The 68,020-nt window shown below is 30.1% G+C and overlaps 3 protein-coding genes across 6 annotated transcripts; 1 reads left to right on the top strand and 2 right to left on the bottom strand.

Moving 5' to 3' along the window:
- Positions 1-26,120: 26,120 nt before the first annotated feature.
- On the top strand, positions 26,121-28,144 carry LOC130973802 (cytochrome b561 and DOMON domain-containing protein At4g17280-like). Its single transcript, XM_057898465.1, has 3 exons — positions 26,121-26,939; positions 27,223-27,477; positions 27,569-28,144. Exons 1-3 carry the CDS (start codon positions 26,307-26,309, stop codon positions 27,896-27,898), a joined length of 1,218 nt encoding a protein of 405 aa, XP_057754448.1. The 5' UTR covers positions 26,121-26,306; the 3' UTR covers positions 27,899-28,144.
- A 666-nt stretch (positions 28,145-28,810) lies between these two features.
- LOC130973804 (inositol-phosphate phosphatase-like) lies at positions 28,811-33,321 on the bottom strand. 3 transcript variants are annotated; one of them, XM_057898468.1, is made up of 13 exons: positions 33,089-33,321; positions 32,595-32,703; positions 32,458-32,519; positions 32,321-32,371; positions 31,886-31,966; positions 31,667-31,770; positions 31,499-31,583; positions 31,060-31,114; positions 30,937-30,980; positions 29,803-29,871; positions 29,618-29,718; positions 29,467-29,523; positions 28,811-29,194 (listed from the first exon to the last, which is right to left on the bottom strand). In XM_057898468.1, the coding sequence occupies exons 2-13, from the start codon at positions 32,605-32,607 to the stop codon at positions 29,098-29,100; spliced, it is 819 nt and encodes a 272-aa protein (XP_057754451.1). In that variant the 5' UTR covers positions 32,608-32,703; positions 33,089-33,321; the 3' UTR covers positions 28,811-29,097. The 3 variants fall into 3 exon arrangements, with proteins under 3 accessions (XP_057754451.1, XP_057754452.1, XP_057754453.1); XM_057898469.1 differs by lacking the exon at positions 33,089-33,321 and adding an exon at positions 33,034-33,059; XM_057898470.1 differs by lacking the exon at positions 33,089-33,321 and adding an exon at positions 33,015-33,033.
- Positions 33,322-33,740: 419 nt separating this feature from the next.
- On the bottom strand, positions 33,741-38,036 carry LOC130973803 (putative MO25-like protein At5g47540). Of its 2 annotated transcripts, none has more exons than XM_057898467.1 (12): positions 37,816-38,036; positions 37,466-37,714; positions 36,807-36,968; positions 36,421-36,539; positions 36,011-36,085; positions 35,597-35,690; positions 35,436-35,495; positions 35,242-35,310; positions 34,786-34,884; positions 34,365-34,409; positions 34,188-34,290; positions 33,741-34,091 (listed from the first exon to the last, which is right to left on the bottom strand). In XM_057898467.1, the coding sequence occupies exons 2-12, from the start codon at positions 37,586-37,588 to the stop codon at positions 34,012-34,014; spliced, it is 1,029 nt and encodes a 342-aa protein (XP_057754450.1). In that variant the 5' UTR covers positions 37,589-37,714; positions 37,816-38,036; the 3' UTR covers positions 33,741-34,011. The 2 variants fall into 2 exon arrangements, with proteins under 2 accessions (XP_057754450.1, XP_057754449.1); XM_057898466.1 differs by having other exon boundaries at positions 37,798-38,024.
- Positions 38,037-68,020: the final 29,984 nt, after the last annotated feature.

Here is a 68,020-nt window from a genome sequence, read left to right as displayed (position 1 = left end):
TCAACCCACTCCCAAGAGCCATATCTCAACTACCCTAAGATAAAGGAACGGTTATCTACTTTAAAAGGTGAAACTTATCCAACGGTGGTTATTAGTTCACCACTATAAATACACTGACACCCCTCAGGTATCTCTAAGTTCCAATACTCTCTAAGCATGTTTACCCCTTTACTGACTTAGGCATCGGAGTGTCTTTGCAGGTACCCCCCCATTCCTTCATACACACAAGTCGGACGGCGATTTCCAGACGTAAACTAAGTCGGAGGCCGCCTCATGTTGGCGTTGGGGCCAATCTTGCAAGCCCAGTTCATTAATCTCCAGTTACCCACTGTAACACCAATTATGGTTGAATAGAACTTCTCTATAATTCCTAAGAAAGAATTTTTTAAATGATAAAAAAGTGTTAAAGAATGAATTTTTCATTTAAAAGGAGATAATGACTTCTTATTCTGTATTTAAAAAAAAAAAAGCTATATGCCCAGAATTTTAATATTTTATGAACATTTATCTAGAACTTTATCAATGGTGAGGTTCTTATTTGGGCCATGAGCCATGATGGGCTGGAGCAGTACAAATCAAATTGCCTATAAGGCCCATAAGTCTCATGAAGGATTGTGAGTTCTGGCTTCTGAGATATCCAATTGAGTTCATGTTTATGAGCCCAAATTGCTTTCTTCAAACAAAGAAAAAATATTAAAGCCCATTTCAATTTGGATTGTTGTCCAAAAAAAGCTTTGAATTGTTGTAGAGGAAATATTCAATCTAAACTAGTGTCAAGTCCAAAAAAAAAAACACTAGCGCACACATCACAAATAAATTAAAAAATAAATAAATAAATAATTTGCGTCAACATGGGATTGATTTAGCTCCAATCATCCTCCTAATCAGATTTGTAGTAAAAACAAAAGAACATCAACATGGGATTGTTGGAGTAATTTAATTGCTAATTTGCTATAGTTTAAACCCAAAACAACTAAAAAAAAAATGCCATAGTTTTGGAGAAGGACTTTACAGTTTACACCTTAGTATATCAGTTTGAAAAGGTCATGAAAAATGGAATTAACAAGTAAAAATTTAAAAAATTGAAAAATCAAAATGGAATATATTTTTTTATCGGTTATATGGCAGCAATGATATTTGAATTTAGGTTTATTTAGATCTTTCATTAAACCATTCTCGTTCAATTTGAAGAATGTAAATCTTATATTTATTTTTTAACATAAAGATTTCTGCGTAAAATCATTTTTCCAAATGTAAACTCACATTCTATGCTTAAAATATCCGAGAAATAATTTTCTTATACTATGAAAATGAAACATCCGTGGAGTGAGATTTGAAATTGAAAGCGATATTATGATATATAATCTTGCAGCCTTTCATGAATCCATAAATATAAAATTGCTACACATTATAAAAATAGTGAAAAGGCCAACTCTCTTTGAAGGAAAGATTTGATGTTTTGATGTTTGAAATTGGAGAGTGTCAAGATTTCAGAGTCAGATTTTCATCCCATCCGCCACTACACGCACATAATGACCTTATTATGTTCCACACTTTTTCTTTGACTAATAATATTTTAATTGGTAAACTATGTTGTCTTTAATTAATATTTTAAAAAAAAGATAATTTGAAAATATGTTTTATTCTTTTTATTGTTTGAAATATGTTTTAATGTTATCTTTATTATTAATTTTTTGTGGTCAAACTAATAACAAAAATATGATTAAAATTTATTTCAAAAATAAAGAACAAATTAAATCAAATTAAGAAATATATTTACCTAGTTTACCTTAACACACATGTGTCTTATTATCCTTAGTGCTAACAACATATACTTTATCTGTAGGTACTTAATTCGACTCAATTTGATTAGTGTGGGTTTAGAATATACCTTATTCTATTACACGTGTAGTAAAAAAAGTGGATATTAAACCCATAATAACCTGTTTCCCGTAAAATTCAGAATAATCATTAAATTAACTATTTAAATTACTAATTTATTACACTTGTTATTTAAAGAATAATATTATAAGAACTTAGAGATAGAATAAGAGTGATAGATATTTATCTTTATTTGTGTTATTTTAATTTTATTAAAAATTTAATGATCATGTTATTCTAATTTTATGTTGGATTTTTTTAAAATTTTATTATTTTTAATTTTAATTTAAATTTAGTTTTTTAATTTTATTTTATTAATATGCATAAAATATAGAATGATTAAATTTTATATTTACTTAAAAAATTAATTTTTTTACATATAGAATAAAATTAAAAATTTTAGGATGTAAATAAAATTAAAATTAAAAAATTCTTAATTTACGAATAAAATTAAATTAAATTTTAAAAAAATAATTAATTTATAAATAAAATTAAAATAGAGTCTAAATCCTCTCTTCTCTTATTGATTGCCAGCCTTAGGTGCTGGTGTTCCATGTCCACCAATTCTAGGAGTAGTTCTTACTTCTTAGCTATTACTCAATTTTGAGCCACTAAAATGATTCTCTTTTCTTTTTTTTTTTTTTTGGTAAATAAATGATTCTCTTTTCTATATTTCCTTTGGTGAAAATGATTTTTCAACAGCCCATTACTACACCTTATTATGTTCCGCACACACACCACTTATTTGGGTCAAGAAAAACAAAACAGGTACAAAAGAGAAAAAGGAAAAATATTCCATCTTTTTCAAAGTAGATTTAATGATTTATAGATGGGGTTGGCTTCAATGTACCAACTTCAATTTGGTGCATGATGTACCTTCTCTATCATGCTCTGATCTAACGGCTAAAAATTATGTGGCTCTATGCATGATAATATGATATAGCATTGCTTTTTTTTTTTTTTTACGAAAGATAGAAGACTCGAACCTACAACTTCTTAATTAAGTATGAAAAGACTATGCCATTTGAGCTATTACTCATTAACATGATATAGTATTGCTTGTCCATCCATAAGAAAGAAACATTATTGTATGATATATCATAGACTATTTCTGCTATGGTCCTTATGAAAAAAGTTGTATTTATAATGACGCATTTTTTGGTAGTACGAGAATAGATCTTCTTAATTTTTTTTAATTATTTGATAAAATATAATTTTTATTTTATATTTTTAAATAATATAAAAATATATATAAAAATATTAAATAATAAAAGATAATACTTTACCAATATAATTAAAATAAATTTGAGAAAATTTATTCTTCCTATAAACTTTATAACGATGCATTTTTTGATGGTGATCACAATAGATTTTTTCATAAAATATAATTTCTTATGTTATATTTTTTAAATGAGATTAAAAAAATATGTAAAAAGATATTGAATAATAAAAAAATACTTTACTAATATAATTAAAAAAAAATTACTAATATTTATTATTAAAGGATTTATTATTGTTGTTCGTTAGATAACTAACAAAACTTTAACCAATAACAAATTAATAAATATTTTTAAATTACATTTTATACTAACTAATTGTTATTAATTAATAATTATTTAAATTTTATTTTTTAAAATATAAAATTAATAATTATTAGTTACAATTATTTAAAGTTATCAATTATTTATCTATATTTTTCTTTATTGTTATCTTAAACTTAAACTATGAACTAATTATTGTATCTTTAAAACTATAATTGTGAAACCTTTTTGTGATATGTCATTTTTGAATTCGTCAGTCAACTCGTAGTTATCATATTCATTAAAAGTATTATTTTTCGCTCTATAGTATTATATAGGGGTGCTTGTCCCATATAGTTATTGAAAAAATTATTAATTTGATTGGAAAATAGATATATTAATAGGAAAATAAATGTTAAAAGTGATCAATTTTACTCAACAAAACCCTAAAACATATAACTCTATACATGTCTTGATATACAGGATTTTTTTAATTTAAATTAAAAAAATATAATATTTACGAATTTAAATAAATATATAAGTATTTATTGAAATACATTTAGAGCCATATCTCGAATGTAGTGGGAAAAATCGAAAATCAAACGTATTTCGAATGCAGTGATCTCGTTATGTGTAACAGGGCTCGCTGGTCATCCGAGATATGCTCATATTCTGACATGAGGTACTGCGTTCGAGATACGTGTAAGGAAGCAAAATAGGGGCACTGCATCTGAGATATAGTCAAGATCTAACGTTATAAATATATTGTATGTTTTTTTATAAAAATATTATAATGTTATAGATGAAAAATGGTCTCATAATAATCGAAGGTAACTAGTTATATAGAAATTATGATTCATTACACATTGAACACATTTAATAACAATCAGTACATCAAAGTGACAATATTGGAACAAAAAGACCTAAACCCTAAACTGCATGCGTCGTCATGGATCCGAGTGGGGCGCATTGGGACACCTACGTCTGGTGTGTCCCTCTCTGCCGCGAAACCCACATCTCTTCTCCGCACGCTCAATGGCATCCATCTCATTCCAGATCCGAGTGGATACCGGCCTACCCGATGCCTTCCTTCTCATGGCTGGGTTGGGCTTCAGGTGTGCACCATACCATGGAAGCCACATCTTTTCGTCTAGTATCGGCGGAAACTCTCTCTCGTATACCTTGAATACAGAGGCCATCGTGTACACGGGGTCCACAAAATGACCCCACTCAATACTCGCAGCTGCACATGCCGCCAAAGCGTGTCGACATAGGTAATGCAATGACTGGAACAGGCCACAATCGCATGTACGCTCGGAAAGACGAAACCGATATGATGTCTGTGATCAACCATTTACTGGCTTCATCTCTTCCACGCCAAAAACGGATGCTCTACGATCACAATGGGTGACTCGCAACATCGGCAAACTCTCTATTCTTATCTATAGCTGCCAACAACCGTTGCGAGTGGATCTGCCCACCCTACAAATATTGATCCAATGTCAACAATATGCTAAACAAAAATCAAACGTATAAAGTTTAATGCATCCACAATATAATGTAAAATATACCAGTAATTCAAGTTATGTCGTAATGCCACACGAAAATTCCACGAATAACCATTGGAGAATCGATTGCATCGGCAGTAATATTTTAGCCAATCTGACTCTAGCACTCTGTACTCTGCATACCATCGAATACTGTAGCTCTTCACCGCCAGTAGGACTGCTTCTCAGTTGTTGAACCTATGTCTAATTTGGAATTCCACTCCAACATCCGTGTTGTAATCCTCCCCGTCCTCAGCGTTCAAAAGATCGTTCGAGTGCATTGCATCCAAGTTCAATGTCTGGTAATGGCTAGGAACATCCGACAGTCGATGAATGGTCAAAGGCGGAGGTAGCAGAAATCTACCAACATTGTCACTGGGAGTCTCCGACACAAACTCATCCTCTGACACTGTATCACTCGACGACTCGGACTCGGCAACATAGGTGGAATCGCCCTCACTATCGGAATCATCAGCACTATCGTGAGGCTGGGCATAATGGATTGGTGTCGCCTCGAGCGGCACGACTTCAGGACCCAGAGGAGACATTCCATCCCCAGCAACTACATCTCGGACCATAGCATACAACTCCATCACATATTGGAGTATCAGTCACGCATGTACGTCAAACATGACCCTCGCATGTTGATTCCCATCTATCTAAAATAACTGGTTCGTAAATCCACCGTTCGGAAGCGCATACAGAAATCTATATGCAATCCTCCCAACCTCCTTTGTTCCTACTTCTCCCATATTACGCAGCATGATCGTCTGTAGCGCATCTAGGGTATCAACCTGGTAAGTGCGCAGCATCATAGTATTGTCAGACTCAAATATCACTCCTTCATCACCGTGTTAATTATCCCATTCGGATAAATCACCACAAAAAAAGTATTGATTGTTCTCCATCAAAGCAAAATTGAAAGAAGATAAAGAAAAGAATGGTTTGTGAATTGTGTGAGGAGGGGTATTAGAATGGTCTCTATAAATAGACTTATTGTAGGACATATCTTAAGTGCTAAGACCCTAATTATAATCTTGACTATATTTTGGATGCAGTATACACGTATCTCAGATGCAGTGTATCCGAGATGCTCTCTTGTTCATATCTCAGGTGCACCCAAGATATGACCAACCAGTCCTATTACACATGATGGAGTCACTGCATCCGAGATACGTTCGATTTTCTCTACTGCATCCAAGATATGACTCTAAATGTATTTCAGTAAAAACTTATATATTTATTTAAATCGATAAATATTATATTTTTTAATTTAAATAAAAAAATCTTGATATACATCAAATTTAGTCATAGTTATCCTTCGGCGTCAAAAAATATTTAAATAATTAACTAGAATGTTAAAGCATGAGAACAAAAATGTTACCTTTAATTTCTAATAATTAAAGTACATATATACATTATTTAAACTCCGAAACAATGCCAAGTCATATAGGAATCCAATAGTTTAGACTTTTTTTTTTTAAGTGTTGTATCAAATCTTTAATATATATACGTAATTTTTTTTCTTTTTCTTTACACGTTATTATATTGCTAATTATACATGCATGCATGTTCATTGTCATGAGTTAGCAATGTATAAAAGAAAAATTGACTAAGCTTCAAATTTTTCTCCTGAAATTGCCAGTCAAAAACTCTATAGTAGTCTTCTATCTGATCTGACTTCAAATTCAGACGAATTGATAATTAAGACCACCAAAATGGAACATGATCATATGAATTCATTATATTACTCTTCCTTTCTTTTTCTTTCTCCCTTTTAATATCTTTCCATTCACTACCGTACAATCAACATGCATACGGGTTTGAAAAAGTAATACTCTCCATGATTATATTACAGATATTGATGTCATGCATGTATCTGAAAAAAATTTGAGATTGTTTATTATTAATCAAATTATTAATTCGATAATATTAAAGAAATAAAAAAATTACATTTGTCTCATTTAATATTTATTAATTATAATAATTAATAAATATTAAATAAAATAAATTTATACTGTTTTAATTGAACTTTTTTATGTTTATAATATTATTGTTAATAGGTGATATATCATATATGTCAGTAATTATTAATTAAACTCTTGTGATCAGTATGTAAAACGAAATGGTGATGAGATAATAACAACTGGAAACAGATAATAATAGACTCTCCAACTAATACGTTTAATAATTGAATGAAGATATGACAAATTGCGCGCTAATTAGCACAGGTGTTAGTTTTAATTAAAAGTTTAGGTGAAGGAATAAATTAAGAGTGGTAAACTGTGATTATCATCATCATCACTTAGCTTTATGAATGTGGAGATAGATCGAGAGGCTTAAGCCATGAAAATAATGCAAGCAAAACAATGTTGATATAAATTAATTAAAATGCGCGTGGCACAAAATTGAGGCACCCGTTAAAACAGGTGTTTTAACTAGAAAACTCCAAGGTTTAGTTATAACTTATAATTATTTAATTAACGTATTATTCTAAGTTACTTGCTTAACCTTTCAAAAGCTTCTAAACAAGTCCGGCCGAGAACAAAAGAGAAAGTCGCAAGAGGACAATTAATTAAATTAAAGTATATTTTAAGTATATTAAAAATATTAATATTTTAGTTATTTTAACTGTTATTTAAATTATAAAAAATATATATAATATATATTAATTAAAATTAATAGTTAAAATAATTAGACCATCAATATTCTTAATGTACTTAAAATTTTTTTTAAAATATCAAATAAAAATTTAAATACAATTAATTTTATGTAAAATTAATAATTCAAAATTATTAAATAAAAATTTAATTAAATTATTTAAATAATTTAACTATTTTCAACCATCAATTTCACCTAAAATTTAGTCTACTTGACTTCTACCCGAAGTATAAACCAAAGTATTATCGTTGTATTGTGTAACAAGTCAAGAGGGCCCCACCATGTCTCACGAGGACAACAGGAACACGTCGAATTAATTCTAAATATGTAATTTGATTTTTATTTTATTATTTTTTGAATTTTATATATATATATATATATTTATTTATTTATTTTCAGAAGTAGCTTTCTTTGCTAACATCAGAATTACCTCAAATATTCGTATGCATGATGCATCAAAATGTTTCTAGATAATTCAAATGAAATATACTAAAATTCAGACGCATTAAATGCCAGAGTTACGTTTGTTATCCTGTATTTAGACATATTAATATTAATTTTAACTTTTAATATAAATTAAATATATTTATGATAAAATGTTATTAAATTAGTATGACATCATCAATTTCGAAATGACATCATCCTTTTTCATTAAATACAATGAATTCATTTTTATTTTTTTGTTAAATTAATAGTATTACATTTTTCATAAAAGAAATCTATTTTAGCATTATAAAAAGGGTTTTGTAATTTTTTAAATTAATGAATTATAAAATCATTAAAATATTTTGAATAATAAATTTTTACATTAAACATGTTGACAGATAACCTTCTCCCGTTAGTAATACTCTAAAAAAAGAAAAAAAAACATTGTATTATGCTATTATCTTACAACACTTAATATTTTGAAACTAAAAATATTAGCGTAGTACGTTCTGATACTAATATGTAGACGGTAGACCTCTCTTCTAATAATATTTTAAAAAATATCTTCTTTAAAATCGTATAGAAATTGATATTTAATGATTAAAATTTTATTAATGGTCAATTATTCTAATTAATAATCTGATATATATATATATATATATATATATATATATATATATCTTTTTTTATTATATAATAACCTTAATTAATATAATTTATAAATAAATACATACATTTCATTGTTTGAATTAATTAATTAAATATCTATTAAAGAGTAATAAATATTCTATATATATAAATTATTTTTCGATACAAGTCCATACAAGTTTCTTTAATCTAATTCATCTCATGCGCCACTATTTAACCAACTTTTCAAACAATGCGTGAATATATAACTACCTTTTTTGAAAAGATTTCGTTTCCATTTTTGAGTTTTTTCAGTGTTTTCAATTTACGTTTTCTTCCATCTCTGTGTTCTCTGCATTTTTTTTGTTCGTTTTTTACGTTCTCTTTCTTCGTTTTTCACAATTTTTTTCGTTCTTTATGTTTTTGAAATCAAGCTCTGAAATCAGTTTTGAACAGTTATCTCGTTGTTGAAGATAATGAATAATTCAAGTTCAAATTGTCAATTGAACCAGAGCGAAGTGGATTATTGTTTTGAATATAATCAAGTGGCTGATGTGTGGTTCAATTCTAGTTAATATTTTCGTTAGTAGTTTATGACTCTATAGATGAATAATGTTTTTTTTTTTGTAAAAATTGCTATTCATCGTTGATGGTTTGATTTGAATGTAATTTAAGAGTTCTGCATTAAAGAAAATATTTTTGTGTATTTATAGCAAATTTTGGTGTAAAAACTAAAATATTTATGTGTATTGTTAACAATTTTTAGTGTATGTTTACTGATAAGTTTTGCATAATCCAAAACTCTTCTTCTCCCTCCTCCTCATCATCTGCTGTTTTTTCTTCTTATTCTTCTTCTTTTTTCATTATCATCATCACGCCATCTTCTTCTTCTTTTCTTATTCATCTATTCCTTCTTATTTTACCTTCTCAAGTTTCTTCTTATTTTATTTTTTTAACAAGAATAAAAATAAAAAAATAAACAAAGAAGAAGAAAAAACACATAATGCTACAAGATTACTTGGAAGAGGATGAATTTACATTCATTCAACTAAAAGAAAAAAATAAGGAAAAAAAGAAGAAAAAAATGCAGAGCATTAAAGGAAATATTTTGCATATTTGCAGTGTAAAACTAAGATATTTATGTGTACTGTTTAAAAAATTTTAATGTTTTTGTACTGATAAGTTCTGCATAATTCAAAACAAGGGCGGAACTAGATTAATTTTTAGGGAGGGACCAAAAAAATTTTTATAATTAACAAAGAATAAAATAAAAGTTTTATATGGGCTAAACTAAAATTTATACATAACTAGTGTATGTTCCCGTATCTTGTACGAGATAATACATAAAATTATATTAAAAATTTTATTAAAAAATTAAATAATATATATAATAATTATTATTATAAATATTTTATAAAATTATAATTAAAATCAAACTCTCAAAATTTTTAATATTAAAATGTTAAAATAATTAGTATTTGTCTTAATCAATTTGAGTTTGTTAAGTATCATCTCACTCGTCCGCTTAAACAACTATTAGGAGTTAGAATCTTGCCTTGTGTATATAGCAATGCATTGGCTAGCGTTAAACTCTTAATAAATGGAGTATCAATACATGGTTAGACTTGGCAGGAGTTTCCAAATACGCGAGTACCCGACCCGTTCATACCCGGATGGAAAGGGTAATAACTTGACCAAAGTCGGGACAGATTTTGCTCAAGACAGGGTATATGGTTGGATTTAGGGTGTACCCGCCCCAAATATATACATATAAACACTTTTTAGGAATTAGGATTTGCCTCACATCACAGATGATTCATAGCTTCAATCTATACTCTATAGCCATGTAAGATAAACTCAGTCATCCTCACCCAAAATTTTCTTCTTTTCGGCTTCTTCACAAAAAAATCGCATAGCTCGCGTCATGTTGTTGCTGAGTCCATCGCCGCCTACCTATTTACAACCCCCATCTTCTTTCACAGCTAGGGACAGACCCACGTTTAATATAGAGGGGCCATTTGCCCCACAAATTTTTTATAAAAAAATTAATACTTATATACATATATACCACTTATTATATTGTATTTGTCTCAAAATAAAATATAAATAGTTCTTTTGTATTTTATGTTAAAAAATATTTTGTTAAACTTAACACATAATAATTATATTGTTAAATTTGATTTAGTATGAAAAATAAATAAATACACTAAAAAAAGTGATAATTAATTATATTATATTAGTTAATTAATTAAAAAATAAATTAAAATTTAATTTTTTAATTAAATACAACTTAAATTATTAGTGATTTTTTAAAAATTATTTAAGATAAAAAATATATTATCTATGTATTAATATACTGTAATTATTTTGGTTAAAAAGTTTATTTATACTATAAAAATAATAATAAGTAGATTTGACAATTAAATATGAGATAATAAAAAGTAAAATAATTGTTTAAAAATATATATAAAAAAATAATATTTAGTCATGTTAAAAATAAAAAAAAGTCAAATATTTTTTTGTTATTTTAAATATTATACTATGTGTATGAAATTATATTTTTATTATTTTAAATATTATAATAATAATTGTGTGTATATTTCTAGTTCTTATCAATATGTATTAGATAGTTCTAATTTTAAATTTTGAATATATCTAAACCAATTTAGATTGGTCAAGTGATCAACTTAGTCATCCGCTTAAGTAAGTATTGAGGGTTCGAATTATGTCTCGTATGTATAGCAAATCGTTGCCAGCCAATTGTAGATTTTTAAATGAAATTCAAATTCATGACGGATTTGTCCTTAACTTGTTGAGTATTGTGGGAAGCAAAAAAAATATCTATACCTAAATTTTATTATATTTTTGTCCCCATTACTAAATTTTTCTGGGTCCGTCACTGTTCACAGCTTATGTCATCATCGCTACTCATCCCGTTACCGTCGCTGTTGATCCGTCGCCACCTTTCTCCTGCCGAGTCCCTTTTCTCTAGGTAAATTTCTCTCTCTCTCTCTCTCTCTCTCTCTTATTGTGAGTCTGTTAAATTCTTCTCTTCTTCTTCCATAGACTCATCACTTAGTCACCTTCGCTATGAGCCCGAACGTTGTCGTTGTAATTTCATCTGAGTCTGTCACCGAATAAAATAGAATTTTTATTCAAGTTAAAAATAGACATGCATGAGATCATTTTTGCATGTAATCTCCGAATTTTCTCATCCAAATTTGATCTATGTGATTGAGTATTTTAGTACGGGATCATCGTGGTTTTGTTGTGACACTAATGTGATAAAAATTTCGGTAATTTCATAACTAATATATGAGATTGACCAGATTATGAAAGTAATAAGAGAAATAACATTCAGATTTGCGCGTAAAATTTATAAGAGGTTATCTCAGAAAAATATATATTTATAACCCAAGTACATAGAAGATTGTTAAAAAATTATTATTTCTTAATATATTTATGGATAATACATATATTAATTATAATCGTAAATTAAGTAATTTCACATTAAATGACTTATACAACGGTGATCTCATTTATTGTCATAAATGTTGAATTAAATAAGTCATTATTACTTTTGATTTAAATAAATGAGATTAAAATTATAGATACTATTTTATTTGAGTTTTAGGGTTTATTGAGTGTCACACTCAAATATAAATAATGACTTTAGAATTTTAGTCCCCAACACATCAAACTCGCCTTCGTAACTCTTTTCCCACAATAAAATTAAGATTCAGCCCTATAAAAAATACAGAATGTTTTAGTTGACTAAGATCAAAGAACCACAAGAGCCAAACTCTTTGATCTCAATCATACTCTCGAATAAAGAGACGTTTTCACGCTCTTAGTTATATTTTTTAATAAGTTAACATGAATGATCTTGAGGTTGAGAAATCCTAAAATTTTCAGCTAAAATAAAAATGTTATTCAATAAAATGATAATAAATAATTTTATTGAATTAAATTATATTAATGTGATCATTGGATGATAAAGAATGTTATTAGAAAAATAAATAAATAATATTTTAAGAGTATAGAAATATTAAATTATCATTTCAATTTACTTTTTTAATCAACGATAATAAATATCTTAAATTAATTAAATTTTTACAAAAATTATACACCTAAAACTATTTCATTTTTTCAAAAATCTTTTGATAATACAATGGTTCAATGAGAGGTTGACTATTGAGAATTGAGTATAATATTTTTAAATTCGTATTTTCAATAAAAAAAATATACTTAGTTCTATCCATCCTAAATAATTCTATATTCACTGTTACTTATCCATCTAAATAATTCTAACATTGATAGAATATTATTTTTAGATGCAAAAAATTTAAAATATATTTATTCTATTTCAAAAATTGATATTCATATTTAACTTAGAATTCCAACAAATATGACAAAAAAGTATTATATTTTTTATTTAAAAAATTAAAGTAAAATATCTATAAATATATTTTTGTACTTTAGCTTTAGATTTTTCAAAAAAATTTGGCAAGTTAATGGAATCAAATCATATTTCTATAATATATATAAGAATGTATATTACACATAAATAAAAAAATTAGGTATAGTAAGAACAAATACATAAGTTAAAAAAATTTAGAAAAATAAGAACCAATAAAATATTGAAGGAAAGAAATATAAATAGAAGAGAAATAAAACTATTATATGGAAAAGAAATAATTTAATAAATTTTATGTGTATATAAAAGAAGAATAAAAAGAAGATATACAGTGCTTTATTTAATTTAGCAAAATTTATGGGAATAAACACATAGAATAAGAGAATAAAAAATGATAATAAAAAAGAAGCTAAACATCTGAATTAATATCAAAAAATAAAAAATAATAAAATAATAATAATCTATCATAATCTTAATCTTTTAATATAATTAATTAATAATAATATAATTAGTCTACCATAATCAATTTTGTTACTCACTTTAATCTTATTATTCATTTATTGTATCTAAAAAAATATATAATGTCACACTTATTTTTAAAACGATGAAACTCTTCAAATACACGATATAATATATAATTTAAGAACAATAAAATAAAAATATCTAGAATTTTATAATAGTATTTGAAATTTTCAATGACGATAATACAAAGTGTTTAAATCAACCAAATGAATTCAATAGTTATCCTTTGCACATCTTATTTAAATTTGAATCTTAAAATTTACTTTTATCTTTTTTTTCTAATATCAATTATTTTTGACAAAAAATAGAGAAAAAAATTTATTAGACAAAAAAATATCCGATCAAAAAATTATTATAAGGAGATTTATAATTTGAGAAGAAAAGAATAAAAGTATTAATAATAATTAAGAAAAAAAAACGAAACTTGTATTAAAGAATGTTAGAAAAGAAATAATAAAGTTGATATTAATAATAATAATGTTGAGGAATGATGTTGCTGCTTTAGACTTTTAACCTTCGTCTTTGGCCATCTTTTTTTCTGTTCTTTGCTTTTTTTTTTTAAATTATCAAGTCATAAAAAAATAAAGAACAATTCAAGAAAACGAAAACAGCAAGATCGAAAACAGTAAGATCAATAGTAACTATACAAATCAAAATACATAGGAGAAAAACAAACTATTATATGATAGAATTAACATGAGTATATTTCATTATTAAATAAACAAAGTTAATGCACAACAAAATTATATGTAAAGAGAAAAAAAAGAGTTAAAATATCCAAAGTGATAAAAAGATTATTTTATAGAAGACTATAAAATAATGAACTTCTAACTAAATTAAACTGTACTTATTATTATTAGAAAGGGTAAGAGAGAGCAGTAGAAAAAATGTTTGTGTATATTCAAGTTGTGTAAAATGATACAATATATAAGGGTATTTATAGGTGCTAAGAGAATCGAAATAATAAAGACGTAATATCCTATAATAAATATTTAGATATGTTAAATAATGGTAATTGATCTTTACTATATGATATCAAAACAAAAAAGAATCACCATGCTAATATAATATTATCAATATTATATAAATAATCTTTGTATTTATTTTTCTATGCGTGTATAATATTTAATTAACACATTAAGATATATATAATATATTGTTAATACATATATAATATAAAGTGATTCACAAATTATTTTATTGAATATTATAAATTAGAGTGATTTATAAATTATTATTAATTCGTATATAATGTATAATTAAATTTAATGAATTCAATTAGAATAAACAATAAATCTATTCTTTTTATTTCAGACTTTATAAATGAATAAATTAATTAACTAATATAACAAATTATAAGTAATATAGTAAAATTAATTAAGTAATATATATTATAATAAATTATATTAATATTTAAATATCTAATCAAATCAATTAGCTGATATAATTAAGTCATGGTAATAAATTATATTGAATGAGTTAAAATAATTAAATCAGGAAACACTCTCTGGAGCATGCCACGTCAGCTCCATCATTTGGTGCGCAGACATCCGATTTTTATATAATAGAATAGATTTGTAAAGAAAACTTGATAGTTAGGGGAGACCATCTTTTGTTGTTACTTCTTTTTTTTCATGATCATTATCATCTTTTTTTTATTCATCTTTTTCTTTTTGTTTTATCTTCTCAAGTTTTTTCTTATTTTACTCTTCTAACAAGAATAAAAACAAAAAATCAAACAAAGAGAAAAAAAAAACACATAATGTTGCAAATTTACTTGGAAGATGATGAATTTATATTCATTCAACTAAAAGAAGGAAAGAAATAAGAAAAAAAAGGGAAAAAATGCAGTATTAAAGAAAATATTTTTTGTAGATTTACAGCAAATTTCGGTATAAAAATAAGATATTTATGTGTGTTATTTAAGAATTTTTGATGTTTTTGTATTAATACGTTTTGCATAATTTAAAACTCTTCATTTTTTCTCATCTTCTGCTGCTTTTTCTTCCTCATCTTCTTATTTCATTTTCTCATAATTCTTTTCGAATTCATCTTCGAAACTTTCTTCACTTTTTGCGACAATTTTGATCCTTGTTTGGATTTTGAGTATTGCGGTTTTGATTGAGGGAGAAGAACCGTTTGTTATAATAGTTTTTGCGCTATTCAAGAGTTAAAAAAGTGCGTGTTTACACGCAATCTAAACTGAGAGTTATTTTTGTTGGATTTAAGCCAACTTGTATGTCAAAAAAACTTATATGTGTAACAAATATAAAAGAATAAAACCTACAAATAATATCAATAAATTATCTTACAATGAATATCATTCTAACATAAGAATGCTGATGTTATGCATTCTGGTGTGAGTATGCATATTCCTCTTATTTCAAAATATTTAAAAAAAAGTATTTTTTTAAGATTAAACAGAAATTGACATTTAATTACTAAAATTCTAGTCATTATCAATCATTTTAATAAATTACATTTTAATAAATTTAATTTATATCTTTTTTTATTGTATATCAATCTTAATTAATATGATTTGTAAATAAAATATATACATCTTATTATTTGAATTAATTAATCAAATATCAATTATGCAATAAAATCTATAAATAATATTATTTTAGAATAATAAAATATGAGTAATGATTAATATACTTAATTTATCTTTTTAATATTTAAATGACTAAAAATTTATATATGTATTATTTTTGAAAATATTAAAAAATATCAAATACAAAAATTTTTAATTAAAAAAAATTAATTAAAAAAATAAATTAAAACTTATAATAATTTGTATAAAAATTAAAAAATAAAATTAAAATACTGATAAAAACATAAATTAAATAAATATTTTTTTACATCGTAAAAAATATATACTTTGAAGGTGTAAAAATTTAGAAATTTTTTTAATATGGACAATATTTATGTGGTATGCAGTTATATTATGTTATGGTGTATCATAATGGAAAACTGTAATATTATTTGAACCAATATGTAGGTAACGTGTTGTTTGAGGTGGAAGTAGCTTTTTTAACGAAGTGAAACGCATGTCGAGCCAACTTCTATGTTTTGATAGAGATTGTATTGTAGTTTTATGAACATTATACTGTATAAAATCACAAATAAAAATGGATTTTTACACGCAAAATTCACCTCCTCATATGTATTTTATATAATTTTAATGTTGTGCTAAACTACTATATTTACAGTGCCTTTCATCACACTAAGGATGCATTAAAACACTTCTTTCGCAATGAAGTAAAATAATAACAAGTTTCAATTTTCATATAAAGAACACCCACCTCACGGATTACATCTTGGTATTACATCGAAATGAAAAAATATTAATATTTTTGTTAAAAATAAAATTATTTGATATAATTATAGGTGAGTGGATTTTGCAAGTAAAAAATCAACACGTATAATGCATATTGAATACGTGTTATCATTTTGACAACGCAAAATACGTGTTGGACACGTATCAACATTCTAGTCAATACATAAAATGAGTGTTGGACACCCTTTTTACACATTTATAATACCGTAATATATTTTAAATATCAATTTAACCCTTTTCAAATATTGATACTGATATGATTGAAAAGATTCGAAGAATGGGGCAGCGGCGGGCAGCCCATGGAGTGGGCCCCATCATGGAGATGTGAATCGGTTTGACGCTTTCAGCTTCACACGCAACAATGCGGTGCCGTTTTTGTTAATCATGATTTTCCTTTTTGTTTTTTGTTTTCCATACTAACTATTTTAGATAGTGTATATGATGATGAACAAGTAATTACATGCATGAACCATTCTTTCGCTTTCTCTTTTTCTTTGTTAACATTCTATCTTTGTTGTTTAATAATGTATTTTCATCACATGGCTATATCTTTATTTTAGTTAATTTACTTTAATTTTAATTTACGTTTTTCATATATAAAAGAACGTACAACTTTATTGTATCTTACCAATGATGTACGTATTAGTATGTGAATATCATTTTTTAATTTTTTTTAGTTAAAAAGAATTATTTAAATTTAAAATTTAAATTTATTATATTAAAGTCTCACATATATACGATATAATACACGTAATTGAAAGAGATATTTCAGCACCTTTTCATAAAGTAATGAGAGCATATATACTATTATAGTATTATCTACTCGTATTCAATTCTTACTTTCTTAGAAGAAATACATTCGTATCGGCAAAGTTCAAAACCAATTCCACGAAAGAAAAAGTATTCCAGAAAAGTTAAGAGTTAAATTAAGCCTTTACTACGGCTGTGAATATAATTGTTTTATAACACACCAATTTGAAAAACATAGAGGGTTTAATTTATTATTAATGAGTTTGATTTGTGGGTATTAATACGACGGCGCTGATTTTTTCTTCTCTTTCTCTTTTCTTTAACTTTATAATACGTAGAATATGCACACGTAAAAAAATAATGCATAAAAGAGGTTGGATCATGATAAATATCTTGCTTAATATATGTCTAGCTATTTGATTAGTTATTAGTGTTAGGATATATAAAGATGGTTTTTAAGGTATTATTAAATTATTTGTTTAGAAAAATTTTTGTTTTTATATTTAGTTGTTATAAAGTTAATAATAATATTTTTTTAGAATATAATAAAATTTATAAATTTTTTAATTAATAATAATAAAAAATTTTCAATTTTTTAAAATAAAAAAATTTCTTTAATAATTAAAATACACACTTGTTGATATGTATAAATAATGGATAAAGATTTTATTTATATTTATTGTACATAGAAATTATAATTTATCGTATACATAAATTGTTGTGACTCTTTTATTGTCAATAAGCACAATATTTTAAATATATATAATTTTTAAAGAATTATATCTTTTTAGCTAGTCAATAGGTATAATGTTTCAAACATTTGTCATTTTTAAAGGATTGTTGTGTTCCTTTAACCAAATAATATTATGTACTATTATTATAATTGACAATATATAAACAGCTAGTAATTGATTATTAATATTAATAATAACATTAATAATAATATTAATAATATTAATTAATTAAATTTGTAAATATCTTTTAATTTTTTTAATTATAAAATTTTAAATATCATACAAGTATATGCATAAAAAATGTGTTACTAAGATTAAACATTATTTTAGTATAAATTTTAAAATTTTAATAAAATAATAGGTGTCTACTCAATTAAACATATACTCTATATGCTAGTACTAAAATTTACACACATTACTTATACTCTCCAAATTTAAAAGTTTATAATTTTAAGTACTTATATGGCATTGTGCTCATCCTTGTTTCATAAATATTTACAAAAATAAAATACCTAAAATTCTCAATTAGAACGCACTATTCCTATATTCATATAGGTGAAATTCTTTAATAAATAATATTATTATTTCACTAAAAGTTTTAACTTATCCTCCTAATATATTATAAATATCACTATACCTTAGTATTCCAATTGTTAAATAATTTATTATTACCCATTAAATATTGAAATTAGTGGTCTACTAAATTTTCTTGAGATCTTATATAAGTGATGGTAATTACACTATTATCTATTAGTTATCTCACAAAATAATGTCTCAAATTTATATGTTTAAACTTTCTATTATAAACCTTATTATATGTTCAAGATATGGTTGATTTATTATCACAGAAGATTGAAATGACTGTTGTCTGTTGTGGCCACAACTTTATATCATATAACAAATTTTTTAACCATTTTAATTTACTTCTTTATCTACGCCTGATAAAACTATAAACTTAGCCTCTATAATAGAATGTGTAATAAACATTTATTTTTTTGAGATCCAACTTATAGCTCTACCACTTACGGTGAAGATTCATTTTAAAATGGATTTGTTATCACTAAGATTTGTAATCCAACTTGTATCGAAATAATCTTCTAAAACTGCGGAATAATCACTATAATGTAATCCCAAGTTTATGATTTTTTTGAGATAACAAAAAACTCTTGTTATAGTTTTTTAATGTTAATTGTTAGGTTTTTCTGTAAACCTTGATAATTTGTATACAACAAATGCTATATCAGATCTGGTACAATGCATTGCATACATTAAGCTTTCTATAGAACTAGCATATTCTAATTGTGTTATAGGTCTTCTCATTTTTTTTTTATCAAAAAGGTGATAGTGTGAAAAAAAATAAAATCTAGTCCCAAATCTTTTTCTTTTTTCACTTTTAAACTCTTCCTTGATTCAATTAATTCTTTGTCACTTAGACATTTATTATTTTAATTATTTATTTTTTGTAAAATATTAGTATCATTTTAAAGATATTCTGAACTAAAAGTTGAATTATTGATAAATTTATTTTCAATTAATTCTACTTCTCTTGATTCAATAACTATATTAGACACTAAGTCTAATATTCTATATGCTTTAAAATTTTGAGCATATTCAATGAAAGTATCTTTTATGACTCTTGACCCAATTTGATTTTCTTTTTATCAGGAACTCGATAAAAAAAGCTAAATACCCCACACTTTTTAGATAATTCAAGTTAAGTTTTCTTCCTTTCCAAATTTTATAAGGAGAAACATTTCTATATTTTGATGGTATTTTATTATGAATACGACGTGATGTCAATAATAATTCATCCCATAAATTATAAGGTAATTTTATTTTTAGTAACATTGAATTAACCATATCCACTGATGTGCAATTTTTTCTTTTGTTATCATGTTGTGTTCTATAACCATGTCAATATGCATATTTTGTACTTTTTCTATAGCAATTAGATCCTTTTCTTCCACTAAATTGGTTTTTGGTGCTTCCTTTTCTAAAAGTCTACATTCTTTGATGTAATGTCTTTTTTTGTGACAATGATAACACTCTTTGTATCTTTTTGTCATGCTTTCAATCTTTTGAGAATTTTTTTATTGGTGTTGTCTTCACTAATATGATTCATTTTAAAACTTTAAAAAAGATACACAGCATCACGTTTTTTAGTTTTCTCCTCTACGTGTATATGCCTTAGTAATTTCTTAATTGTGAAGTTCTCATCAAGATGTAAAAATTTCTTTCTGTAACCATTATAAGATGAAGGCAATTTTAAAATAATTGCTCAAACTTGTAATGATTTAAGGATCACTACTTGTAGATCACAAAGTCTGCTTACAAAGATTTGTAATTCATGAATTTGATCCAAAATAGGTATAGTATCATTCATAATAAATTCAAAATATTTTATCATAATAAACTTATCTGTTTCTTATCATTCAGTATTGTACTTTTCTTTCAAAGACTTTCAAATCTCCAATGGTGATTGAATTGACATGTAAAAATCATAAAGTCAGTCAGATAAATTATTGAGAATATGACCTCGACATACAAAAGTATCTTTATCTTATTTCTTCTTGAATTGAACAATCTTTTCTTTCTCTTCTGGTGTGAAATTTTTAGCAGCATCGATAATTGGTGTAGTCTTCGGTCAATCACATATACAAGATTGAGAACCGAAAGAAGAAACATTATCTTGTCCTTTCAACGGTTGAAGTTTGTTCCATCAAAGCGATCCAACTTGACAAACTCTTGATTTATGACCTTGAAGGTAGTGTTTCGATCTTGTGTCATCTTCAAGAAATATCTCTCTAAAATTGTTGGGTATATGAAGATGGTTTCAAAGCACGATTAGATCGCTTGTTTTAGAGAGATATTTGTTCCCACAATTGTTATAAGGTTGATGACAATACTCTCTCAAAATACAATGAAACCTAAGAATTTCTTAATTAGTAATATTAAAAAATTCTCGACTCTCTTAAACAAAAAAATCTCTTAATAGTTAAAATACACACCTAGTTAATATGTGCAAATAGTGAATAATGATTTTATTTATATCTATTGCACATAGCAATTATAATTTGTCACTACATAAATTATTATGACTCTTTTATTGTTAATAAGTACAATGTTTTAAACATACACCATTCTTAAAGAGCTATATCTTTTTAGTCAATAAATATAATATTTTAAACATATACTATTTTTAAAGGGTCGTGTCCTTTTAACCAAATAATACTAATATGAACGGTTAGTAACCGTTTATTAATATTAATAATAATATTAATTAATCAAATTTATAAATACCTTTTAATTAATATAAAATAAAATAAAAATATTATTCATATACTAAGCACTTTTAATATTTATATAAAAATAATAATTATTAGTTAATTATATATCTATGTTATTTTTTAATTAATAAAACAAAAAATATATATTTAATTATTAAAAAATACCAATATCAAAACCGTGTTTATTATTAAAAAAATACATAAACATAGCAGAATTGAAATCAAAATACGAAGAGATAAAGAAGGAAACAATGTATATCCACAAATGGAGTAATTTTATAATAATTAAGCTATTTAGCACTATTATATTGGGAGCATTGATGAGCCAAGATAGAAAGTATAAAAAATTTAAAATAAGTACATAGTTGTTCAGTTATTATTCCTCAAAAAACATTATGCATGGAAATTAAACAACCTAATCCGATGAAGAACATGGAAACATTGGTCGGTTATTGGTAGCTACGATTCTACTCTACCATGGGTGACTCAATCTTTGAGTCATCATAAGTTTAAGATAGAGAAGTTGTATTATTATGATGGATTAGTTTGGTTGAATTAGCTTAGCGCTACTACTGCTCACATTTCTTGACTTTTAGGTTTCTGACTTTCTTTGAGTTATATCGATAGATGCATCTTCCAAACTCCAACATGGAAATTTGATACATTTATTTTTCTTTTATTCATATCCAAACTTTATAACTAGAAACCTAATAATATCACTAGACCAATTCGCTATTAATAACTTTTGTGTTCATATGATTAAAAAATGTTAGGTTTTTCTTTATATTTATTAGGGCGTAAGTTATCGAACCGAACCAAAATTTACTGTAAAATTGAGTCGTAATTTACAACAACTGAATAAAAAAATAAAAAAATCGATTTTTTTAGTCTTTTTTCGAAATAAACCGATCGGTTTGGTTCAGTTTTCGATTGGCTCAATAAGAACCGAACCGAATCGAAAAAGTGACTTAGTAATGTTGAAATAGAAATTTTAGACTTAACAAATGTGTTTGTTTTATGTTTAGTTGTTGGAATGAGTTAAAATTGTGTTGAATTTGACTGTAATGTTATTTTAGTTTATTGATTATTTTGAACATCATTTTACTAAGATTAATTTTTTATTAGTTAGGATTTAAAAATCGAAAAAATTGATCGAACCAAATTGCTTTTAGTTTGGTTTAATTCGATTGTTACACAGACAATAAACCGATTGATTGGTACTCTGTAAAAACTGAACATATTAGTTCGGTTAGTTTTTAGTCCAAAACCAAACCAAACCGAACCGATAAGACCCCTAATATTTATCATGCATTTTTAATTTTAAATGAATACTAACTTTTTTTTTCATAAAAAATGTTAGTCTTCTAACACGCTTAAATATATATTATTTTTTTCTTCTCAAAATTGGTTGACTGACTCAATAAATATGTGCCGCCTGAATAATAGGAATAATAAATGCTTAAATTGGCAGCATATATATATATATATTTTGGGTTGACTCGTAAGTCGTAACCCTAACTTCCGGAGGTAATGAATGGGCATATGTAATGCATTACATAAGGAATCAAACACAAAACAAACGCACCGAATCACTTGTGATAAAAACAAAAGAGAAAGCAATGCCCCAAGTTGACTACTGTGTAATTATATATGCTTTCAGACAAATCTCACTTCAATTTTTAGGGAAAACCCAAACTATTATTAGTGCAATAGTCCCGAAGAAGGAAAAAGAAAAGAAAAGGAGTACTAGACTAGGCATTCACAAAAACGTGTATTTCAATCCACGTCTTAGGACCTCAAATTAAAGTTGTATATAAAATTTTGAAAAAATAGGGGGAATTAATTTTTAGTTAATCAATAATAGTTAATTTTAATATTTAATATAAATAAAATAATTTTAAACGAAATTTGGTAATATTGGTTGAAAAAAGTTGATTTTTTTAGTATTACTCAGTAATGTTATATTAAAAAATATCAATTTTAAGATTTAAAAATATTTATTGTATAAAAAGTATATAAACGAATTATTCAAAATAGATAACTTCAACAGTTCAACTAACTATATATTGTACTTAAAAGTAAATTCCTTTTTATTAATGTGCTAGTACCTATTATTGTGACCACAATTGTACAAACTTCTCTTTTTCAAATTTCAAGTATAAAGTAAGGATAAGTTGTGCTGTGGGCTGTGGCTTTTTACTTATTCATTCAAAGTTGCTTTAATAAACGGTTATGATTTGCATAAGAATAGATTTTAAAAGTATAATCATGAAATTATTTTAATTTTTGTATATACTTACTGTATTTAAACTTGAAAAGTATAAAAGAAAATTCAATTTCTTAATAAAACGTATATAATCTGATCTTGTTTGAAAATGTTTTTGTCGTTTTGATCTTTCAAATTTTTATTAGTGTTTATTTTTGGTGATTTATTCTAATTATAATCTAGCAATAAAAGGCTTTTGTAACACAATTTTCATCTGTCTAAGAAATTACCTCAAAGTAGTTATGAGTTTAGATATAAAGTCCAACTATGATGGCACTCCACACATTAACACATATATCATATATGACTATGAGTCATAACTCACAACACTAGATGAGGATTTCACCTAAAATTCTAGCCCGCTTTTTAGGTGAATAAAGTTAAAATTGTAGCACTTTAATTTGTTTACAAGGTAATTCATATATATATATATATAAATTTCATTTAACCAACATGGGTTGGTTGAGTGGTCAGCTCACTTGTAAGTGTCAAAAATTTGAATTCCATTTTGTGCATGCAACAGACCTTTAAATGGAGTTCAAATCAAACAAAAAAATATGAATTTAATTTTAATATACTATATGTTAATGTTAGTCATTTAAATAAAATAACTATTTTTTATATTGACTACTTAAATATTTATTTAAAAAAATAAATATAATTATATGAATGTATAAAATATATCATTGTATTAAAATTAAGCTCATATATATATATATATATATATATATTCCATCAGCAAATTTATAGTTATATACCAACATTTCATTATAAAAGTACGGCGTCAAATTTAATATTTTATGGAAACTTCCGTTCGTACAGCAAAGAAAAGGGTGTATAACACTGTTGTATCATATGCGTAAATTGAAATCCTCAACGAAAGATAATTTATTTATTTATGCACATGTCTAACAAAAATATTATTTACTTGTAAATAATATTTATTTATAAATATATATTTTATTTAATTTATTTTGATAAATATTTTATATTTTTATATATATTTTATATTAATAATTGATAATTAAAAAAATTATGTTTACTAGTTCTAAAACTCAATTTATTCATATATATAAAAAAATTAATAATTAAAATAAGATCACATATTTTAAATTAATTTTTTAAAAATATAATCGCAAATCAAATTAATCTTTTAATTGGTTAGACGATGATTTATCAATTTTCATGGTCGATACGACAAAAAAATTTTAATTTGTTAGAAAGGATAAAAGAAAATAATAAAAAAAGAATTTATGTGTATTTAAGTTGTTGTAGAATGATACGATATAAAATGGTATTATTTATAAGTGTCAAAAGAATCAAAATACTAAAAACGTAATATTTTATAATAAATATTTAAATATGCTAAATAATTTTAATAAATGTTAATTAATCATAATATATTCTAAGCTAATTTATTGTTATATCTTTCAAAAATTAATTTAAATGATCTGAATTTAATCAAATTATAAAAAATATCCTGAAGTACTTGCTAGACAGGTAACAAGTGGCAACTGTTTGGTTTAAACTGGCGAACGAATTACCGACCAACAACCGTGAATATGAAAGGTGCAGTTTACAGTGTTTTTTGGCATTTCCAAATTCCAAAACTGAAAAGCATAAAATGCGTGTGTAATGTGAAGTTGGACAAAAAGGCAGGTGTGAAAACTGAAATGGGTATGGTAGGTTCAGAAAGCTAATAAAATCTTGATGACTGAGCAACTTGGAATTTCAGTTTTCTTTGCAGAACTAATCAAAGTGTTTACACACACACACACGCCATGGAAGCTTCCTCTCTGACTCGGACGTATCCAAATTCAAACAAGTCTATAACAAGTTACACTAATAACGTATTTATTTAAATCATTTCAAATTGCAAATGTAAAATTTAATTATTTTTATTGGTATAATAATATGTAATTTAATATTTGAATCATGTGAGATCATGATCTAATCTTATATTACTTTTTTTCCATTAATCTAAATAAAATAGAATCTAAGTGAATATTAATATGGTAACATGATTTTAAGCATCTAGAATTTTCGGTGTTTATTTTAAGATTATTGTTATTATTATTTTCCACTTTTTAAATGGTAAAGATTTTTTTTTCCCATTTTTAAGACTATTTAACTTTTGAAGTCTTGGCTGTACATCAACAACTCAACAACCCAAACCCACCAACCTCTTTATAATAACCTCCCTCTTCTCTAATTTCCTTGGCCACAACGATCATCACTTTGATCCATTCCCTTTGTTGGAATCCACAACCCAAAACTCAAAAGACATAAACAAGACTTGAAAGAAACAAAGATTGTAGCATTACCAACATGGGTAGAACAAACTTGATGCTGAGGATTGTGTTGTTAATCTCTGTGCTGAGCTCCATGATGTTTGGATCTTCAGCACAGACAACATGTAAAGGACAAACCTTTAACAACAACAAGGTGTATGCCACGTGTCGTGATCTTCCACATTTATCATCATACCTTCACTGGAGCTATGTTCAATCCACTGGAAAACTTGACATAGCATTCAGGCACGCAGGAATCACCTCATCAAGTAACTGGGTAGCTTGGGCTATCAATAAAAATAACGACTTGCAATCAGCCATGTCTGGAGCACAAGCAATTGTGGCTACCACAACTGGTGGTACCACAAAAGCATACACTTCACCAATTGCTAGCCCCAACACACAGTTGGCACAAGGGAATATCAGTTATGCAACCACTGGTGTGTCTGCTACTTATCAAGGTAGTGAGGTTACCATTTATGCTACTGTTACTCTCCCTAAGGGGACCACATCAATAGTCCATCTTTGGCAAGATGGTGCTATGTCTGGTTCTACTCCTCAGATACATGCTCAGAATTCTGCTAATCTTGATTCCAAGGAAAAATTGGATCTTGTTTCCGGATCCAGCCAAGCAGGATCCAGTGGTGGATCTCTTAGAAGAAGAAGAAATGTAAGTGCCTTCATTTCACAGTCTTAATTTTAAAATTGGAAACAAAATTTTACTTTTCACCCGTGTGAAAAGTTTGGATCTTTCTTGGTTTTTGTTTTAGTGTGTAGGGTGGATAGGAAAATTAGGCAAATTCTGGCCTCCTAGGGATTACTGTATTTGTTGTATTCCTGTCCTAAAATAGTTATCAAATAGGCCATAAAGGTCCTCTTTACTTTATCTTTAGATTTAGATGTGAGAACTTTGATTGATTCAAAGATCTTAAAAATTTTCAATATATTTGCAGGTTCATGGAGTGCTGAATGCACTGAGCTGGGGGATCTTGATGCCTATTGGTGCAATAATAGCAAGGTATGTGAAGGTGTTCCAATCTGCAGACCCTGCTTGGTTTTACCTTCATGTGACATGCCAAACCTCTGCATACATTATTGGTGTTGCTGGTTGGGGAACTGGTCTCAAACTTGGCAGTGACACACCTGGTGTGACTTATCATACCCACAGAACACTTGGAATCATCCTCTTCTGCTTTGGAACCCTTCAGGTAATGAGATCCCCTGATTGAGTTTAGATTAAGATTTTGTCATGTTGCTATTATGATGTTTACTGACAGAAACATTTGTTGTTGGATGCAGTTGTTTGCTTTGCTTCTGAGGCCAAACAAAGATCACAAATACAGACCCTATTGGAACATCTACCACTACCTGATCGGATACGGCACCATAGTTATCAGTATTGTTAACATCTTCAAAGGGTTTAGTGCACTGGAGAAATCTGCTCAGGATCGCTATGATAACTGGAAGCATGCATACATTGGCATAATTGCAGGTTTGGGTGGACTTGCTCTCCTTTTGGAGGTTTTCACATGGATTGTTGTCTTGAAGAGGAAGAAAACAGAGGGAAAGATGTCACATAATGGAGCAAATGGTGCTAATGGCTATGGGGTTAGGCCACAGAATGTGTAGGATTTTAGTGGTTAACTGGCTATACATTTGAGTTTTGATGTTGGAGCTTACTGTGTGTATATTTGCTCACATATATTGAGAGTGTAATTTTTAGGGTACTCCAAGCTGCTTAGAGCTTGGTTTTGGAGATTATTCTTTCATAGAAATAGTGAGTTCCTGGGGCGTGGTTCTTCTCCATGCTATTCCAGAGGATACTTTGTATCGGTTTCTTACTATTTGTATTTATTATTTACTTTTTTCTGATTACCTTTGAGTTTCAAGTGTTTTCTTTTTCTTTTTCTATTTTTTATCATGTTCTTCCTCAGGAAAAGTTGTAGAATAGTAAGAGTTCTCAGTTCAAAGCTTAGATTCATGGTTTCTCCTAATATGGCACATGTAGGTGAACCCTGACCCAGCTTGTTTGAATCTTTTGAATTGGTCAGAGGAAAGGTATAGATGCTTTTATCCTGTCTCTAACTTTTCTGATTTGCTTCACCTAACAAGAGCATCCGATAGTTGTTTATTTCTTCGTTCCTTTCTTTGCCCTGTTCTTTTCACTCAGTTCACACGGCCTTTGAATATGTTCCATGTCAATCACTTTCTATAATTTAATGCAAGTTCATATTTTCACAAGAGCTTGAAAAAAAGAAAAACCAAAGCCACAAACAGAGGTATCACCAACTCGTTTTAAGATCAATGACTTGCTAGCAATTGTTCTCCTATCTCTGTCAAATTTTTGTTCTTGATACGGTATCAGCCACTAGCCGATACGAGACTATAACAATGGCCACATATGTAATAATAAAGTATTCCCTTTGTTCTGTATTGATGACGGTATTAATGCTTTTAGTATATTTGTAAATCATTGTATCTTACAATATACTTCGGTATATTCATATAATTGTATCTTACGATGTATCTCAAGGCAATGCATAGCAATTTTTCCTGACATTTGTCTTTGTTTTTATACCAATGGTGCACTTGTCTTACGTGCTAAACTTTCATTGGTTGAATACACGAAACAGAGGAGTTGTATTTCTAAAGATGCAGAGTATAATAGTATATTATAATTTTGGTGAAGCTACAAAAGCAATTAGAAAATTGAGTCATCCCCACTAAGAATTATTTTTGCAAAAAGTGATGAACTAAACAAGGAACAAGGATTTATTTGTACGGATGGATGGCATTTTTCCTCGTCCTTTGACTAAATGGTAAATGTCTCACTCTGTTTGGCGCAGTGCTTCAACAAATGCATCCTTCAAGGAAGGGTTTGAAGCTGCTACCCGCTGAGCTGTTACATCAAATTCTGCACCAGAACTGAAGCAAACGAACCATTAGATTCAACCACAAGCATAAAATCTTTCCAAAGTATCTATGCAACTTTTTAGTTATTAGTTTTCTAGAATGATAATGACTCCTGCCACTGCATAAAGATTGCCACATTTCATGTCTAACTAACAACATTGTCGGAAGATGAATAAACATGTAAAACGTGAAATGGACAATGTACCTAACGGTTCTTAGACCATCTAGAACTTGGTAGATTTTCCATTCGTTAAGAATAAGGATATTTAAGCAAAGTCACTTACGGATCAAATACAACACCTCCAGCTTCTGTAACAATGACAGCACCACCTGCCACATCCCTAGAAAAGGGGAAGACATAAAAAAAATAGAGGCCATGAGAATCACAACAGTGAAAAGCAGAGTGCCTGAAATTCATGCAGGAGAAACTCATACCAAGGACCACCAAAGCCAGTTTCATAGAATACATCCAGCCTTCCACATGCAATTCCACAAAGATTCAGAGCACATGAGCCACTCATTCGAAGAGATCTCACCTGATACAGAAGATGTGTTGTTATGGCAGTCAATCATATCATTTAGTCCTGGAGTATAGACTACATGGCAAGTGCTGGTCTTACCTTGGAAAGCAAGCTATTAATCCTTTTGGTAGAGGCGTCTAATGTTACTTTGTCACGTTTTGTTCCAGCCTGCTCACTCATTCAGAATGAAAAGCTTGATTAATTTCAAATTTGTCTTGATTTGAGAGGAAAACAATTATGAGTGAACTTCAGAGATGTCTACATAAGAATGTGAAATGCTATTTGTGTCATCCTATGTCAAGTTAGCATCATGACAACTAAGTTAATCTTAATAAGAGTGCTTTGCAAAATATAGCGAAATGTTCGGATTTTGTTTTTTAGCTTTTAAGGTTTCACTTAACACACATAAGATTACAAAGGTTATGAATGTTTGAATGGCAAATGGCAAATAGCAACCAATACATGACACTCTAATCTAATTTGCCTGCCCAACATGGTCTAAAATCAATTTAAAACATCTAAGTTTTGAGGAGCACATAAAATTTATATATCCAAAACGGGGAAGTTACATGTATATAAAGCATAAAAAAATTTGATTATCAGCCACAAATTTTGTTGAGAGATTTTTTAGACAGGGTTCTTCACCAACTGTATTAGAGATAAAATGATATACAACAAAAAACATTGGTGTTATGTCAACATATGCATATTAATCATACTTTGGAAAATAAAACACATAGTGAGTATTACAATTTAACTGGGTTCAGCTTCAGCAGTGATGACCATGATGTAAGATGACACACAGTACCATCTCAACAAGAAAAACATACCAGTTACCGTGGATGAAAATACTGTAACTACATGTGGAAAGTTAGTCTGGAATAATTTGTGGAAAACGACTATCAAGTAACAATGTGGATCCCCTATTTAATAAAAACATAAAGTCATGGGATATAAAAGTAAAATGGAGCATTAGGGATAAAGCAAGTTCCGATACTCTTCTAGTAGTTCGAATTCAGTTACTCTGGTTAACTGAAAGGCCTTTTTTCACTTTATGCATATTCTCCATATTGAATTTTTGCAGCAAACAATATTTCTCGGTTCAGTAAATGTCATTGGCACAAGTGTGTCCAATAAGGAGAGAGAGCAAGAGGGGTATCCATTATATTGATGCAAATGAAATTAACAAAAGGAACAGATTTCATATAGTCAATGCAAACAGACTTGACATACCTCAGTTGCAAGAAGAGAGCTTATTAGATCAGTTTTTGTTGATACTGCAAAATATCAATGCCTAAGCTTAGTGATTAAATCTAAATGAACAACAATTAAAAATATGAAGAGTAGAGAACACACCTTTTATGGGCTTCCCATTCAAAAAGGCACCTTTCCCATGGACTCCAGTGAAAAGCTACATACAAGAATTACCAATTTCGTTTTATATTAAGTTATAGAGGAAAACTAGTAACAAGATATGGAATAATAATAATCCAGCAAGTCAGTTCAGACACATCCAGCTCACTGAAAAAGCTATTGATAAATGGACAAGACATATCAATTGACTCCAATTTCCTATGACATTAATCTTGCTTTATTTCTAACAATTTGGCCAGTATACCAGAACCAAAAATGAAAACCAGTACAAGCAAAGTTATGTTCTAACAGTGAATAATTTTGCATATTTTTCTAACCTCAAGCGAAAACTTTGACACATCATGGTCATCTACTTATAAACAAACTCTGCAGGAAGGTCATCTACTTATAAACAAACTCTGCAGGAAGGAAAATTTCTCACCTCATCAATAATCGGATTGTAAACAACACCTACAGTAGGAACTTTTCCAATTGTAAGACCAATGGAGACACAAACAAAAGGAAACCTAAAGATAAACAGAATTATCACGAATCAATACAGAAGCGCAAGTATATATATGAACCCAAAAGATTCAGAACGGATAATTACCCATGAACAAAGTTCGTAGTTCCATCCAAAGGATCAACTATCCATGTGGGTTCATCTGTAAGTTCGGTAGTGCCACATGCAGCCGTGGTTTCCTCCCCTATGAACTAATCAATTGGAACACAGATTAAAATCACCTTAACAGAATAGAGAGTATAGATGCACCACTTGAATTATATGTAATAAAGAGGAAATGTTAGCCGGAGAGCAGAACCAATGAACCTTATGAGTGGGGTAAAGGTTCTTAAGATGATTGAATATGAGATCTTCACATGCTTTATCAGTTTCTGTGACCAAATCAACCTGTGCATCATCCATCACAATAAAAAATGTAAAAAAATTCCTTTGATGGTTTTATCAGTTACATGCCGCAATAAGTGTCCCCATTATTACAAACACAAAGTTTCTCCAAAAAACTTGTCACTCAATTTTTCTCCAATGCAACAAGCATGTGGTGTGCTGCCTTGATTATTAATTTCTCAGAAAATAATATTCTTTCATTGAATTATTAAACTTAAATCATAAGCTGGCATATGAAACTAGAGTAGCAGTTTTTACATTTAGCCTCGTACTTCCGGATCACGAAGCTTCACAATATCACATTGCGATGAATTTGACATAAATGTTGGAAGAAATTGAAGAGAATGAAAGAAATACCTGTCCTTTGTGCTCGACGTGTTTGGTCTGATAGAATCCTTTCCGAATAATCTAGAAACAACCATTCACGATCAATAGAAGTAAGCAACGAAATAAACAGGAGAGAGAGGAGGAGGAGGTGAAGTTACGAAAATAACCTCGCCGGCTTTGCGAGCAGCGTCGACGGCAGATGCGAGGAAGTCGGAGAGGGAATCTGCAGCTGAATCCATACAAAGCAAACAAGTGAGTATAAAAATTCACAAACGCGTTCTCAAGTGTGCTCAGAGAGAGGTACCAGTGTCAGCCATTGCCTCGTTGATGGTAAATTGGTAATGGAAACAAGAATGATGTAAGCTCTCTCTACTACACACGCTCAGTGCAATGCACACTCTTCAATCTAAATCCTATTCATAAATTTAATGGTAAGAATTTTAATAAGGTTTTGTTGTTTTTTCGGGGTTCAGGTTGTAGAGATTTATTCACAAGTATATGAATTCTGAAGTATCTCTTTTGCACAAATTTATTTCCAAATCAGATCAATTTTAGAAATTTTTTTATTTGGTAAAGTGCTATTATAAAATTTCATTTAATCAACTAAAACTTAAATATGCACCAATGGAGGGACTTGCATGTAATAAAACTTACTGATTTTTTTAATTAGAATTTATCATAATCATCTTTTCTCGCTATATATCGAAAAAAATGAAATTCTCACCTCATAAGCATATACTTACTTGAAAATATTCAAATCCTTACAAATCATTTATGCCTAGCGGAGTAATGAGTTACCTTTTTTCAATAATTCTGCTATTTACTGATGAGTTAACGGAATATACCAGCATATCCTTCAGACAGAGATACGGTTAGGATTGGTCCATTTGGACACCGCATCTTGTCTTCTTTCGCCCTAATGAAGCTTCCCTAAGCCACAAATGAAAGAACCTATTAAGAACATCATTATATAAAATAAAATGAAGGAAACAACCCTCCAAAAGGAAATAAGAGGCACATTGTCTATCTTTGATTGGACTTTTTGGCTTTTGGAAAGATGGGCATAAGAACCACTTTAGTCTATTATTGAGTGCCGACTGAAAAATGAACTCATATCCTAACTTTAACAAGTGTGTAGAAAAAATGTGGACGCAACTCAAACAAGCTTCTAACAGAACGCCAGCGTGTCTTGACTCAGAATTGATTCCAAATTCCCAATCGTAGTCAACATGCCATGGACGCCGACCATTGGTGAATTGACTCCACTAGGTGATTATTTTTGCATGGCTCTCGTGTGGGAACACACTATCTAATTCAACTATAATACACCCTACTTAAACTTGGTTGAACACTAACAAGTAACGAGCCTCTATTTTATAAACCGGTTCAGCAAGTAGATAAAAAGTAAAAACGCAATCATAATCAAGTTAAAAATAATTGGTCAAGCAAATTTGAGAAAGGTCATATTGCATGACCTGGTACAGTTTACCATTTACAGGGTAGCTAGGATGAGTTGTTTGCTAATTAATAATAATACATTGGAAAAAAACATAAACCATATGCAGCTAACACTTCGGCAATTTATTTGTTTACTATGATACAAGGAACGTGGTAAAATTACATAACGGAAGCATCGAAAAAGCTGTAGTTACTAAATGATATTCTCATCTTGAAGAAGTGAAGACTAACACAACTATTACAACACACAATTGCCACTTGTCTCACGCGCGCTGTTCCTTCAGTTCTAGAGCAGCAATTTCCCTCATAACCTGAGCTTTGTCAGCCTCGAACTGTTCATCCTCTGCACGATGCCAATAAATATGAGATTATGGGAGAAACACAACTATTCATACCATTGAAGAAACTACAAATTCTTAAGAAATGGCATGTTTCTTACCTTTTTCAAGTTTGAAGTCCTCCAATAGTCTCAGAATTTTGCTTTTGTTTGCGACAAGTATGCTGATGATATCAGCTGGTTTGTTTTGGTTAGCAGCAAATAGCTGTTATGACAAGCATATATCAATGATGGCAGCGGAAAAAGAATAACCATTTCCAAATATCAAAATTATAGTACCTTGAAAACATGAAATGCTTCTATCTGTATGCTCTTGCTTGTCTCCTGCAGATAGAAAATAAGCAATAAGCCAATAGCTAGTTAGACCTACTTTAAACATACATCTATATGACTAGATCCTTGAATTCCTTTTCTGAATTAAACATAGTGATCGTTCAGGACAAAACTTAATTTGGACATTTGTCTTTAGTATACAAATCCTGATTCCTGGTGATTAGAAAAATCAGGGAGTAGCAGTGAAGTTAAAGACTTAAAGGTGACATATTTTGACAGAAAGATACATCAACATTCAACAGTGACTAAAAGCAACATAATAAAGGAAATTAATACACCACATGCATAAGAGATACAGGGTGGGCAACACATAAGCAAGAAGTTAAGTACCACAACATCTCATCAAGTTTTTGGTAAAGGACCATACTCTTAGAAGATTCATCAAAATCCTCAAGTTGTCTCTTGAGCTCACGTATCGTGTCATCACCACTGAATTTGAACGATCAAGTAACATATCTCCCAACAACTGTGAAAGTGAAAGTAATCAATTCAACCATTATGTATGCATCAATGAAACATAAGCAACATAATAAAAATGGTGAGAACAGTGCATTGACATATTACATATGGATGATAACAAAGAGTGCAAAGACCAACTAGCCAATGACCCAAATTCCAAAAGCCAAAAACAGGAAACCATTGTACTAGGAAGAAACTTGTTGGCCATTTTATTTTTCAAAACATTTGTTGGTTTAATGAACACTAATCGAAGTTAAAGTTTCAAAATGAATAGTAGCTGAAGCCAAGATGACTGCATGCTTGCGTTGTTCACTCAACACTCTAATAAGTTACAATTGAGATAAAGCCCGAACTTATATCGCACCTTGACAGCTTGGCGCCTTGTAATGTAATTGGAAGATTCCAACAGCTTAGAATTATATTCTGCAAAAAACTAAAAGCAGAAAAAAGTAGTGAGTGATAGTTGAAAATGATTATGTTCTCCCTTATTTGTACATGGATTTTTTAAATATTATAATATCTTGAGGAGGTTTAAACTTAGGTCGATGAGCAACCTACCCATTCATAATTTTTAGAAAGGAATTCTGCTACAGTAGATTTATGTCTTGTCAAGAGTTCCTGAAACAAGATAACACAGTATAATGTAAGATGTATTGCAAAAGTTTGTGCACCACACAATGATGAAATAGTGACCATTAGTTCTTTCATATGTAATCCACCTTAAAAGTTGCTGCAGCATCTGCAGCAATGTCGAAATTTGGGAGTTGAATGTAGTCAAAAAACTTCTTCATGTGAGGAGAGTTCAGAACATATCTGATATGAAACCGTGAAGAGTTAGAGCATCACAGGAACTACGGTGGAACAAATATCATAGTTAGACCCTCTCTTTCTTTTCTAATTCTAGAGCACAATTCTCTGTATGAGTTCCTGTAGAGCATTTTGCATAAATCTCCAAAAGATGCAAGTATATGCAATATAGGAACCAAACATGATTGTATATGACTAGATGCAATACTATTCTAATAAAGAATATAACCCTGACCAAAATAATTGTGTTTCAAGCTGTCATTATGAATAGCCTAGAGCTTGAAATCACACATAAAAGAAATTGAAATCTGATTCTTTTTCCTTACTTTGCAACAATCTGGTGTCTTATGCACTCTCTCAGCATTGCACCATAGTGTAAAGCCATGTCTGAGTTTTCATACCTAAAAAAAAAAAAGCAAAATAGCACTTAGTGGCTCAGATCGCAAGTTCATGACAATCATGATAAGAAACAAACGAAATCACATGACATAACAAAACATGAACAAAGATAATTGATAACCAATTCCCAACCAAGATTTACAAAACCTGATGGTCAGGAATTGGGATTGCCATGAATAATTCACACATAAACATTAAAATTTCTCCTGATGCTTTGAAATAAATTTAAAAATTTTTCCATTGACTTGTTCAAGTATAAGAGTCAACCAAACAGACTAGAGAGCTTACTAGAAAAAAAAAATCAGGAAACCAGGATATTCATAAAATGAATACTTACCCAAGAATCAAAATATCCATAAGATCCATATTTGTCTCTAGGTAATCAGATGCAATCAACTTAGAATGAACTTGTTGCCTTTGTAAATTTGCAACAACTTGAGTGACATCCTTTCTAGACTGGAAAATCCCACAGTGACGTTAGCAAACAGTAAACAAAGTATAGCATTAAGACAAAGATTCATGTCTGCAGTTTGGTTAATATGCTAGTTAGTCTGCATTACTCACTAGTCACTACCCAGATGATGCAAAGAATGCTATAAATTTAATGAACATTCAAATCCTATATAAAGTGTACAAGTAAATATAAAAGCAACAGACAAGTAAACTAATTAGCATATTAACAATGCTGCACATATCTGGATGTCTCTTGAATTTCCTTATTACCTCCAAATTCAATTTGGGAAGGCATTTAATGAGGAGTCGCAACGTGTTCTCCCTGAAGAACTCCTGGGTCAACTGTGCACAGGCCTCTGAGACTGGCTCAGATTCGCTATTTCCATACAGGATCGACTTTAGCTCCCTGATATTTTTATACAGCTCGGACATCTGTTGTTTGATGCATCACCCAAGCAAAATAAATGATATTTACATTTAAGACTTAGCAAAACCAAACTAAGAAACCAACACTATATTAAACACGTCCCAGCAGGACAGCCGGAAGAAAATGCAATGGTAAGCATCAATCAATAATAAATTCAAAATTAAACAACAACAGCCAGCTGCAGCAATCAACTGCAAAATGGAGAATAGCAATAACTCAAATAGAAACAAGTGAGATTAAAACCAAGTCATATCAAGTTACAATAGTTCAACGCTCGTAGCTCAATAACATTAACGAACTACCAAAACGAGAAACAAATCTTCGTGATACAAAGATCGGTTCTATAAGGTTCCAGCACATTGCTGAAATGAAATACGCATCAACAAGAACTCAAAAGCCAAGCCCAAAATAAATAAATAAATAAATAAAATCGCCACAAAAAGAAATAAAAGGAAATAAATAAATAACTGGAAATGCAACGAAGATAGAAAGAGAGGAGCACCTTCTCTTCGCGCTTGCTTTCGCGCGTGTCGGCGGAGCTTTGATCGACGAAGAGAAGAAGCTCCCGCGTCTGCCGCACGACGTCGACGGGTGTGCGCGGCTTGGACTTGAACAATCCCTTCATCTTCTTCTTCTTTTTCTTCTACCTCCACTTCCAAAGAAGCTCACGCTATGAACACTACTGCTACAGTTACTTGGCACTTTCTCTGCAACTGTCTCAAGTCCACACAGCAATTAGGGTTTTGTGAATCTGTGAGAGAGGAAAAGGAAGAAGATCAGCCACGAGATTTTGATTTTATGTGTTGAGATATTTTGTGTGAGGGGGGAAAGTACATGGATGCGAACGGTTACAGATTTGTTATGTCAGCTGAAGGAAGAGGAAACGTTTTTAGCCGCTTCATCTTTTTGCTTTTTCATGCCCATCATATTATTTTTAACCGCCCACTTTTGAGTAAAACAAACTCGACAAATTTTCTTTTTGAAAAGGTGCTACACAGTTTGGAAAAAACAGATTGCCGCTGCTGCTACCTACACAGCACATGATCCTGTTCTTTCTTCCGCTAAAGGATAAGTAGCCCATCGCATATTTCAATTCTTTGACTTCAAAATAGTCTCGTCTCTTTCTAGATTTATTTTTATTAAAAAAAATATATAGGTATAAGGTAAGAAATTTCATTTAATATCATAAATTGAAAATATTAAAACAAAAAATTGTACTTTTCTTAAGCAGATCAGTTTTAATTATTTTTTATGTTGTGATAAAGATATGATGACCACTTATGATTTGGACAGTTAACTTTTTTAATATCAAAGAATCACTTTTTAAAATGAATTCAGATAAATGAAGTTTGAAAATGAAGGGTTGTTATGTGTATAAACAGTAAAATAATTTTCTCTCTTTTTTTATGTTGCAACTATTTTAAATATTTCTCTTTCTCATTCTTTATATATAATATTAGTAAATATATTGATCATGTCTATTATATTGAAATAGTAATTGTGATAAATTTTGTTATCTAATTATACTTTTTTATTTTATATTTATTACATCTTCTTTATTTATTTATTTACAACACTTTATCAGCATGGGACTCTGATCAAATTTTAGGAACACTCAGGTAATAAATTTTCATTATATCAAAACTCTCTCATTTTGAATTTAATGCTCTTGATATATCTAGAAACAATTATTTATCATGGATACTAGATGCTGAAATCCATCTTGATTCAATAGATTTTGCAGATACCATTAAGGCTGAAAATAATGTATCTTAGAAGGATAAAACCAAAACCATGATCTTCCTTCCTTGTCATCCTGACGAATGATTAAAAAATAAATATCCCACATTAAAAAATTATGTAGATCTGTGGAAAGACCTTAAAGAAAGGTATAATAATCAAAAGACGGTGATGCTTCCTCAAGTCCGATATGAATGGACATACTTACGTCTACAAAATTTTAAATCCATAAATGAAAAAATGAAATTATGTGAGAAAAATATAATTGATAATGATATGTTAGAAAAAATTTTCTCAACCTTCCATGTCTCAAATGTGCTTCTGCAACAGCACTATCGAGGAAAAAATTTAAAAAATATTCTAAGTTAATTTCTTACCTTCTTGTTGTTGAATGCAACAATGAGTTGCTTTTAAAAAATCATGAAACACGCCCAACTGGCGCCACCCCATTTTCTGAAGCAAATGTGGCAAATCATAACCTTAGAAGAGGTAAATGGCAAGGTTTTGGCAACAAGAAAAATTATAGAAGAAAGAAAAATTATGTTCATAAGAAAGGATCTCACCAGAAATGAGACAAAGAAAGAAACAATGGGCAAAATAAATTAACAGAGGATAAATATTTCTGTTGTGGTGGAAAGGGCCATTGGTCGCGTACCTGTCGTACCCCATGGCACCTAGTCAATCGTTATCAAGCATCTTTGAAAAAAGACGACAAAGGAAATGAGATGAATTTTGTTTTAAATGATGCTGAAAATTACACACTTCTTGTTAAGTTTTATTTTCTATACATTTGAATTTCAAGTGTGATGTATATGAATAATGTTTGATAAAATATTTATGTTTATGAATTTCAAAATTACTAAATGTGCTAAGTTCTAAAATAATAATAAAATTTTTAGTATATACTATACTTTTTAGAAAAATATGTTTAATTAAGAAAATAATTTTACTGCGCAAATATTTCTACTCATTTTATTATTATTTGTCTTTGAAGAAAATGGCAAAGACATATAGTGAAGATGTTTGCCTTGTGGATAGTGCAAGTTCACACATTATTCTCAAAAGTAATATATATTTTACTCATCTTGTGCCAAAAGAAGAATATGTTAATACTATTATTGGCTCAGACAATGTAATAGAAAGTTTACCGGAGGAACAAAATTCATAATAAATAATGCACTATTGTCTACTAAGTTTCTAAGGAACTTATTGAGTTTTAAAGATATTCGCCGAAATGGATATCATATTGAAATAATGAATGAGAAAAATCATGAGTACTTGTATATCACAACTCATGATTCAAATAAAAATGTTATATTAGAAAAATTACCCTCATTTTCATCTGGGTTATATTATACTAAAATTAGTGCAATTGAATCACATGACATTGCAAATAAGAAGTTTACTAACCCAAATAAATTCATAACTTGCCATGATTGATCGAGTCATTTAGGAACAACTATGATGCGGACAATTATTGAAAACTCCCATGGATATTCACTAAAGAACCAGAAGAAAGAAGATTCTTAAATCTAATGAATTTAGTTATGCTGCATGTTTTTAAGGAAAGCTAATTTTAAGGCCATCACCAATAAAGATTGGATTTGAGTGTCCTGAATTTCTAGAAAGGATTTAAGGCGATATATGTGGACCTATTCATCCGCCATGTAAATTTTTTAGATATTTTATGATCCTAATAGATGCATCTTCAAAATGGTCAAATGTGTGCTTATTGTCTTCTCGCAACCTAGCGTTTGCGAGATTACTTGCTCAAATTATTCAATTAAAAGCACAATTTTCAGAAAATCTAATTAAAGCAATTCGTCTTGATAATGCTGGTGAATTTATTTTCCAAGCCTTTGATACTTATTGTATGGCTAACGGAATAAGCGTTGAACATCCAGTAGCTTATGTTCACACACAAAATGGGTTAGTAGAATTACTTATTAAATGCCTCCAATTAATTGCTAAACCTTTACTTACGAGAACAAATCTCCCAACCTCGATTTGGAGGGCATGATATTTTATATGTCACAACACTTATTTGCTTGAGGCCAACAAGTTACCATCAGTTCTCTCCTATGCAATTAGCTTTTGGCCAGCAGCCAAATATTTTCTATTTAAGAATATTCGGGTGTGCGATATATGTTCCTAATACACCACCTTCTTGCACCAACTTGGAACCCCAAAAAAAATTGGGGATATATGTTGGATATAATTCTCCTTCTATAGTAAGGTATCTTGAGATACAAATTGGAGATGTGTTTAAAGCTCGATTTTGCATACTGTCATTTTGATGAATTAAAATTTTTAACATTAAGAAAAAAGAATAAGTTTCGTGAGGAAACTTAATTGGAATGCATAATCCTTGATGCATTTAGATCCTCAATCAGGACAATGTGAACTAGAAGTTCAAAAGATCATACATTTGCAAAGAATAGCAAATGAATTGTTTAATGTATTTTTTTTTTATATAAAGAGGATAACCAAATCCTATATACCAGTTGAAAATTCTCCAATTCAAATAGATGTCCCAGTTGGACAAGTGGCCACTGAAACAAATTCACGCCAAAAGCGTGGTAGACCTGTCGATTCCAAAGACAAAAATTCTCGAAAAAGAAAAGAGGTAAATACTATTACTGTTGAAAAAGATATGGTAAAGACACCTACAGTTGTCCAAAATTCTGATATAGTTTTGACGTCAGAAGACGTTTAGGTACCTGAAAATTGTGAAAATGACGAGATCCCGATAAATTGTGTCTTTACAGGAGAAAAATGGGATCGAAATAAGACAATTGTCAATGAAATATTTGCATATAATGTGTCATTAAATATCATGCATGAAACTAAAGATCTTGAGTCAAGAATAGTTGAAGAATGTCGACAAAAGAATGATTGGCCAAAAAGAGAAGAAGCTATGAAGACTGAGTTAGACTCACTTGCAAAACGTGAAGTCCGTACACCAGAAGATGTAAAACCTGTTGGATAAAGATGGGCACTTATGAGAAAACGAAATGAGAAAAATGAAGTTGTACGCTACAAAGCTCGACTTGTGGCACAAGATTTTTCTCAAAGACCTGGTATAGATTATGAAGAAATATATTTTCCTGTAGTGGATGCAATAACATTGCGTTATTTGGTCAGTTTATCCGTATACCATAAACTATATATGCATTTAATGGATGTAGTAACAGTCTACTTATACGAATCATTAGATCGTGATATCTATATGAAAATCCTTGAAGGTTTAAAGATATCTAAATCGTCCAATGAATATTCACAGGGATTATACTCAGTTAAATTGCAAAGATCTTTATATGGTCTAAAGCAATTTGGACGAATGTAGTATAATCATCCTACTGAGTATCTGGCTAAAAACGGATTCAAGAATGATGATATATGTCCATGTGTTTTTATAAAAAAAATCTGCATCTGGATTCATTATAATTGCTGTGTACGTTGATGATTTAAATATCATTGGAACTATTGAAGAGATTTTAACAATTATAAAAGCTCTAAAAGAAGAGTTTGAGATGAAAGATTTTGGAAATAATAAATTTTGTCTCGACCTGCACATCGAGCATACAAAAAATGGGATATTTATTCATCAAACAACATACACAGAAAAGATCTTGAAGATATTTTATATGGATAAGTTACATCCATTAAGTACCCAAATGATCGTAAGGTTTTTGGATGTGAAAAATGATCAATTCCGTCCTAAAGAAGAAAATGAAGATATCCTTGGTCTTGAAGTACTATATCTTAGTGTCATTAGAGCGCTAATGTATTTTGTTAACAATATAGGACCCGATATATCATTTGCTATGAATTTACTAGCAAGGTATAAGTCCTCTCCAACCAGAAGACATTGGAATGGAATCAAACAAATCTTTCGATATCTTCATGGAACGGTTGATATGAGATTGTTTTATCCCTATGGATCCAAGTCATAACTAGTTGGGTATGCAGATACAGGATACTTGTCTGATCCACATAAAGGGAGTTCTCAAACAAGATACCTGTTCACATATGGTAGTACATCTATATCATGGAGGTTCACAAAATAGATGATTGCAGCAACATCTTCTAATCATACTGAAATACTAGCGATACATGAAGCAAGTCGTGAGTGTTTTTGGCTCAGGAGTCTGATCCAATATATTCTGTTATCATGTGGGCTAATTGATCAGAAGATAACTCCAACTGTTCTGCTTGAAAATAATGCAGCATGCATTGCTCAACTTAAGGATGGATACATCAAAGGTGATAGAACAAAGAATATTTCTCCCAAATTCTTCTTCACTCATGATCTTCAAATAATTTAGTGTATTTGTATCATTTCTGTCACGATGGACATAAAATACACTAATTTAGTGTCTCTGGACCCAATATCTCTGTTCATGTCTCATCTGTTAAACATATTTTATATCTCTATATCTCTATCTCAGTATCCTTTCTCTATAAATAAACGCAACCTAATATACTAATGGCTATGATTAATATACCCTAGCTTTCTTTATTTAATTATATAACTTTTAATTTACCGCTAATTTAAAAAGAATTCAGGAATATAAATTATTGCTATTACTAGGGATAGTAATGGGATAAGTATGGGCGAATTTTTGCTCTACTCGACTCCATCTAACTCGTGACCCGTCCCACCCTATATAATTCGCATGGAATTTGCCTTATTTTTACTCACGAGTAGTAAAATGTTAAATCCTAACTCGTATATCTGTTTCATTTCTACTCGTCCCTATAATTATTAAAATTTAATAAATAAAATTTAATTTCAAAATTTATATAACCGTCCTAACATACATAACATAATTAAAGTAAAAATTTTAAATGTGATACAATATTATTATTTATTTTACTAATTATTTTATATATATTATATATTAAAATTATATATATATACCAGGTCAGGTATTATCTAAACCTAACTCCATCCCACTAGGGCAAGAAGTGAGTCAAACCAGCTCGAACTCGACTCTTTAATAGCTCAATAAACTGAACTCATGAGCTGATGAGTCGAGTTTGAGTCTTAAATTGATCATAAATTAAATGAGCCAAACTTAAACTTAGATAAACTCAACTCATTAACTCGTGAGTTGGCTATATATATATGAATAAAATTATTAATACATATATCCTATATGCAATTAATCTATACTTTTAATATTATATATATATATGAAATAGTAATATATAATTATATATATTAATGATCTTAATTATTTAAAATTTTATATTTATTTTTTATATATAATTTTGATGTAGGACATAAATAAAAAATTTATAATTTATTGATACATAGACAATATATAAAATTCATCTTTTTAAATATTTTTTAAAATATATAAGTTATAATTTATTGATTTAAAATTATAGATTATGTTATTATTATTTGAGCCATCGAGCCAACTCGTGAGTTTTCGATAAGTTGAACTTGAACTTAAGAAATAAACTCGATTATTAATGAGTCGAGTCGTGAGCCAACCTCGATTTTTATGAGCCGAATTTGAATTTAGTTTAGCTCGACTCATCTCGACTTATTACTTCCAACCCTACGTCCCACCCAAGATTCCGCCCTCACACTGGGGTGGATAATTATCCGCTCCAAACAAATAGGAATGAAGTAGGTACTCATAGATTTGGGTAGTGTTGTCATCTTTAGTTATTACTTATTGTTGTATTCTAAAAATAAAATAGTAAAAGATTAATGTTCTACAACCAAATTAATTACCTAATAAAATTCAACCAAGTTGGTATAACCTAATTGACATCCACGCGCCACTATCTCTAACTGGCTTTTGACTAAACACGTCATTGTATGTAACTGCTTTTTGACGGTTTCTTTTTCTACAGACTTAAGTTTTTTTTTTTCAAATTTCTCTTCTTCTTCTCTTCTCTTCCTCCTTTTTCTTCATCTTTCTCTTTTATTGTTATCGTTGTCACCATCACTACGCCACCACCTCTATCTCTTCCTTCTCTTTCTTTTTTCATTTGAATTTCTTCGATCTCCTCTTTTCTTAGCTCCTCCTCCTCCTCCTCCTCCTCCTCCTCCTCCTCCTCCTCCATCATCATTATTATCATCATCGTTATCGTTATTGTTATTGTCATTATTGTCATCTTCTTCTTATATGTATAACAGTTCGAAAATCACGACACACAAACAAACTTAGTTCAAAACAAATTTAGATGAGAATACACCGAAATTAAATTCATAATGCACCAAAATTAAATCCAAAATGCACTGAAATTACTAAATGATAACTTAAAACTGCTCTTCATCCTCCTTCTTTTTCATTATCATAATCTTCTTCGCTTCTTTCTCCTCCTATTTTTTTTCATCTTTCTCCTTCGTTATTGTTGTCGTCACTACCACACCACCACCACTACCACCACCACCATCTCCTCCTCATCCTCCTTTTCCTTCTCCTCCTCCATCATGATTGTTATCATCATTGTTATTGTTATTGTCATTATTATTGTCTTCTTTTTATATGTATAACATTTTAAATTCAGAATGCACCGAAATTTTTTAATGACGACGACACACAAACAAACTTAGTTTAAAACAAGTTAAGACTAGATTTCACCAAAATTCAAATTCAGAATGCATCAAATTCAAAACAACTGCTCCTCCTTCTTCCTCTTCATCATTATCACTTCTTCTTTTCTTGTTTATCATCTTTTTCTTATTTTACATTCTCATTAATTTTCTAATTTTACTCTATGAACAATAATAAAAACACACGAAGAATGAGGAAAAACACGAAAAAAAGAAGAAAAAAATTAAAAAAAAAAGAGGAGAAAAGAAATGTAAAAATATTCACATAATTGGAGCGATTTTTATTAGACTTGGACCAACTTAATTAGATTTAATTGTCAAAATAATTTAAATTTATAACATAACTCAAGATTAAAATGCTAGCATAAGTGTCACCTAATAAAGTGCCGAGTCCTAAATTCTTGTTGGCCGTGAATAAGTTTAGTGATTTTGTTGGTTAAGTAGTTATACAATTTATGGTATTCTTTATCCCTTCACGAGTTGTCCGCTAAACAAACAAGTCACCAATGATTATCCACGTTTTTCTTTTTTAATTATACTTTATTACGAAACATTATTCAGTATATATTTTGCAGCATCAATAAGTATATTTTAAAGCTTTTGTTCTTACCCTTCAAATTCCGAGTCATGGATATAGACTACAGAGTAACTAATATAAAATTTCTAATATAAGTAAAGAAGATATTTGTGGATCCAGAAATAATGTTCATTATTGTAGCTGTACTTTAATAGCGCTAGAACGAGAAGAAAACGATGAAAATAAAAGGCGAGAAATGACTAATGAGTAAACATGTGTGGTGTGTGTGTGAGATTTGCAAGTTGCAGGATAAAAGCAAGAAAGAGCAAGAAACATTTGTGGTGTCGTTGTGTTTATGTATGAGATGCGACAAGACCGGTATAGTAATAGGCCACTATAGTCTACAGTTAATTAAAACCATAATTAAGGTTCTTTGCTTTTACATCTTCGCATTCACATGTTTGATGTTTCCAGTAGCATTTTTATGGGGACGGATCGGCTTCCTTTGCTCATATTATGAACAAATTTAATGCTAAAAGGCTTTAAAAGGTTGCAGTCACAGATTGCTTTACCTCAATGTAGAACTAGGAGATAATGTTAGATTTTTAGTATCTAGTATGGTATTCACGGGAGGCGGACATTAGTATCTTGTAAAGTTTTCTCTTTTTTTCTTTTTCTCTTTCTTTTTTAGTCAAGAATGTCTCTACGGTAGCGTTTGGTGGAGAGACAGAGATAGAAAGATTGAGACTGAGAGACAGAGACTAAGAAACAGAGATTGAAATAAATCTCAGTATTCTCTTTGGTGCAAAGTGGGAGACAGAAATTAAAACAAGAATAAAACTCTAATTTAATTTGTACAAAGGGTAAAATTGGAATTAATTAATTGAAATGAGGATATTTTAAGTATAAAATGTTATTAAAGTTTCAGTCTCAATCTCTAAAAATTTTAGTCTCCTGTGTTCCTACTTTTTGGAGATACTGAAATACTGAATTTTTAGAGATAGAGACAAAAATTTTAATACCAGTCTCTGAACTAACAAACATGATACTGAGTTTTAGTCTCTCAATCTCTGTCTCAGTACCTCCAAACAAATGCTACCTACTAGTTGTAAAGCAATGTACCACCAATTATGGATTTGCCAATAGAGATTAACAATTAATGACGAGTTATAAAGTTTTTATTAAGATTATGAAAATCGAATTAGTAACTATTCATAAAATTAGAAGTTTAAAGATTCAACTAAGTTATATATAAGTTTATTTTTAAGGCACTAAACATATAAAATATTTTATATAATTATTTTTGTTGATATAATGTTATGTTATTAAATACGCGTAAAATTATTTTATATTGATAATTTATTAAAATTAAATTAAATTATATATATTAAAATAATTAACCACTAAAAATAAAATCAATTAACTTGGCACATATAAATTAATTTGCCAATTTTAAATTTTTTTTGCAATTTTTTTAGGAAAAGTTTAGAGGGACAGTAATTTTATTGAATTTTGGCCAGCATGTAACCAATAGAGAAATGTGAGCCATTGGATGAAATCTCACACCATTAAATCATTATTGATGACTATTTAATGGCTATAAATCACAAAAATTACTGACCCCTAGCATTGCTCTTTTTTTTTTTTATCATTACACTACCTCATGTCAATCTTAATTGGGATTTGAACTTGGCAAAACTTGTTTAAAAGACAATTTAATTTACTACTTTTTTTTTTCAAGATCCTATCACACACATCTATCTTTCTTTTCCTTCCTACCTCATAGACACAGCTAGGATTTGGACCGATACACCTTCTAATAAGGCATACATGTATGTCATTAGTATAGGCTTTGTGTATCTAATTTACCAAGTTAAATTTTAAAGTAATATCTAAAATTGCATTTGAGTCTTAAAGTGGTTCTTAAAGTTAATAATTATTTAATTTTATTCTCAAACTTATACTCCAAAACTTATATTAATCCCTAAGACACTTTTTATTCATTGGAATATTGAAAACAACATCGTTTTATATTTATTAAAAAAAAAACACGCTAAAGACCCACCCTTCCCCAAGCTTTCCCTTTCCCTTCCCCAACCCTTCCCCTTCCCCAACCTACCATCTCTCTTCTCCTTCTCTCAATCACAACTGTAAAGTAGGGGTGACAATAGGTAGGATAGGATAGGGTTTGGATCCAATCCTAACCCTACCCGTGGGTTGAGAATATCTCAACCCTAATCCTACCCGCTCTTAACCCGCGGGTATCCGACCATACCCGCAGATTACAAAAAAGATATACTATTATTATATAGCTTGATGATAATTTAAAATAGAACTGACTTTTATGTAAAAAAATATTAAATTATCAATTAATGATTTTTTTTTTAATTGCCAAGGATCTTTTGTATTTAGTGAGAGGTCTTTGATTCAACATCCACTTAAAACATATTTTTATATAAGTATATATATATATATATATATATATATATATATATATATATATATATATATATATATATATTTATATATATAGAGTGCGGGTTGGTCGGGTAGGGTTGAGGCTCAACCCGCACCCTACCCTACTCGCACAAGAACTCTACCCGCACCCTATCCTACCCGCTGCGGATCGGATTGACAACCCTACTCGACCGGGTGGGGACGGGTTGGATACTCGCGGGTAGGGTACATATTGCCACCCCTAATGCAGAGGCAAGCTTTCCTCAACCCTCTTTGTCGTCGGCCTCCATTTCGGTGTCGCGCCGGTCGCCCCTCCCTAACCTAGCCTTTCACACTCCTCAATCTGCTTCCTCTCACCACCACAAGATCGAGGTGCTCTCCGACCTTGTCGTCCAAATTTTGCACTTTTCCACTATTTTCAAGCGCTCCGTCAACCACCCCACCCCTCCGTCGCCACTGCCATCGCTCTCGAGCGCGCCGCACTCGCTGGCGATTCCAAGGCCCACCAACTGCTCCACAACAGTGGCAGGCGCTCCAGGTCACAAACAGAATGTCTCTCACGGCCAGCTCCAGGCACTCTCCACTGCCCCGGTTGACAGCCCCTCCCTCTCCACTTGTTGCCGTCTGCTCTATATTCTCCTCTTTGTCTCCCTCTGCATCCTTCTTCTATTCGCTGCGGCCAAGGTGAGTTTTTTTAATTTTTTAGTTATTTAATCATTATTGTTAATATTTTGGGTGATTATTGATGCTGCTAATTGTGTTTTAATGTAGTTATCATGGTTGATTTTTTGTTGTTTTGGATTCTTTAATTATTGCTGTTTTTTGTGATTGTTATTTTTTAGGTTGATTGATGCTTGCTATTTAGGTTAATTGATCTTTTTTTATTGTTGCTGATTTTTTTTGTGATCTTTTGTAATTGTTAGTTTTTTTTAATTCTGTAATTTTTGCTGGTTCTGATGATATTGTTGTTGTTGCTACTTATGAAGTTGAAGAAGAAGAAGAAGAACAATGTGAAGAAGAGAATTGGTGAAGATAACTGGGGATTAGTTTTTTTTCTTATAAATATAAAATGACGTCGTATTGGGGATTAGTTTTTTTTATATATAAATATAAAACGAGTTGTTTCAGTCCAGTTTAGTTTTTCGGTGGCAAAGATGGACGGAAATTACTTTAGGGACTATTATGAGTCCCGGAGTCCAATTTTGGGGACGAATTTGAGGAATTAACTTCAAGGACCACTTTGAAGCTCGATTGCAACTTTAAAAACTATTTTGAGACTTATCTCCTAATTTACTACTTGATCTAGGTCTTTAACCAATGTTTTGAAAATTGGTTCAAACTAGTCAATTAGATCGATTGAACCAAAAATCGATGGCTTTAGTGGCTAGAGTGATTGGTAGAGCCGTCTCCTTCAAAAATCAGCACCAGTTGGTAAAATTCAATTGGGACCCAGCTATTTTTTGAGAAAATGCCCAACACGACGTCGTTTTGTAAGTTAAAAGAAAAACAAAACCCTAAACTTTTCTCTCATCCCATACCCCTCCTTTCGTCTTTGAACACAAAGAGACAGCTCTAAGTCTCCATCTACTCACACTTCTTCAAGCTGTCCAACCACTGCTTTGCGTCGTCCGCATTGCTCCAGTATCATCGCAAATGTGTTTGTTTTGCTCCAATTTCACTACGCTTTTGCGTTTATTTTGTCGAGTTTCTGCTACTTCTGTATCGTCGTGCTTCTGTCGCTGTGTTTCTTTTCTGTCACTTATTCAAGCTCCAGGCCTCCAACTCTCGTTATTGCTCAAGTCCTTTTATTGCCACATTTCCACCTCTGTTTTGTCGAGCTTCTGTTGCTGTTCATCCCTCATCTATGCTTCCTCTCCATCATGTTTTCAAGCTCCAACATCATTTGTTTGAGTTTTAGAACGTGATGTGAAAAGTGGTATTTTTTTCTTGTTCTTGTTTTTTCTCATATTTGGGTTGCTCTTTTAGTTATTTTTTTTTCTTATTTTAATTGTTGTTGTGATGCTAATCTTAATTCACATTCTTGATATTGTTAATTTGATAAATTGTTGTTGAGATGAAGTTCTTTGACTTTGGGATGGTTAGGTTGCTATATTTTTGTCCAAATTGTTAATAGTTTAAATAATTAGTTTGATCTTAGTTCACGTTCTTCATATTGTTTGTTTAGTAATTTGATAAATTGTTTGAAGTGTTGATCATGACCTTGTGATTATTAGGTTATATTTTTGTTCAATCGTTAAAGTTTATATTAGATTATATTATATTTTAGTGTATTTATTTATATTTTATTTATTATTTTATTGTAGAATAATTATTCCGTTTAAACTATGGTTTTGAACCAATAAATAAGTAAATTAGTAACTAAAGTGTTCGATGACGGTTTCGATGATTAGTTCAATTTTCAAAACCTTTTTTTTAGTGTTTTTTTTTTTGCACTTTTTGACTGCAGACCCGTTTGAAAAGTTTCAAAGTATTTTTTTGAGCTTTTGACTTATGAATTTAGTAGTATTAATATCTGGTACAATTTTCAAAATCAAATTGCAGTTTTTTAAGAAACTATTTAGAAGTTTATAGAGCAGTAAAAAAAAAAGACTCATCTCATAATACTACTACTTTTTATCATATTTTTATAAAATAAGCACTTTTAGAACTAAAAATCTAAACACAAAATAACTTATTTATAAATTATAAATTATTTTTAATATAGCCATTTATTATTTAAGCTATTTTTTTAAAAGAAGTTTAATTAAACTGTTTACTCAAATTAAACTTGAATCGTTAGAAACGAATTTTTGCCAAAAACTAAACCAATTATATGCAATTTTCATAATTATGATTTTTGACACCATGCTCTACTTTTCTGGATTGGAAATTTATTATCCTTTGCAAATAAATGTGGGCTTTAGTTGAGCAGAAATTAAATAAAAGTGTTTAAAATATCTTTAGATAAAGACGTTTAATCTCATTTATTGACTAAATAATTACGTATTAAATTTTTGACACGTGACTTAAATTAAAAGTGTTGTCATTATTAAAAAATATTATTATATTCTTAAAATCGTTACTTTAGCTTTAACATTAATTTTTTAATTTGTTTAAAATTTAAAATTTTAATAAAAAAATTATTATAGGCTTGTTTTATCTTTTTATTATTTTATTTAAATTTTATAATATTATTTTTCTATTTTTATTTCATTATATTTTGATATTTTTTATTTTTGCAATTTTAATAATCTTTTACGAGTTAAATTTTTATTTATGGTTTTTATAATTCTTTTAATAATTTTTTATTTCTAAAGATTTATATTTTAAAATATTAATTTTATTTTTTTAATTATTTTATTTTTAGTGTAACTTTTATTTATTTTTAAATTTTTTGAATAAAACATATTATAAAATTAAAATTTTAAAATATATATTTTAACTGTAACTAAATAAATAATTTAAATTTTTTTTTTTTGTTATCTTTATACAAGCTAAGTGATACCTTTTGTTTTTGGTCATTTTTTGTGCAGCATTAAATAACCGTATATAGAGGTGTCAACTTTAATTGGATTCTAACATCTGTAATTATCGGATTAGCATACACTACATAGACCGACCAAAAATATCAAAGACGTAAATATAAACAAGAAGACAATATATAAGTAGTACATCTTTATTGTTATTTTTAAGTTGTAACCCAAAAAAAATTAACTTGATTATGATAAATTATGATCAGCCAATAAACATGAATGCGAATAATTAATCTTTTTATAAAAAAGTAAAATTTATTTATATATTTTTTGTATTTATTTATTTACTTAACTTTAACTCTTAAGGAAGTGGAAAGGCAAATTTTATAAGGTTTTAATTATCTTTTTTTATATGTGTTTTTAACTTTTTATCTAACCACACGCAATAATCAAAAGCTGTCGACAATTAACTTTTCTCCCTAATTAATTCGTTATCCCATAAGTAAATTGAAGAGCTAAAGTCTTCCTAAACAAATACTTAGCTTGAATATATTCTAAAATAAATAATTAAAAATATATATACTTATAACTTCTTCATTTTATTTATAATATTTAAAACTGTATTAAAAGGTAATTTTGAATTTAGCTTGTGAAGACATTAAATAAATGAAAGGAATATAAAAAAAACTAACTTTTAAATAATCTATATTAGTAAAATTTTTTTTTTATGATTTAAGATTTGGAATTTAGAATTTAATATTATAGTCGACTGTCTCTAATTGAATTCTAAACACATGTATTAATACAAAAACAATTATGCTATCAGTATATTAAAATTAGTTATTAAAATCAGTCACTAGTATAAAATTCATATTAGAATATATAAAATATATATTAAAAATGAATTAAATAATATGTACATTTGTGTATAAATATATAAAGACCGATTTTAGTAACTAATTTTAGCGTACAAATAACATTTTTAAATACAAAAATAATATATCAATATTTTTCCCACAGTTTTATTGTTTCTCCTACTATATAAATTGCACGTAACTCCGCACCACTTAGACACAAAATAAAAGACTAACCCTTCAAGAAGAACCAAAACATCATCAAGCATGGCTACCATGAGATCAAGCTGCCTGATCATCATTTCTCTCCTTGTTTTGGGTTCTCTTTCCGCTTTTGCTTGGACGTTCATAAAACCCATGGACGTCAATGATCCCCGTGTGATCGAGATTGCGAATTTCGCAATCACAGAACTCAACCACAAATCTAACACGAATCTAAAGCTAGTAAAGATCGAAAGTTGCCTTACGCAGGTACTCGGTGTTGTAGGCTACAACTACCAGCTTGTGCTGTTGGCCAGCAATGGAACCACCGGAGAGACTAATAAGTATTGGGTAGGGTTGGGTATTCAGCTAGCAATACGTGCTTCGAAGCTTTAATCTTGCACGCTTGAGAAGTTACTGGCCAGCAACTTCTGTAATTGAAATTTGTAGCTATTAAGTAGTCATTAATAATGTTTTTAATGGTGTAAAATTTTATTTAATAGTGTAAAATTACTGGTTATATGCTAACCAGAATTTAATAAAATTGTTGGCTCTAAACTTTTTTAAAAAATAAAACTATAATATGTTTATTTTAATTTGTATATTTCTAATGTCTTACGTGTTTATTTATTTTCTATCATGAACATCATTTGTATTTATTTTTACGGCAAGTTAGCATACCTATAAAATATATTTGTGATCAATTAATTAACTAGCGTGAATGTATTATATGTATGCTTTTATCTGATAATTAAAAAGTGTATTAAGTTGAGAGGCAATATAAAATTTGTCTGTCTTGTTAATATATCAAAACTAAGTTAATAAAGTTAATTATAAACAACTTTCTTATCAATTAGATATCTCAAGCAAGGTAACTAAAACCACCAACACTGTATATACATATATTGAATGCCAAGTACCAGATGTCTGTGTTACTAAAAAATTAGAAAACCAATTTTTAAGTAATTAATATTATGAATTAATTTTTTGTTTTGTTTTAAAATTATCTTTTAACCTTTATTTTTAGAGAATTTAGAAGATAGAATTAGTATTTAGACCTTTAGAATATAGAATTTAATATTTAGAGTCTAAAAAATTAAAATAATAAAAAAATTAATTTTTTTTTCCTAAAATTAAAAAAATTCGAATCTGCAACTTCTACATAAGAATAAAAAAACTAGCTTATTTAATTTAGCCATTTAATTAAACTCCTACATTAGATATACATCCTTTGTTCATATATTTCTATTTTATTTATGAGAACCGATATTAAATAGTATAATAATTTAAAACATTTATAATTTAAAATTTAAAATATACAAGATAAATATTAAACGAATATATATATATATATATATATATATATATATATATATATATATGTGGGTGTGTGTGTATATGTATATGTATGTATGTGTGTGTGTTAAATTTACATAATATTTTGTGTTTATAATAAACATTTTTGCATTCAAGTCCTATAATACCAATATGATGTGGCTCCATAAAATTAAAAGACAACGTTAGGAGCGATCAATAATTTTAGTAAAAAAAAAACTAAAATAAAAAATTTATCATATCAATTTAAACAAAAAATAAAAATAAAAATAAAAAATATTAATCACCTAATATTTTTTTTAATAGTAGCACCGTTGAAACGAAAAGAAAGCAAGTTATAACTCAAAATAATTAAGTGAGGAGTTTTCGACAACCGAGAAAATTCAGAGAAAAATTAAGTAAGGAGACATAAGATGAGAAAGACACCACATTCAACTAAAAACCTTAGAGTGCTAAATTAATGAGTCTCTCTTCTTATAAATTTATCACTTTTTCTTATTTTTTTTGATGTAGGACTAATTTCATAGACTCCTCACACTTACAACATTAACAATCTCCTTCTCAAGTATGAGCTTCGACATCAAATATCAACTCCTCTCTTTCTAGTTCTTCTACCACAAGTATTCGTCCATCAGGATAAGAGAAGATATAAGATAACAAATTTAGATATCAACATTTTTCATAATTAGAGAAAAATTGTGATTTGAGAAAAAGAAAAAAATTAAATTATGAAAAGAGAAAAAATATTATGGAAACCTATTTTCATGGTCTATAAATTAAAAAAATTCAAAAGAAACAAAAGACTTCGATTTAAACACTTTATCATTACACAAATTCTACAAATTCTCAATCACATTGATGCAACAAAAATTAATAAAATATAAATGCATGTGAATATCTAGCGTCTATTTTAATTTATTTCCTTTGTTTTTCTTATCCTTTTAATTTATTTTCTTGCATTTTCTTACTGTTCAAGTATTTTTATTTCTTGTTTTACTTAAAATTCTCATTTATTTACCAATTTTTCATTTATTTTGCCTTTGCATTTTTACGTTATTTTATGTCTTCCTCTTCAAGCGTTTTATTTTTAAGTTTTACTTTTTTTTTATCTATTTTAAGCTACATTTATTTATTTTTTTGTACAATTTGCTGCAAGTATTTCGACATATTTTAATTTGGTATAAATATTAAATAATTTTTGAGTTAAACTCATTTCTTTTAAAAGAATTATATCTATTCTTTAAATTAAAATTTTAATATAGATTTAATTTGCCATCTCGACGAAATTACAAAAAAAAAAAGTAAAACAATAATGTCGTAATATGCATGTCTTTTAAGAAAACGGTAAGACAAATATAAAAGTAAAATATACATTAGTTAAATTGAAGAGCCAACTAATTAATAAGCCTTTCATATTATAAATTGCATTCTACCATACTTAACTTATATAAGACAACAACGCGTAGAAGATGATGATAATGATGATGATGATGAGATGTAGTTACCTAATTAATGTTATGTTGTTGTTGTTGTTGTTCCTCTTGTGCTTTGGTCCTCTCAACAGAGCTAGCGGAAGAAGTAGTAGGTCAGCATCGCTTATGAAATTAACGGTTCCGATAAGTTTAGACGTGAACGATCCCGGCGCAATTGAAATGGCAAATTTCGCGGTGACTGAGAATAACAAGAGAACTAATGGCAACTTGAAGCTGGCTCAGATCCTTAGGTGTTCAGGACTCGGATACGCATTTGGCAACTTCTACTTCTTCAAGCTGTTGGCCATGGATGCAATCCAACAAACTAATACATACTTCGCTAAAGTGCATCAGTTCTTGCTTCCAAATTCCTCGTTTACCCTTGAATGCTTTCAACTACTTTCCTGAACTATAATAAGGTGATGAATTCTGTCATGTTTATGGTTACGGTTATGAAATTTTAGTCACATTTTAAAAGTATAATTTAATTAATATCACAATTTTATTATTTGACATTTTTTTAATTTTTATTTTTTATTAAAAAATATTGTCAAATAATAAAATTTTTGACTTTAATTTTAATTATATTTTTTAATGTTATTAAAATTTTAAAGATAAGATAATCACCATAATTACAATTTTTAATTATGTTTTCATTTGTATGTCGAGTTATTTATTTGTGGATGATATATATATATGTGGGAGTTTCTAGTATGCCATATCAAACTTGTGTATGGTAATTATATTTTAAATATAAAAGAATATAGGTAAATAATTTTTAATCAATTAACTTTAAATAATTATAATTAATGATTATTAATTTTTATTTAAAAAATAAAATTAATAATAATTAATTAGTATAAAATAGTACAATTTAAAATACTTGTTAATTTATTGTTGATTAGACATTTAATGATTACTTAACGAAATTATTTAAATATTTAACATTTGGTTGTTCACATTAAATTTAACTTTATTTAAGGAATGCAAAGAAGGTTATCAGAAAGAAAGAAAGACAACATAGCTAGCATAAATAGATAATACGAGAAATAAATAGCCTCCCGAAATCGTTAAGAAAATCATATAGAAATTTGCAATTAATAATTGTGTATATATATAGGATATTTTGATAAAAAATTTGACTTTTTTCTCAATTTATTATTAATTCGGCTTTTCTCTTAAATTAATCGTGATAATATTAAAAAAATAAAAAAATTATCTTATTTAGTTTTTATAAATTATTATAATAATTAATAAATATTAAATAAAATAAGTTTTGATTAATTTTTTTATTATATTCAGTTGGATTCGATCAAATTCAGTTAAACTCACGAGTTCATAACCAAATAAACAAGTTTGTGTTTTTGCTCAATTTTATTTAAAAATTGCATTGTTTTGACTTGGAAAAAAAGCCCACACATAATTTTCTATTAGAGTTACAATAATACTTTTAAAATATTCACTCACCAGTCAAACTCACTCGTCTACTCTATTTCTCTCATCTCAAGTCTCATTCTCTTATTTTCTACTTGTCATCGTGTTGCCACCGTTCACCTACGTCTACTATTCTACTCTGCTTTAATTTGTGCCATCATCTTCATGGGTCTCTACCTCTGTTGCTCTCTACTATGTCTTTCTTCACGTCTTTGTTGTTCGCAACTCTATTTTCCTATTATTGTTCACGAGTTCACCTGTTTCTCTTTCGCTATCGTTAAATTTCTTACTCTCTAACTTCTATACGACGTCCTTGGCTCTCTGTTGTCATTGCTATTTTTTGTTGTTACTACCATAATTTTTTGTCATTACATTCATCCATTCAAGTAATGTTATTGTTAAAAAAATTACTTTAAACTTTTATAGATTAAAACTTAGTCATTTAGATTTTTTTTGTTTTAAGCTTTTCTAGATTAGGTCACTAGAATTTATTATTTTAATTTTATAATTTACAAAATATTAGATTATTGGTTAATAGTTGTAAATGTAGACTATTAGTAATTTATTTAACATCAAAGTTGAAGGAAATGATTTTCTATTAAAGATGGTGAATATGATACTGATGTCAGAAAATATGTAGATATTGAAAGATTTTAGTTTTAGTTTATTAGAATTTTTAATTGCGTGTTAAACTAATGTACTTGTTATTGTGTGTCCTTAACTAATTGCATAAGCATAAGTGTGAAGGATTTATATGTGTTTTAAAATACTTGTTATAATTTATAATGTGTGTTATTTAGTTTATTATGTGATTTAAGGTTCATATTGTTAATTTTGAATGGCTAGATTTGAGTGTGTGCGCGCGTGTGTATTAAAAAATTATAACAGGTAAATTCGTACGAGTCTACGAGTTAACTTACGAGTCGAGTCTAGGTCAGTTCCACGAATTTATTTAGACTCGGGAGTTTGACAACCTTGATCTTTGTCTATTAATTTTTTCATAAAGTGATTCATCACATCGATATAAATTAGAGGTAAATACCAAATTGGTACTCGAAAGATTTTGGCGAATAAAATGGTACCTGACTTTTTTTATTGGCAAAATGGTCCCTAAAAGATTTTAAAATTTGACAAGCGTGGCCTTGATGTGGCCACCGTATTTTGATGACATGGAAAACCCCCCAAAACCCTAATCCCTTCCTCCCCAACGCACTCCCCCTCTCCATCACATATTCCCTTTCTCTCTCTCAACACCACCACTCGCAGCAACAACAACCTCAACATCAACAGCAACAGTAATCTCCACCACTCGCAGCAATAACAACAGTAACCTCAACGGCAAGAGCACCATCAAGAACCACTGCCACCACCATCAGGGTCACAACAACAAGGCCTGGAATAGCCACATTTCCTCAGCACCTCAATTGCACTACTCCACTACACATATAAACGCCTCTGAAACAAGAAAATTAGAAATAAAACAACATTTTCAATTGGCCACAATGAAGTAACTGTTGAAGGAGTCAATGATTAGATCCAGAGAGTACGTGGCAAGACTGATGGAAACGAACATAATGGACTTGGCGGACATGAGCTTCTTCCGCTATAAACAGCGAAATCTGTAAATCTTAGCAATGAAGAATGGGAAACCATCAGCAGAAGTGGTAGCGATGGCCTGCGTCATGAGCGGCAGCAGTATCATGCGGCGTATGCAATGGGGATGAAGGAGGAGAAGTGAGACAAAGAAGAATCTGGAAGATGGAGCCGATCCGGTGAGATCTGGTGTTGATGATGCGCGAATCACGAATTCGGGTTAGGGCACCAGATTTTAGGTACTTGTGGAAGTTATGGTGGTATTGAAGGAGGAAGGGGGAGTGTGTGTTGGAGAGGGAAGGGAGTGCGTTGGGGAGGGAGGGATTAGGGTTAGGGGGTTGGCCACGTCATCAAAATATGGTGGCCACATTAGCATTGTGCTTACCGGTGATATATTCTGGCGACGACGGGATACACTTTTCAAATTTTAAAATCTTTTGGGGGCCATTTTGTTAATAACAAAAGTCAGGTACCAATTCGTCAGTGTCATAATCTTTCGGATACCAATTTGGTATTTACCTCTATAAATTAATATTGTTTTAGTCATTAGCCAACCCAACCAAATCCAATCGGGGGTAGGATCGGGTGCGAGTTCAAATCTAATCGGAGATAGGATTGGATGCGAGTTCAGAGTATACTCTGTCCTACCCTACCCGAACCTCTAATATATTATATGATATATATTTAAAAATGATATATTTAGTTAAGAAAGTGAATATTGAACTCACAACCTTCTTCTTGTAAAAACTCAAAGTAATCAATAGGCTAATTATTTAAATTTTTAATTTAGTACATTTGTTATTTAAAGAGTAATGTTACAAGAATTTGGAGTTAGAAAAGAAGTGACAAGACATTTATTTTTGTTTGTGTTATTTTAATTTTATTAAAAATTTAATGACCATGTTATTTTTATTTTTATGTTGGATTTCTTTAAGATTTTTATTGTTTTTAACTTTAATTTAAACTTAGAATTTATTTTCTATTTTATTAATATGTATAATATATGCAATGATTGAATTTTATATTTATTTAAAAAAAATAATTTTCTGCAAGTAGGATAGGGTAAAGTATAGTTGAGAATTTTAGAATATAAATTAGAGTTGAGAGATTCTTAATTGCAAATAGAGTAGGGTTGAGTTTTTAAAAAAAAATTCACTTACAGGTAGAATTAGGTAAAGTACAAACCCTATTCTATTTATAGCCACTTTTAGTCATTGTGAACAATTTTAAAAGATTCTTAAAATATAATTCTTAATATTTTATAAATATTTAAATTATATGATAAGAGCATAGTATAATGTCATTAACAATATACACCGGCAAGATAGGCCAAAATTCCTTCGCCCAAATTACAAATAACAACTGTTTATTATTATTCTTGAAAATTTAGTGAGTATTTTAGTTTATTTACATAACAAGTATGTTATGTATATATTAAAAAGATTAAAAAAAAGGGAAGAAAAAGACTGATAATGATGATAAGATGGTGGTGGCACGTAATTATGATGACGGTGGTGACGACGGCATTGAAAAAAGAGTGTAAAAAAAATAACAAAAGGAGAAAGAGCAGAAAAAGGAACGCATATGCATATGTACGAAGAATAAAAAGTGTGCGACGACTTAGTTGAAAACTTGATTTAAAAACACTTGGACGCCTACTCGTATTGTTTTTCAATTTGTTAGCTTAAAGTAGTCTCTCAAATTGAATGTATATATACATTAAAATAATTTCTAAAATTCTAATTACATCAATTAATAGTCTTTGAGATTGATAAAAATATATCATATTAGATTTTTAACTTTTTTTCATTAAGTGATTCATTATGCAGTTTAAATTATTATAATATATTTTATCAAAATTAAAAATATAATTAATATAATTGAAATTTTAAATATTATTTTAGTCGGACAATTACAAACACCACTTTAAAAACTTAACTGCTAATATTTTATTGATGGCGTCATGATGAATAAAATCAGCGTTCTCGATAGTGACACTTCAACAGCAATTGCATAAGTTTTTAGAAAATTTGGCAAAGTGTCTTTTGTAATTAGAAGTTCTCGCCGCATATAATTATCATTTTCTAACAAATTAAACACGTTTTAAACAATTTAAACGATAATTTGACAGAATTTTTGCTTAATTCAGCAACATCCATGAAATAAATACAAGAGTTTTCATATAGGAAATAGCTGCAGGTATAAATAATTAACATATAGACATTCAATAAAACATCAAATCCTAATCGTTTTAGAACGCAACCCCTTATAACACTATAAAAAAAAAGGTTAAAATGACGATTTTTTTTAAATTACGGCGGTTTGAATCGCTATTATTACCAAAAATGGCGCCTCCAAAAAACGCCGAAATTCTGGGCGCCATTCTGGTTATTACGGCGGTTTTCAGAAAACTGCCACAATTACCTGTGGATAATACCGCGGTTTTGTGACGGTTAAAATGGCAGTTTAATGTTGTTTAAAATGACGGTTTTTAACTGCCGTTTTTTCCAAGGATTAACGGCATCATTCTCGTTTAAAATGCCGATTTTTTACCACCATTTTTACCTGTATTTAATGGCATCCTTTTCGTTTAAAATGACATTTCTAATTGCCGTTTTTACCAGGGTTTAATGGCATCCTTTTCGTTTAAAATGGCATTTTCTAACCTCCATTTTTACCAGGATATAATGACACCATTTTTGTTTAAAAAGGCGAATTTTAGCCGTCGTTTTTACCTAAGTATGATGGTAATTTTATACTTTTTAAAATGAGATTGAAACTACCTCTTTAAATGACATTTTTAGAATTCAAACTTTAAAATCTCATAATAACTAAAAGGCATAACCTTAAATCAAACATCATAACAAAATATAATTATGAGCACAATAAAAAATAGAAAACTGAATCTGAAACTATTAATGTGGGATATTCATTTTTCAATCCAAGTCCTCTTTTGCAGGTATCGGTTTTTTTATAAGTGCATCAGAGTGTCTTTGATAAGACGGGTATTAAAATAACAAGTAAATAAAAATTTGTAAAAAGATAAAAGAAGTTAAAAACAAGCAATTTGAAAGGTAAATTGACTGAAATCGAAAAGATTGCGTTGAAATTAAAAGAATGCAGTAAAGATGCCTTCGACTAGGTCAAAGGGTTTTGGACATAAGAATAAAAAGCATTGAAATGTAAATTGAATTAAAAAATTTAAACATTGCTTGAAATGTAAATTTGCTTGAAAGATAAATTTTGCAGAAATTGTAAAGGAAAAGTAAAACATGTGGAAGGAACCCTACAGAGAATTGACTCGAAGCAGACTCAGAAAGTCGCTGGGATGTGAGTGTGCGTGAGTAATTTCTGAAGCAAAGTTCCAACATTTATTCTTTAAAACTTTCTAGTATTTATAGCCTACTTCTATAACCGATTATTAATTACATAGCATTATCTTGTCCGCGCGCTCTCAGGTAACTGTTCCCGCTCTTTTACTAATAGACGTTACCCATAAATTCCTTGCATGATGAAAGCCTCCAACTTCTCCACTCAGTAACTGCTCGATCCGCTATTCGAACAAATATTCAATTTCTCCTTTCGAATACTTATTCAACTAGACCCGTTCGATTTGGTAAAGTGTTTGAAATCGAGTTCGTGTTAGGTACCTTCAACCAATGCCTGCACGTGCATCTCTTCGACAATAGGTCACATCTCAATCGACCTTTTTACTATGTTGAACCAACTTACCTCAATTGAAAATATTTTTTTGATTAACAAATTGCCCCCTTGGATTAATGCGTTTGCCTTCGATAACATTATTGGAAGATGAAACACTTAATCCAAATTCAAATTTCAATTTTCTTGAATCAGTAATAATTACCATTTAACTTTCCATTAATACTAACCCACTCGACACGTTTCCCGAGACCTATGCTTTCTCATTCCACCACTTCGCCTTCTTTGCGAAGTTACCTCTTTTTACATTCTTTCTGCAATAACAGCTACAGTAACACCTCCTTTAAATTCGACACTTTCACCTTTGTTCAATTTTTCGAACCCTTGCTTCCTGAATCCCTCTCGCATCAAGATCCTTTCACACACAACTATCTTTCTTTCCCTTCCTCATGGGTTCTACATAACAATTTTCTAGACATAGCTAGGATTTGAACCGATACACCTTCTAATAAAGCATACATGTGTGTCATTAGTACATGCCTTGCAGTATTTTATCACTTGATCTAGGTCTTTAACCAATATTTTGAAAATCAGTTCAAATTGGTCATTCAGACTGGTTGAACCAAAAACTAGGGTGCGGATTCGGTACGCGGGAGGACAATGCGCATCGAAACGCCATTTTGGTGTTTGGCGCACCGGTCAGTCAGGGAGCACCAGAATGAAAGTGCATGCTTTAACTTAATTGTTAGAATTAGTTGGACACTCAATATTTGGTTGACAACTATCACTGCCGCCCTCTTCCTCTTCTTCTCCTCTATTGCAATCGCACCGTCCCTTCCATCATCTCCACCACCGAGAACGACTGAAACCTCCCCACTCAGCTAACTTCTTTTCCTCCCCACTCAGCTAACTTCTTCTCCCCCCACTCAGTCATGGTGGCTTCGACAGTGTCTTGTTTCAACTCATCCGATGAGATTCGCAGTTTTGGAACCACAAAACGCTATTTTTTTGGATTGAGAAAGTGTTCAGTGTTAACGATTCTGTTTAGGCGGATCCAAGCATACCAATAGCCTCACCTCTGACGACAACGGTACTTGATCTGTATTGCCGGCTGTCTTTGGCAGTTGATGGCTTCACCGTCTCCATCAATGGAAAGAAGGTACCTATTGTATTATCACCATTTACTTGATTTACATATATCCCCCTTTGTTTCGTCATAGGTTGCCAATTTTCTTTGAAGGACATCCCCCAATTTTGTGTGTTTCACTAATTACCGCATTGTTGTTGTTTAGCACAGGGTAGCCAAGGATGAAGATACCATGGGGGCGTGCATGTAACCGAGGAAGCAGAAATGTACGATGGAGCAGACCATGGAGTTGGATCAGTTGAGGGCAAAGGCTTTGCAGGGATGGAGTCGGACGAATACGATTTACAGGAAGATGAAACAGAACACGACCATCATGCAGAGGCCGATGTCGACAATGGGGATGCGGTTGAATTGGAAGACAATTTGGACGGCGTCGAAGGAATGTCTGACAATTATGCTGATGATGACTTGTACATTGTTGATTTTGGTGAATCGATAGGTTCGATTAATTTTTTGAACTTGAGCGAAGAGGAGGTTCTCCGCTTTAATTTTGCAGATGTTAACATTGCATTTGAGTTCTACCAGCAATATGCAAAGCACCATGGCTTCGGCGCGAGACGTTTTAGAAGCGAAAAACATGGCGAAGTAAGGATACGGCAAGAGTTCGTGTGCCACCGACAAGGGTACCGATCCCCGAAGTTCTACTAAATGCCTAACCGGCAAAAGAGGTCGAGGGCCGAGACATGGTGTAGATGCCCTGCAAGGATGCTACTTCGCATGGATGATGAATCAGGACGTTGGCATGTTGCATACTTTTCAGACGCGCATAACCACCACGTTCTTGAGTTGCAATTTTCTTCCATGCTCCCAAGCCATCGGAGGATGAGCGAAGCGGACATCGGGCAGATGAACGACATGCGCAAATGGGGCATCGGCATCTCGTAAAACTACAGTTTTATGGCGATCTTGGCCGGCAGGTATCATAATGTCCCCTACAAAACAAGGGACATGCATAATGTAAATGTGAAGCAACGAAGGGAGGGTGACCTAGATGGTGAATCGTGCTTAAGGTATCTCTGAGAGTGCAAGGCAAATGATCCAACACTGTACTACAAATAAGTTATTGATAGGGAGGGCATGTTATAACATTTGTTTTAGTGTGACGGCACCAGCCAAATTGAATACCATGTATTTGGAGATGTGGTGAATTTGATGCAATGTACTTACCTTTCACCTTTTGTAGTATTCTCCGGTGTGAATCACTACAACCAAATGGTTGTCTTTGCCGCTGCACTCGTGGCAGACGAGAAAGAAGAGACCTATGTTTGGTTGCTTCAACAGTTGCAAACTGTAATGAAAGGAAAGGCTTCCGTGTCCATAATAACCGACGGTGACAGGTAAATGAAGTCTGCGATCAAGCAAGTTTTTCCAGAGGCTCACCATCGACTCTGTGCTTGGCACCTACTCCGAAATGCCACGAGCAACATCAGAAAGCCTAACTTCACCAGGATGTTTAAGGATTGCATGCTTAGCGACTACGAGGTCGGAACATTCCAAAGAAAGTGGTTTGAGATGGTGGAGAAATTTGGCAACACTGATAAAAGATGGGTACAAGACATGTACGAAAGAAGGCATAGTTGGGCCACAGCACACATACGAGGAAAGTTCTTTGCCAAATTTCTCACAACCTCAAGGTGCGAGGGCTTGCACGCTGTGATATCACGGTATGTTAAGTGTCGATATAGTTACACTAATTTTTTATGTCATTTCGATCGATGCTTGATGTTCGGGTATGCAAAGGAAGTGGAGGCTGATTTCGAGTGTGCAAAGGGTGACCCTGTTATGACCACCAACCTGAAACAGTTAGAGCAGAGTGCAGCCAAGAACTACACTCGGACAATATTCTATTTGTTTGTTCCCATTCTTGACAGGGCCTGTGTAATAAAGGTGGTTGATTCTAAAGACAACGGTTCGTATTTTATCCACACAGTCTCTCGATACGGCACTTCGGGGAAAGACTGGCGTGTTGTTGCAATGTCTGAAATGAGCAAGGTCCGATGCACGTGCATGAGAATGGAATGTTTCGGGGTCCCCTGCGAACATATAATTGCGGTGCTTTGTCGACGGGAACAGCAAGAGGTGCCACCATGGCGTGAAGTGGAACGCAGGCTTGAGGTTGTGGAGATCAAGCTAGGGTTATTGCTCCGCCTGTGTTATCGTCAAACTCCGCTAACGGCACACGACTCTAACGATCAGGAGCCCACCGGACAGAATGAAGACGATGTCGAGGGTATTTGACCTACTGCAAATGTTTCATATATTTATGTCATGTTGTTTTCTGTCGAAGCCTGTATAAACATTTTATTTGCGTTGTTTGTTTAGTCGTCTTTTTTATTCTTCCGAAATGCTACTAAAAAATCGGTTAATATAATTATATCTACTTTTTCAGCATTCAAGTTGCTCTGTTTATTTACTCTCCCATTTCTGAGCTTGTTTGTTTATTTACTTTTCCACTTCTTGGCCTCCAGGTGAGAGAAAACCCATATACTGTATTCCAACATTGGATTTGCCTTAATCACGAATTATAATCATTTGTGTATAGCTGCGTATTGAAGTTATAATATAGTCTAATCAAACAAATTACTAATATTTGAATAGAGACATTGTTTTGGGTTGATGATGAACAACAATGCCTTTTAATTATGTTAACTTATTGGATCAAACTGACATTTTTTCAACCAAGACATAGAATGTTAACAAATTGTCATTTGCTAGGCACTATTTTGGCGAATTACATGAAGTTACATAAAGATAACCCTACAACAGTACATTCGGGGACAGATTAATAATAGTGGTAAACAACCACGTTCACTAAAATGTAAACATTTCCAAGAAAATGCTGACCTCGTAATCCGCCAAGCAGTGCACACACGAGACACGGGACACATCATCCACATCAGCCATGGTGCCGCGGGTAGTGCAAGTGGTTAACCGACAAGCCACGGCCTGTCCCGGATCCGATGGTCTGTCGTCAACCTATCGTTCCCAGAAAATGTCCATGAAGAACCCCCTGCATCTTTCGACCTTCCCAGAAGTACGGATAAACTCAAATATTTCAACACTCATTTGCACTTCTTCTTTGTCTTCTTGGTCACACAGTAGCAACATGGCACACAAGTAACCTGCTTCGACGTTGCCCTCCATCAAGGCCCTAGCAAGCAGTTCCATCCCAATTTTACGGCGGGTAATCCAGAAATACTCCGTCAACCCCTGCCGGAGTATAGCATCCGCATTTCCTACTTCCACGCAGCGATCACGGAACCTCCTTTCAAGCCGATCGAGGTAAAATAAAGATGACACTAATGGTATATACCACATCGTCGCATGTTGGTATACAGCGTCGGAACTCACTGCATCCAGCATTACCTTGCAAGTCGCCTGCATGTTGAACAGATCATGAATCAAATTTGATTCAACCTTCATGGCAATTGCCACCCATATATCGCGAAGAAGAAGATTCAGCGGACATTTGTGCTCAACGGATACGTTACCTTTCTTTCTGTTTGTCTTGGAAGTTCCATCCGTTTGCAAGGGCTTGATGGAGGCCGAAGGGGAATTGTTGGGGGATTATCGGAGATTAGTAAGAGGAGAGACGACCGCCAACAAAGAGATGAAATGTTAGCTGTTATATAATTATATTAATTCCACTTTCCAAAACGTATATATCCTCAACTGCTTCCGTAATAAAATATAACATTTATCTTCTATCCTATAAAAGTTATATATATATATATATATATATATATATATATATATATATATATATATATATATATATTGGCATTAATTATTATGGCTTAACGCGTCAGACGTTTCGTAGCCCAACATTATGGATAATACCGGACAATTAATACTTTTACTATATACTTATATATACGTATACAATATACTATTAAGTAAAAGTGTCTTTCTTCTGCCAAATGACAGTGGGCAGTCTCGTTTTCATTTTCTAATTTGCCTCGATATCCAAAAATGAGAAACGTCAATGACGTTTTGGTTGTTTACAATTTTATTTAAGCTCATCGATAACAGTAAATATTGGAAAACATAAAATAAAACAATTAAATGCATGTTGTAATCGTGTAGATTAAGGGTTTTTAACTTGAAAAAAAAACCGTAAATGGTCAAATTAAATTAAATTATCGAATCAAATGATAATTTTTTTTCAATTACAATTAATTGCATTCAATTTAATATATTGAATGACAGAATAAAACTTTTTTTTTCTATCTAAGTGGGTGCAAGTACACCCTTATTCCTGACCCTGGTATCCCTGCACCCTTGCTTCTAAACCTACTTCCGCTTGAAACACACCCTTATTCCTGAACGTAGGGTCCACGTGCTAGTACACCTCTGCTACTATTGCACAATTGGAGTTCCTCAATTTACTCTTCCATTTCTGAGCATCCATGTGAGGGAAAACCCCTAACCCATATTCCACCATCAAGCTTAACCCCTCTCCCCCTATATCGAAAACCAAATATTCTCAACAAAAACCTTATTATCATTTTGCATATACCGTTTGCCTTCTCCACGACTTGTAATCATTTGTGTATAGGCGCATACTCAAGTTATATCATCGTCCAACAAATCT

Source organism: Arachis stenosperma, chromosome 4 (genome assembly GCF_014773155.1).
Source record: "Arachis stenosperma cultivar V10309 chromosome 4, arast.V10309.gnm1.PFL2, whole genome shotgun sequence".
NCBI lineage: Eukaryota > Viridiplantae > Streptophyta > Magnoliopsida > Fabales > Fabaceae > Arachis > Arachis stenosperma.
The sequence above is the reverse complement of the archived record's forward strand: the minus strand, read 5'-3'. Positions and strand labels throughout refer to the sequence as shown.

Bases quoted from the DNA above. Each gene is read 5' to 3' on its own strand.
- LOC130973804 (XM_057898468.1), bottom strand. The intron at 31,771-31,885 runs GTTCATTGGTTC...CCAATTGATTAG, and splicing joins ACCTTTACCCCACTCATAAG to TTCATAGGGGAGGAAACCAC. The intron at 29,195-29,466 runs GTAAGTGACTTT...CGTTTGCTTCAG, and splicing joins GGAGGTGTTGTATTTGATCC to TTCTGGTGCAGAATTTGATG.
- LOC130973803 (XM_057898467.1), bottom strand. From the start codon at position 37,588: ATGAAGGGATTGTTCAAGTCCAAGCCGCGCACACCCGTCGACGTCGTG. The intron at 35,311-35,435 runs GTAGGTTGCTCA...TTCTGCTTTTAG, and splicing joins TTTCTAAAAATTATGAATGG to TTTTTTGCAGAATATAATTC. The intron at 34,291-34,364 runs GTACTATAATTT...TTGTCATAACAG, and splicing joins AAGCATTTCATGTTTTCAAG to CTATTTGCTGCTAACCAAAA.
- LOC130973802 (XM_057898465.1), top strand. From the start codon at position 26,307: ATGGGTAGAACAAACTTGATGCTGAGGATTGTGTTGTTAATCTCTGTG. The intron at 26,940-27,222 runs GTAAGTGCCTTC...ATATATTTGCAG, and splicing joins CTCTTAGAAGAAGAAGAAAT to GTTCATGGAGTGCTGAATGC. The intron at 27,478-27,568 runs GTAATGAGATCC...TGTTGGATGCAG, and splicing joins TCTGCTTTGGAACCCTTCAG to TTGTTTGCTTTGCTTCTGAG.